The sequence below is a fragment of the Lepidochelys kempii genome, chromosome 11 (assembly GCF_965140265.1).
Source record: "Lepidochelys kempii isolate rLepKem1 chromosome 11, rLepKem1.hap2, whole genome shotgun sequence".
In the NCBI taxonomy this organism is placed as follows: domain Eukaryota; kingdom Metazoa; phylum Chordata; order Testudines; family Cheloniidae; genus Lepidochelys; species Lepidochelys kempii.
Window position 1 is genome coordinate 40,012,132 of NC_133266.1, and position 72,089 is coordinate 40,084,220.

Sequence of the window (72,089 nt, forward strand, 5' to 3'; positions counted from 1 at the left end):
GTTTGATACCCATCTACCAACGTGTGACTGTGGAGCATTTACCTTTCTCTGGTTATAACCAGTGTGAAATAGATACTTGGAAATCACCTATATTAACTGAATTATTTAATATGCTAAACAGTAAGAAATGAGTAAAGTGGAAAAATTCCGAGGATTTCCATATGGTTCCAATTGCAAGAAAAAAAACATTTGATATCCACATGCTCAGCATAATTGTCTCTTTCAACATCAAAGTGTGGCACTGGCACAAGGAAGAAGGAAGGAAATACCTTTGAAAATTGTGTGTAGCTTTCCAATGCATTTGAAATAAAGTGGAATATTTTATTATTTTTTCAGTGTTGCTCATTTGAAACTAAAATCTGCATTTTCTTTCCAGGCAGCAGTTCAATGGTTTAACATCAGGAAAGCTGCGGTTTTAGCCCAACAACAACTGTCTGGATTTACAAAGAGTGAAATGCTAAGCATCCTTAATTGCTACTGATTTCAGTGTGAGCTGTGGGTTCTCAGCATCTCACAGGACCAGGCCCTAACTTCTGTCATTCTATGAGATTTTCAAATAAAATTCAGACCTTCAAGGATTAGAACAAGGATTGATGTGCAGCCACGTTGACAGAGAAGTCTGCACTGCCACTCTTGGTGCTATATGGATAAATATGTGACTTTCACAAGCTCTACATTAATGACATTTGTTTTTAAAGTCAACTTTAATATAATATTCAAGATCATTAAAACATATATCACAAGAATAAAACTGACAGGGTATTTATTACTCACTCACTCTCAACCTTGCAGTACTATGACACACAAATAGTGTACAGCCACCCTTTCGACTGTATTGTTAATCCACCCTTTCTACCTTTGTCCTTTCTATTAACAGCCTCTTTCTTTGTTCATAAGTAAAATGCTGCTTTTGTGACTTTAATTTATCTGTAATACGCTCCCATTACAAACAAAATAGTGCCATATTCATGGCTGCAATATCTTCAGAGAGTTAGTTATCTTGGCTGCTTGAGCTGAATCCTTTTTTTCCTATATCCATTAGCTTAAGAGGCCCAGAGAAATTACATTTTTGATTCAATATATTAACTATCTTATTATTAAATCTATGTGCTTGTTTTCCTTTTGAGAAAATCTCCATATATCATCCTAAATTCCTTGGACCTCTTTTTACCTGCAAACTGTGTCACTGTCTTTGGTACAACTAGCCATATCCTTTTTTCTCTACAGTCTGCATGCTGCTATTATCTGCAGTGGTTGAAGAGTGTATGCCAAAATAGACTTAGAGAACAATTTTCAAAAGCGTCTAAGTGACTTAGTAGTCTAAATCCAGCGCAAGAAAGTCAACACTGAGGCTTTGAAATTATTTCTCTTATCCATATTAATTTGTATTCCAAATACTTTTAAAATATAGTCTTATAAAGAATTATACCCTAGTATTTACTTATGAATATTGAAAAGGTTAAACAGCAATAAAACAGAATGTGCAGGTATTTAAAAATGGAAACTTTTTTGTCATTATATTTCACCTTCAAATTCATCCAGACATGGCCACTTGAAGCTCCCCAACTCCTGGTTTTATCATATACCCAATCGTGATTTTAGCAAATATTTCTATTTAATTGAAGTCACAGAATAATGTCCCACGTAGCCATCAGGAGGGCCCAACAGAATATGGCTACCAACCTTTTGATACGCGTTATTTAAAGAGAAGAAATCTTTTGGAACAGTAAAATTTATTGCTTTGCACAATAAGGAAACAAGCACTTGGCTGCAACCCCTCCCCCTCACCCAAAAAACCCACGACCATTATACATTCTTCCAGCACAACAAATGGGGGTAGTGAAGCAGTCAAAAGAACTGAGCTTCTTGGTACAGCTTTTGCATAGACATCATAGTTACCAACATGTGAAAATGTTTGTCAGCAACAACTCACCTCATAGGCTGAGGGTACCAAATCAACTGGGGATCCTGTACATACTCTGGTGAATTTTAGGCCATTTTCTTCTTAGTAGGGAGAAATGAAAAAAGCAACTGGTAGGAGGACCCTAAAGTTCACCAGAATTATCCTTCCACCAGGCCCCTGGCTTACTTGTGGAGTTTTCTCTTGAGAAAAATATTGCTCATCAGCTGCCCCCCAACTGACCTTTTCTCTTCATCTGTCTGATTGCAGGCTCACCAGGCAGTCCGCGGCGTGGGTTGCCTCTCATCCTCATCAGGAACAGTGAGGGGGCAGATGGGAAGTGGCTATAACCAGAGGCAGTCAGTAGAGGTAACAAAACTCCAGCTACCGGCATGTCTACTTCCACTGTGTTCACATGTACATAAATACATACATACCCTACTCACAAACACATAGTTACCAAGCTTTGTGCAGTTCCATGTGTGAAATGTATGCAATTTTTTGTCTAATTTGCATGTCTGCAAATAAACTTCGGCTTACAGTCAACAAACCTTGCTCCAAGCAACGGTGGAGGTTGGGCAAGAAGCTGCACCAAACTCATCTGCTATGGTTGGAATAGGTGGGGGCTGGAAAGTGTCTGCAATGTTCAGGTACCTGAGATGGGTGGTGGAGGGTACCTAGGGGGTAGTTGGCTGCTGAGTGGAGTGGGAGACTTGGGGACTGGGTGTGGGGCAAGAACTGCATAGCTGCCAACTTTTGTGCAGGATACATTTATAGAAGACCATAAACTTCAGCTGAATGTCAACACACCCTGCCCCAGGCAGTAGAAGGGGTTGGACATGGAGCTGCACACACCTTGGCATGTGTGGCTGGCCGGTGGATGGATGCTGATGTGCGTGCGGGGAGCAGGCGGGTGCTGCATGAGGGCTGTAAAGGAGCTAGGGCTGTGGGAAAGCTGGGTGGGCAGTGGCTAAAGAAAGCTGGGGTTGTGGAGGTGTCTGGGTGGAGGAGGCGCTGATTGGGGGCTGGGTTTGTGGGGAGTAGCTACAGGGAGCTGGGGTTGTGGGGAAAGATAGGGAGATGCTGAGTGGCAGGGGGCTGGGCACAGCTGGGGTGTGTGGGGCTGTTCCTTGGGAAAACTGGGCAGTAGCTGGTGTTATGCAGGTAGTGGGGTTACCGGAGGAGGGGCTGGGCTTGAGACACCTGCGGGGAACACAGGCCCAGTACTAGCTCCCAGCCTCCCCTCACTTACCCCTGCTGCCTCCTCAGCAGCTGCAGCCGGTGCCACTTGCCGGCTCCTCCCGCTTGTTGCCTCGCTCAGATCCAGCAGGGGGAGTAGCGAGACAGAGGCCGCTTGGCAGCCTAACTCAGCAGGTACCACGGCGCCCTCTCGTGGGCGTGACCTGCAATCGCAGCGCATTCCTGAAGCGCCGCTGGGCGGGCCATTCTGCCTGGCCCGCAGGAATGCGCCTGTCTGTGAGTACCGACAAGATGCGAGACATTTGGCAGCCCTGAAGGTGAATGTGTAGGGGCTTCCTGGGGAGAAGCTTGGGGGCAAGCTGTCTGGGATGTCAATTCCCACTGAAATCAATGCGAGTTGAGGGCATTGCCATGCAGCACTTTGCAGGATTGGGCTCATTGAGCAGAACCTGGCGCAGAATAATTGTATGCTATTGTTCGCTGTCTATTTCATCATTCTTTACACAGGATCGTTTGCGTTTCCCTATTTGAAACGAACAAGCACTAGGAAAAAGGCTGAGCTATGTAACATTTTTACAATGCTTTATAATTTCATCATACATCCGAACATGTCAGAAATAAATATGCTGTAAAAACAATACTTTGGGAAAATAACTCTATACCAGAGATTCCCCCCCTCCCCCCCAAAAAAGTAATTATAGATGGGTTGCACAAAGAGCTTGAAAATGTGACTCATTATTTGTTTTCAAGACCTCAACATTAATTATTATTTTTAAAAAATCACATGATTTTAAGCCACTCATGATTTTTTAGGGGGTCTGATTTATGATTTTCTATGGGTTGGGGTTTGCAATACATAATATTATTATACTTATTCGTCTTGCCATAGCACCTAAGAGCCCTCCACATAGGCACACTGTGCTAGGCACTTATGTGAATTAATTTCCTTTTGTGTGTGTGTCTCTGATTATACAGTACAGAACATACACTGTGTAAAAAAAATTATAGGCATATATTTGGGATGACCTGCATCTCCAATGAGCAAGTTTGTGATGATGTGCAATTCCTGCAAGTTTATTCATGAGTAAATTCATCCCAAACATATGCCAATAAAAGCCTTCTGCCACACTAAACCTTACCATAGCATTACTCACTTTGTTTACAGCTGTTCCTCAAACTTTTGAAAGTTTAGTGCTCCTTCAGAAAAATAAAATTGCATCCTCCTTCAACCCTGCCATGTGTTGTAAAAGGCCTACCCATATTTTAGAATTTCAATAAAATGAATCTGTAATTTAAAATATATTCTTAAATTTTTATTCAAGGAACGATGTATATTTAATATTAGATGTTAAGAAATGTTTGAATAGATGTTATTTCATTATTTAAAACTATCATTTCCCCTTTCTTCCATGTGTCCTTCCAAGCCCAGGATGCCTGGACCCAAGGCATCCCTTATTTTCCTAGCTCTCCTGCACCCACCCCCAGCTGGCGCATATTCTGGCTGCTTTAATCTAGGTAGCTCAGATATTGATAGCAGTGAAACTATGGCACTATGGGCTTCAGGAGTGACTGTGCAACCCTGCCTGGAATGCTCAGTAATTATCTGGGCAGATAGGCCACCCTGAAGCCTTTGCTGCCACAGCTTAATTGAAACCAGTACCCAAACTAGACAGATTAAAGCTATCTTGGGTATGTCTACACACGCAGCAATCACACTCCATGAGTGCAGTGTTGTAGGCATACCCTTAAATATGTCTACACTGCACACTAAGCCTGGGCTCTGACTTAGGTTTGAGCCCAAGACCCCCTTTCATCCACACACAAATCAGTCTGACTCAGATCAGCAGGCACTGAGGACCCAGGACCTAGGATCCTGCTAGGACGGTGGGTCAGAGCCCGAATCATTTTGCAGTGTGGAAGCAGGTCAAGACACAGACCCAAGTCAGAAGGTCTGCATAGTACAGTAATGACACATTAGCACAGCTGTGAGACCTGGGTCCAGCAATTGGGCTTGGAAACATCAAGTACACAAGCAAAGCTCCCACAGACCCTGTCTTAGAGTGCAGTGTAGACATACTCTAAGTCTCTATCTCTAAGCCCTGCTCTACACTACGAGTTTAGGTTGAATTTAGCAGCATTAGGTTGATTTAACCCTACACCTGTCCACACGACCAAGCCTGTTTTGTCAACTTAAAGGGCTCTTAAAATCAATTTCTGTACTCCTCCCCTGCGAGGGGTTTAGCGCTAAAATCGTCCTCGCTGGGTTGAATTTGGGGTAGTGTGGATGCAATTTGACAGGATTGGCCTCCGGGAGCTATCCCACAGTGCTCCATTGTGACCACTCTGAACAGCACTCTCAACTCAAATGCACTGGCCAGGTAGACAGGAAAAGCCCCGCAAACTTTTGAATTTCATTTCCTGTTTGGCCAACGTGGCGAGCTGATCAGCACAGGTGACCATGCAGAGCTCATCAGCACAGGTAACCATGTAGTCCCAGAGTCACAAAAGAGCTCCAGCATGGACTGAACGAGAGGTACTGGATATGATCGCTGTATGGGGAGAAGAATCCGTGCAGGCAGAACTCCGTTCCAAAGATGAAATGCCAATATATTTGCCAAAATCTCCAAGGGCATGATGGACAGAGGCTGCAACAGGGACACACAGCAGTGCCACGTGAAAGTTAAGGAGCTCAGGCAAGCCTATCAAAAAACAAAGGAGGCAACAGTCGCTCTGGGTCAGAGACCCAGACATGCCGCTTCTATGATAAGCTGCATGCAATTCTAGGGAGCCTCCCCTACCATTACTCCACCACTGTCCGTGGACACCTGCAAGGGAAGAGGATTTTGTGGAGGAGGAAGATGAGGAGGAGGAGGAGGAGGTTGAGGATAGCACAGAGCAGGCAAGCGGAGAATCCCTTCTCCCCGGCAGCCAGGAATTCTTCATCACCCTGGAGCCAATACCCTCCTAACCCTCCCAAGGCAGGCACCCAGACCATGAAGCCGGAGAAGGCACTTCTGGTGAGTGTACCTTTGTAAATATAATACAGGGTTTAAAAGCAAGCGTGTTTACTGATTAATTTGCCCTGAAGATTTGGGATGCATTTGTGGCCAGTATAGCTACTGGAAAAGTCTCTTAATGTGTCTGGGGATGGAGCAGAAATCCTCCAGGGATATCTCCATGAAGCTCTTCTGGAGGTACTCTCAAAGCCTTTGTAGAAGGTTTCTGGGGAAGGCAGCCTTATTCCGTCTTCCATGGTAGGACACTTTACCATGCCAAGCCAGTAGCAAGTAGCCTGAACGCATTGCAGAACAAAGCATTGCAGCAAATGGACCAAGGCTTTGCTGGCATTCAAGCAACATTCATTCTTTATCTCTCTGTGTTAGCCTCAGGAGAGTGATATCATTCATGGTCACCTGGTTGAAATATGGGAAATTTGTTTAAGGGGACATTCAGAGGTGCCTGTTCCTGCTGGGCTGGTTGCCTTTGGCTGAAAAGAAATCATCCCCGCTGTTAGTCACGTGGTGGGGGGAGGCCCGTTCATGCTGAGCTGTTCACGTTTGGCTGACAGGGATCTTCCCTGATACTAGCCATGAAGTGGGGGTGGGGGATGAAGTGATCATCCCAGAGAATTTGGCAGGGAGGAGTGGGTTTGGATTGTGCTGCACATTCACCCTAAAACCACAGCCCCTCCTTTTAAATGGCCAACCCAACGGGCTTTGCTTGGTATGGGAAAGGAGGATGCTGCTGTTTGAAACTGTTCCCACATGTTATAAAGGTTGAAGGAGCCGAAACCCTTTGCCTTACCATGGCTGCCTGCAAGCTGAATTCTGTTGCCCAGCTGAGGGTGTGTGATGTCTTGCACCAAAATGGCAGGCACATGTGCTATGTAATGTGAATCACTTGATTCAGTGTGAAATAGTCTTCACTTTGTTCTCTAAAATGTATCTTTTTAAATACTACTCTCCCTTTTTTCCCTCCTGCAGCTGCAAATGTTTCTATGCTCCCCCTATCAACTCCGTCCCAGAGGCTAGCACAGACTAGAAGGCGAAAAAAATGCACTTGGGATGATATGTTCTCAGAGCTCAGAGAGAAAGAGCTCAGCAGAATGCGTGGAGGCAAACAATGGCAGAGTCTAGGAAAGCATTAAATGAATGCGATGAGAGGAGGGAGGAGCACGATGAGAGGAGGCAGGATGTAATGCTGAGGCTAATGGGGGAGCAAACTGACATGCTCAGGTGTCTGGTGAAGCTGCAGGAAAGGCAGCAGGAGCACAGACCTCCGTGGCAGCCCCTGTATAACTGCCTTCCCTCCTCCCCAAGTTCCATATCCTCCTCACCCAGATGCCCAAGAACGTGGGAGGTGGGGGGAGGCTACAGGCACCCAGCCACTGGCATTCAATAAGTTTTGAACTGTAGTGTGGACTTGTCCTTCCCTCCTCCCCTTATCCACCACTCCTCCCAGTGCTTCCCTCCTCACCCACCCCTCCCAGGCTACCTTGCGAGTTTCCCCCCTATTTGTGTGATGAATTAATAAAGAATGCATGATTTTGAAACAATAATGACTTTATTGCCTCTGAAAGTGGTGATCGAAGGGGGGAGGTCGGTTGGCTTACAGGGAAGTAGAGTCAACAAAGGGGGCAGGTTTTCATCAAGGAGAAACAAACAGAACTGTCACACCGTAGCCTGGCCAGTCACGAAACTGGTTTTCAAAGCTTCTCTGATGTACAGCGTGCCCTGCTGTGCTCTTCTAATCGCCCTGATGTCTGGCTGTGCATAATCGGCCACCAGGCGATTTGCCTCAACCTCCCACCCCGCCATAAACGTCTCCCCCTTACTCTCACAGATATTGTGGAGCACACAGCAAGCAGCAATAACAATGGGAATATTGGTTTCGCTGAGGTCTAACCTAGTCAGTAAACTACACTAGTGCGCTTTTAAATGTCCAAATGCACACTCTTATCACCATTCTGCACTTGCTCAGCCTATAGTTGAACTGCTTCTTACTACTGTCCAGGGTGCCTGTGTATGGCTTCATAAGCCAGGGCATTAACGGGTAGGCTGGGTCCCCAAGGATAACTATAGGCATTTCAACATCCCCAACAGTTATTTTCTGGTCTGGGAAGTAAATCCCTTCCTGCAGCCATTTAAACAGACCAGAGTTCCTGAAGACACCAGCGTCATGAACCTTTCCCAGCCATCCCACATTGATGTTGGAGAAACGTCCCTTGTGATCCACGAGCGCTTGCAGCACCATTGAAAAGTACCCTTTGCGGTTTATGTACTGGCTGCCCTGGTGGTCCCGTCCCAAGATAGGGATATGCATTCCGTCTATCGCCCCACCACAGTTAGGGAACCCCATTGCAGCAAAGCCATCCACTATGACCTACACATTTCCCAGAGTCACTTCCCTTGATAGCAGCAGCTCAGTGATTCTGTTGGCTACTTGGATCACAGCAGCCGCCGCAGTAGATTTACCCACTCCAAATTGATTCCCCACTGACCAGTAGCTATCTGGCATTGCAAGCTTCCAGAGGGCTATCACCACTTGCTTCTCAACTGTGAGGGCTGCTCTCATCTTGGTATTCTTGCACTTCAGGGCAGAGGAAAGCAAGTCTCAAAGTTCCATGAAAGTGCCCTTATGCATGCGAAAGTTTTGCAGCCACTGGGAATCATCCCAGACCAGCAACACTATGCGGTCCCACCAGTCTGTGCTTGTTTCCCGGGCCCAGAATCGGTGTTCCATGGCAGGAACCTGCCCCATTACCACCATGATGTCCAAATTGCCAGGGCCCGTGCTTTGAGAGAAGTCTGTGTCCACGTCCTCATCACTATCATGACCGCACTGTTGTCACCTCCTCGCCTGCTTTTGCAGGTTCTCCACATACTGCAGGATAATGCGTGGGGTGTTTACAATGCTCACAACAGCAGCGGTGAGCTGAGTGGGCTCCATGCTTGCCGTGGTATGGCATCTGCAGGAGAGCAGGAGAGCAGAGTTGCAACGGAAGCGGTGGCTGACGACGGATGCCACGAGAATAGATATTTCTACAGAACGACGAGAGGACCTGTGAGGTTGATTTATGGCACCAGGAGAGCAGAGTTGCAACGGAAGTGGTAGATGACGACAACATGGAGAAATTTGCTAGTGAGACTGAGCTCATTTACAAGAGCAGGAGAGCAGCGTTGCAACAGAAGCGGTGGATGATGACCGTTAGTGATCCTACTGCACTGTCTGCTTACAGCAGCACCCAGGACACAACAGCAGGGGTGACGGTAAGCTGAGCTGAGCAGGCTCCATGCTTGCCGTGGTATGGTGTCTGCATGGAAAAAAGGCGCGAAACGATTGTCTGCCATTGCTTTCATGGAGGGAGGGGTGACTGACGACATGTACCCAAAACCACCGGCGACAATATCTGCCCTGTCAGGCATTGGGAGCGTAACCCTGAATTCCAGTGGGCAGCAGAGACTGCGGGAACTGCAGGATAGTTACCCACAGTGTACCGCTCCGTAAGTCAATGCTAGCCACGGTAGTGAGGACGCACTCCGCCGACTTAATGCGCTTAGTGGGGACACACGCAATCGACTGTATAAAATCAATTTCTAAAAATTGACTTCTATAAAATCGACCTAATTTCATAATGTAGACATACCTAAGTATATTTCTGTACTGTGTTTTTGTGTATGTCTGTCAGTTTTTCTGTGTAACATTCTGAGTCTATTTTGTGATTTTGGCTGCCTACCTTTGTCTTTGTAGTCTGTCTCTGAATCCTTGTAGTCTGCCTCAATATATTCATCTGCCACCCCAGCAGACCACCTCACTACAGCGAAATGTATAACACTGATTTATATATATATATAAGGCTGATTCTTGCCAAATACAAAATCAGTGGCTATGAACCAGAAAGAAAGCACCAAAATCCAGAGGAGGACAGTGCAATCTATCTGAAAGAGGAGAGCCTCAGATAGAAAAACACTTTGTTCACCACTGTCCAAAATGTGAGGAACTGAGAGAAAAGTATTTCCTCAAAATCTTAAACGCGATGAGACTTTTCATCAACAAGCAAGGCAGGAAAGCTGAGGGAAGGAGGGAGGCAGTGATGGCAACCTACCAGCCCAGAAAGGGACCCAAATGAAAGAGGGCTAATAACCCTTTCCCCAAACACAATGCTAACCCCCGCGGTGGGGCAAACGGTAACTGCGTCTGGCAGTCACCGGCGGAGCACCTCTTGGACAAGACGTGTTTGCCTTGCCACGCTAGTGACTTGCTGAAGTGCTGAGCCACACATCCAGTGGGGGGAGGGAAGGGGTGTGTGCCTCTCTCTCGGGGAGGGTACGCGTGGGTGCCTCCCTCTGCACTGCCAGCGACTCTGCCCCCTTCCCACTTCCTCTCCCCCTGGCGCCCCGGCCCGGCTGCGCGGCCCGACGGAAGGGGATTAGCGCTCGCGCCTGCCCCCCTGGCTGGGGCGTGCGTGCGGGGCTCGGAAGATGGAGGGCTACAGGCTCTTCCTCGTGCTGCTGGTCTCGGCGCTGCTGCTTGGCTTCCTCTCCGTGCTCTTCGCCCTCATCTGGGTCTTTCATTACCGGGAGGGGCTCAGCTGGGACGGGGGCTCGGCGGAGTTCAACTGGCACCCGGTCCTCATCATCACCGGCTTCGTCTTCATCCAGGGGATCGGTGCGTGCGCGGCGCCTGCACCAGAGGGCGCGGGGAGGGCGCCGGGGGACCCGGGCCGGGGGCGAGGAAGCCTGGGGGGGGCTGGGAGGAGGGGGGCCCGGGCGCGCGTGGGGCTGCGGGGCGAGGAGCGGGGCATGGGGCTGGAGGGACTGGACGGACCTGCCGGGACAGGCCAGCGCACAGCCTCGTGCGGCTCTTGTTATTGTTGACACGAGCCGCCCGGAGACTCGCGTTCTCGCTCGTGAGCGCCCCGCCCGCCCGGGGAAGGGACAACGCGGCTTTCGTGACTCGCCCAGGCGGCTGGGTGGCTTTTGCGCTGGGGCCGCTGATCTACCCTGGCCTGGCATTTCTGTGCGCTTTGAGTAACGCGGCGGCGCGCTGGCAGGCAGGCAGGCAGGGTGCAGCCTTCCTGCAAGTTGTGGAACTAAATGTCAGGGCTGAGGCGTTACTCTGCTCCTCTTCCTCTTGCCGTGTCTGGGTCGCTGCTTCGCCCGGGAACAAGCAAATCAGGAAAGAGAAGGGAGGGTCTGCACCACTGACACCATGCCCAGGGAAGTTTTGCCTTAGCCAGAGCCAACGGCAGCATCCTATATGCCATTTAAAAAGCAATTAGTCACTGTGGCTTCAGTGCAAGTCACCCCATCGGGCTTCCACTTCTTGTTTTATGTATTTTTAACGCTGCAACCTAACTATTGTGAAGTGGCCAGGGCGGGGAGGGAGCTGTTTTCAATAACTGTTTTTGGTTGCTTAGTCTTCAAACTTTCAATGACTTTCAAGCGCTTCCTGTTAAACAACTACCCCGATAATATTAACTATTTCTCCTTTCCCTTCCATAACACACCATTAGTCCCTGGCACCTTTGTTCTAAATGCAGAGGGTGCTCAGAATGGGCTAATCGTTACTCTCCATTTTGGACTGTGACTTAACTTTTATTACTTAGAATGTTTGCGAGCTCACCAGAAACAACGAATGAAGACATACTGTGGTGCACAATTGTACCTTTATGTAATATGGGGGAGAAGAGAAAAACTTGCAATTCTCTTATTAGGCTTTAAACAATAGAGAAAGTGGTAGGAAAGCTATGGGTGAGTGGAATAACAGTGACATTAATCTATTATGTCTATGATTTGGTCCAAATTGAGATTACAGAGTGCAAAAATGAAGGCATTAGACTGCATCAGAAAATACTGAAGTGTTGGGTGAAAATAAAATGGATAGAATAATAGAGGAAATGGACATAGAAGAATAACAGAAAGGGTTCCAAGAATCTACTCCCACTGCAATCTGGTAAAATTTGTGTCGGCTTCCACAGGAGCAGAATCAAGTCCTATATTAACAAATGTCCAGGTGCAGTGCAGAAAAAAAGTAAAATACCAGATTATTTTACCACTTTTTTCTTTTTGTTCAGCATTTAAACTTTTTTGCGGGAGGGCAGGGAATCATTTCTAGCCCTTCTGTTTGCAAAAAATTTCAATATAAATGTAAATTAGTGTCTTTTTTTTTCACTTTATACAGTAGTGGTTAATTTAGAAGGTTATTTTTGACCACTTTAAATACCAAAGTTTTTGTTTGGTTCACTGCTGAATGATGATTCAGATTCATCCAGTAAGCTCACTAGTCCAAAACATCACACTATTTCATAGGAAACTGCTGCATGCACATTCCTGCAGCAGAAAAGTCAGGCTGCATCTACACGATGGGGCTGTCGATGTCAGCTATGCCCCCTAGTGCAGACACAGCGTACGCGGATGAAAGAAGTTTTTCTTTCAGAGTGGCAACACCACCTACCCAAACAACGTTGTCTACATTGATGGAAGCACTCTACACTGCAGGTTGTTAGCCCTGACTGACACAGCTAGCCTGATGTAACTTTTCAGTGTAGACATAGCCTCAGATTTAAAATCAAAACATAAGGGTGTGGGTGGCCTTTTAGTTTTGGTTTGGACAGGGAGTTGTGATTTTAAAAATAAAATCCAAAACTCATTCCTTCAGTGGGGAAGTAGTCCCAGTTTGGTAGCTTAAAGAAAAAATATTTATTTTTTGTCCGTTTCTAATAGGTTCAGTAGATCACATGAAGTGCAGTTGTAGGGTCTGATTACACTTCTAATGGTAAAACTCCTATTGACTTCAGTAGGAGATGGATCAGGCCTGTGACAGGGTGAATAGAGCCTCATGGGCAAGGAAGAGGCCAGAGAGGCCCTTGTGATAGGACTAGCCCCACCCTTCTGGCCCTCTCAATTATACAGAAGAGGGAGGAAGGCTGAAAGGGTGGAAACTGCAGTCAAGGGAGGCGGGGGTGTGTGTGTGTGTGTGTGTGTGTGTGTGTGTGTGTGTGTGTGTGTGTGTGTGTGTGTGTGTGTGTGTGTGTGTGTGTGTGTGTGTGTGTGTGTGTGTGTGTGTGTAAGAGCAGGATTGCCCTAGGCCAGTGGCTCTCAACTTTTCCAGACTACTGCACCCCTTTCAGGAGTCTGATTTGTCTTGTGTACCGCCAGGTTTCACCTCACATAAAAACTACTTGCTTAGAAAATCAGACATAAAAGTACAGAAGTGTCACAGCACACAATTGCTGAAAAATTGTTCTTTCTCATTTTTACCATATAATTATAAAATAAGTCAACTGTAATATAAATATTGTACTGACATTTCAGTGTATAGTATTTAGAGCAGTATAAACAAGTCATTGTATGAAATTTTAGTTTGTACCGACTTTGCTAGTGCTTTTTCTGTAGCCTGTTGTAAAACTAAGCAAATGTCTAGATGAGCTGATGTACCCTCTGGAAGACCTCTCTGTACCCCCGAGGGTACGTGTACCTGTGGTTGAGAACCACTGCTCTAGGCACCAGGCTGTAGGAGTGACTCCTGATACTGCAGAGTGAACTCCTAGGTTGGAGACCTTCACCACTAAGTAGCATACAGCAGACTCCGAGGGCAAGACAGACAGGTTGAGTCTGCCACGGAGTCCTAGCTAGAGCTATTTCCACAAACCCATTACCTTGTGACTGGATTGTTGACAGCACTGTAGATTCACTAGCTCCTTTCCCCAGTCCCTTTTTCTGGGACCTCATGGAGAAAGTATCCGTAAAGGCATGGGGTTTTGTGACTTCCATTTTGATCTCCCAACCAGAGAGACTTAAGGCAGCCCACAAAGGGCAGACCACCACCTGCCAATAGTATGGAAGTGGGGCTGGTGTTGTGACCACCTGGTGTAGATAAGTGGGCTTGGTCAGGTTCCCCCACCCCCTGAGGAAGGAACCACCAAGGACTCTGTTACAAGGCTCTTAATCAGTCTGCATCACACGAACAACTTTTATTTACAAGCAGGGGAATTTATTTGTGCAGAAAGTAAACAAGTTTCTCTCTATAGACCTTTTCCCCACCACCATCACAACCACCCCGAGATTTGGTTTGCCCTTCTGCTGTGACCAAAGGTTTTGTTTAAAGCAATATTTGCACAGGGGATTTTTAAAAAGTAAATAAAAGGTCCTCACAGCTCAAAAGAAATAAGTGTAAAAAGAAGTCATTGGTAAAATAATTATCTATGATATTAAACTCTGAGTACAGTTAATATTGTCAAATAACAGGAAAAGCAAATGTGGAGAATGAAAACAAGATTGTGCAAGAAATTGGGATTAATACAAGATTAAGAACATAAACAACAAGGTTATAGACCAGATCTAAAATTCACTGAAGTCCATCGAAAGACTGCCATTGACTTAAAAGGGATTTGGAACTGGATCAGGCCTTAAAATAGGGCACCCCTTTGTACACAGACTGTGAAAAGAAGTACAATTGCAAAGTAATTAATATTGTATTAGAATGGAATCTCAAATTAAACTTAACTGTGGGATATGAACGGGTAACCAGATCATCCAAACTGAGAATAGAATGAGCACATGTGGTTATTTAAGGGTGGAAAGTTATGGAAAAGCAGAAGTGTGAGGTATGAAAAAGAAGCGTGGACAGTGGTTGAGAAGTAAACTTGTAAAATGACCGAGACAATCTAAATTCAGCCCAGGAGAAAGGGAGAAAGCTGGTTGTATTGCTGTTCTTTGTAAGTGATGCAAGAATAAGCACAACTGGAGATCAGACATAGTAAATGAGCTGTGAAAGAAAAAGGTGCATGGGCCCCTACACAGAGGTAAAAAAATCTTTATTGCATGTCACCAGCTCTACCTCCAAGATGAGTTTGACACAACAGTGTGTACGAGGATGAGCAGGTTCAGAGATTAGCACACATATTTAATGTAGCTAAATTAAATGTTAATGAAATTATTAATTTTCTTAACTAATAAGATAATTTCACAGCAGTTTTTAGAAATACTTGTCACTGTTTCAATATCTTTATTTGGTAAATGGGCTGAATGGAGGATTGCGTAGGATTGGAGAATGCCTCAAAGCTGTATTCCCCTCGCTTTTTTATGTCCACCTCCAACTGCCCCCTAGTTACCACAGTGATGGGCATGGTGCCAGTATATGAACATAAACAGAAAATAATTTAGGTTCCTCCACGCATGGGAGTGGAAGGGATGGTGAGCCCTTAATCACCTGAGTTTTAAGACCAACATTTTCACTGGAATTCCTTAGTTTCACAAAACTTTGAATACATCTGTGTTGCACCTGCAAAATTCCCATTTGTCACTGTAAAATGGATAATGGAAGCAAATAATTATCAGTTCAAGTACAGTTATGGAGGCCATAACAACTGGGCCTCAAACACAGCCTGAACAACTCCTAAGGCATTCCCAAAAAGAGACACAAATAAGCAACTATAGTTGAACCCAAACTTCTTCCCTAAATTGCCTTTACAAGAAGAAATAGTACAGTAAATTAGGATTATGCCAAAACGGGTGACCAAGGAACCTTAGCATGTCTGAATAGTTGCTAAACTCTTGGACACATAAATATCCATTCCCACAATTTATCCAAAAGCCAGTGGAATTTTTGCCCTTATAATTCAATTCTGAAAGTTTCCTAAAAAGATGATAGAAAATGCATTACATCTTCCTCAATCCATTTGTGCCAAACAAGTTTCTGAACAATTTTAAATGTAACTTTTTTATTTATGAAGGAATCTCAGGAAGATCTAGAAAGGTATGCAAGCCAGTGTTCATCAGTGGGGATGATGGAATAAATCTTCCCAGATTATTTAGAGTGTCATCTGTGTGAAGTATTATAAGTCCTATCTTAAGTTGGGCCTCTATAAACTTTAACTGTTTAATGGTAAACAAAATTATTTTTATTAATTGAAAAAGCATCTTATGCTTAGGTTAGCATTTAGTAGGAAAGTTATGAAATAATTTACCAACAGAGAACTGAGGTACATTCCACAATATTTTAAGAAGTGCTGAGAATGAGGGGATGTGATGGATGTGGGATTGTTGATAAAGCTATTAATTATTTTTATCAAGAGATAATTCTTATTGAGTGTGTACCTCATGCTAGAACTCAAAGCAGAGGATGCACCAGTCTTTCCCAGCATGGACCAAAATAGTTTCCTCCTGAGCCTACACATTTCTGGAACATCTGATCTTGTACAACCAGGGACATTCAGATAGGATTTTCCATATGATGAAGTACGGCTTAAAAACTGCCCACTAGAATTACAATTACTTTATCCAGAATATCTGGATACACTTAATTGGCCCTGAAGCTACAAAGGTGGTCTTTGATACGGAGTAAAGGGAAACCTACCCTGTAAAATTTAAGACTATGTGGAAATAAAGTGCTGTCTCTTGAGGCCAGAGCAACACCTGCTGCCACTTGAAACATCTGGGTCATCAGTGATGCCAGCCTTGACCCACTGTTGCTGCCAGAGAGAAGCTGCATGCTTTAAGTTATGAGCTATGATCACCTAGTTCCAGTAAACAACTACTACATGAGTAGACCTGGGCAAAATTCTTTTAGTGAATAGAAAATATAACCCCAAAATGCATTTTTTAGGGCATCAAAACTATTTGTGAATTAAGATCAAATTTGGTGTCTAGTTTCAGCCAAACTAAAATGGATTTTTTTTTCTGAAAAAGTCAAAACAGTTGGTTTTTTTCATTGTTTTGGGAGTTTTTTATCTGAAACCATTTTTTTTTGGTTTGGTTTGATTTATCATTTTGTCAAGAAACCGAAAAAAATCCATTTTAGTTTGAAACTAACCAATTTTTTCCTGGTTTGGCCCTCAAACCAAAAAAATCAAGTAATCACTCAGCTCTACAGCTGTGAGTTAAAGACCATAAGAAATGAAGAAATGTAAACTCTTACAGCTGTTTATCATTTAGTTCATGGGGACGCCTCAAAGCTCCTGTGCTCTGAGTATGTGAATAAATATTGTGTTTATAGGTAACAACACCTTTAATAGTCTCCTATCCTAAATAAAATCCAACTATCCTTAAATTAGCCAATAACTTTTCAGAGTTAAGGAGTAATATTCTGGCATTGGCTTTTAACTTTGTAACTCTTAGTCATTTTTAATTTGAAATAAAAAATTTCATATGTAATAGAAAATGTAAATTTCTCATTTTTTAAAATATTATTATTAGTTTGTAAAATATAAAGGACCAAATTCTGCCCTAGATACCCATTAATAATAGAAGTCACATTTGTGTATCAGAGGGCAGAATTATGCCCACATTATTTTCAGAAAACTTTGGGAATAATTACATGAAAATCTTCAAGAAGTTGTTTACGATTATGCTACTTCGCTTCATTCATAGTAGGACAAGGCAAGGCATTTTCCTTCTTGTTAGATAGTAATCATGAGACTGACATGCTGAACTATAGCAATCTTTGCTATGTCATGTGGTTTGACTCCTGTCAAGCTGTCTTGAAAATGAGGCTGCCATCTTTTCTGAGTTTGAATAGTGCATGCTTTACTTGTATCCCATTCTTGAACAAAACCCCATAAAATACCTAAATGCTGTATGCACAGTTATATTAAGAGCATTTTTTCATTCCTACGTTATGCTTCCCATAGGATGTAGAAATTTACATTGATCTGAGAGCTGTTCATATTCAAGGACATTCCACTGGTGAACAGAGTTCTCTTTGTGAATTGTGTAGTGAAATTCTGTAATTTCTGGCATGCATTGTACCCAAATAAAAATTCAAATGCATAAATAGGGCCTTAAAAGCAATTTGCCATTCATTATTATTCATCCAAACACACACAACACATATTTCCTTTCAGGATTCCTATCATATATGATTTCATTAATAATGCTAAGATTATAGCACAGCAGTGAACTGAAAGCATGAGTGCTGTTTATTTTGCTAAGTAGTGATTTTATCCTTATATTACTGGGGAAAAGTCAAGAAATACACTCCCCCCTCTCCCCAGTGTACATAAGAGTACATTCATGCTCCCACAGAGCAGGAACATTTCATATAGCTAGGAATACTCTCATTCTTTTGTTTTCAGCATAGTTAACTATATATACACTCAGCTTGATCCTAACACATCTGAATGCCAGTCTGCAGCCAGAAAAATTAAATGAGGATTTTAGCAATTAGCTCATTGTTAAGAAACCGTTGCTTTGTTTATTGTGAAGGGACTGTCCCCTCCAACCATTAAATGATTTTTGGATTTTTTTTACATTAAAGTGGTAAATTTCTGCCTCTCTTCATTCAGTTGCTTTTCCTCCCTTCATTGATATTTCCTTGGAAGGGAGGGACCCGTGCTCATAATCTGTTTTTTTCTTATTGGTGAGCAGTTAAGATAATGCTATTTCATTGGCAATCCAGAGTCAGATGAAGCCTCTCCTTTCTGTAAATAATATAGTTTAAGGACTGACAGCTGTGTAAAAGGGGTCAGTGCCAAAAAAGACATGACTTGTGTACATTTAGTGGATTCTGAATTAGTAATAACAATTGCACAGCAATTCATTCCACATATTTTCTCAGGAAGGGGCATGTGGTATCTAAAAAGTCAGTACCTGACAGGAGAGTAATACTTTCAGACTTAGACAAAATATACAATTTGCTAACATTCTTTTGCAATATGCATATACTAAAAACTATACTGATACAAGATTAAGTTTTTGCCTAACCCCTTTGGTTTTAAGGGCCAGATTTTGATTCCCTCACTCTCACTGAGTAGCATCTTACTCCATATATAGTCTCATTGGGGCAATGGAGCTACTTGAGGAGTAAAGCGCTATTTAAAATGAGTAAAGGCATCTGAATAAATTTTTCCAGTAGATGATCCCATGGATAAATGAATTAGGCCACAATCCTGCAATCTTATCTGCAAAAGAGGACCCATGTGCCCTGTAGGATCCCACACAGATCAGGCTTCAGGAGTGGGGCCTAACATTTGTTTGCTGTTAGTTTTTAACCTGCTGAGACAAAACTTCTACGAAAAAGTTAGAAGAAAGTTTCTCCCTAGAGGTTATACTTTGGCCTGAATTGTGTGTTGGGAACTAATGAGATTACATGTAACACTGTGAAGTGGGAGGAAAAAAATCTGACTCCTCTGAAGTTTTTCCTGTTCTGTAGTTCACACTGGAATTATTTGAATTATGCATGATTATCAAAATCCTTATAGAAAAGAGATTTACTATTAAATCTTGCTTTTATTCCCTCCTCAGCCATTATTGTGTACAGATTGCCATGGACCTGGAAATGCAGCAAACTCCTGATTAAATTCATCCATGCTGGGTTAAATACCATAGCAATGATTCTTGCGATTGTTTCTCTGGTAGCTGTTTTTGATTTCCACAATGCCAAGAACATTCCCAACATGTACAGTCTGCACAGCTGGATTGGACTGGCTGCTGTTATATTTTATACTCTGCAGGTCAGATTTTAACTACTGTATTTATAAATAAGATATAAAGCTGAAGAATGTGTCCTATAATTAATTAAAGTACAGTAGAACCTCAATCATTTACATTAACTACGAGGAGACCTATTTTGATTTACTGAATATTGCAAATGTGCAAATAAACACACAAACGATTAAAAAACGTCAAGGATACTGTATCACTAAATGTATTTTGTTTATTTTACTTTGATGTAAAAATAGTAGTATCACCACAGTAGCATGGGCAACGGCGGCAGTCGTGGGGGCCAGTTGTCCCGAGTATGTACTCAAAGGGTTCAAGTGGGTTTGTACTCAGGGAAGCTAGCCTGTGCTATCATTGCTGCACTACTATTTTTAGTGCATTAGCTCAGATAAGAGCTAGCACAAGTATGTGTACACGACCTGGGAATCACATCCCTTGCTTGTTGTGTTGACATACTCTATAAGTTTAATATGAGTCATTTTCTCTACCTTCAGTTTAGTGATTCTGCATTTTGAGCTGAAGCCTGTACAATTAAAAGAGGGCTTGGTTACCCAATGGTCACGAGGAAACACAGAAAATGCCCACTCCTGAGCTTTGTCCCTCATTCTCCAGGCTGGCAAGAGCAGGGAGTCGTGTTCTGACACTGCAAAGGGGGAGCATTTTGCATCGCTGTTCAGCATACGGTCTATTGTTGACTAAAAGAGCAACAATTACTGGTTTATGAGAGGCCTATTGAAATATAAAAAATATTACTCTCATTATTAGACATTCCACCATTGCCCACCATTCAACATTTCTATAGCAAAGCAGTAATGCCTAAAGAAAAAAGTTTTAATATGACAAGTTTTTACAAATTAATAGTCTGAATAATTATATTTCAGTAGAATTCCTGAGACAATGCTCATATACAGTACTGTAGCTAGAAGATACTCTGTTCCTATGGATATGGTACTGTAACCTGCTCTATTTGGACAAAATTTATTTGAATACAGTGAAGTGAAAGGTAATCTATCTAGGAATAGAAAAGAATGCAGGCCATCCCTATAGAATGGGGGCTCTATCCTGGAAAACAGGGACTCTGAAAAGGACTTAGGGGTCTTAATGGACAAGTAACTCAACATGACCTCCCAATGCGGGCGTAAAAAAGGCTAATGCGATCCTTAGATATATAAATGGGAACAGTGAGTAGGAAGGTGATTTTACCTTTGTATACACCATTCATAAGAATGATACTGGAATACTGCATCCAGTTCTGGTGACTGCATTTTAAAAAGGATGTTGAGAAACTGGAGAAGGTGCAGAGAAAAGCCATAAAAAATATTTGAGGGCTAGAAAAAATGCCTTAACATGAGAGATTGAAGAGCTCAACATGTTTAGTTTATCAGAAAGAAAACTGAGAGGTGACTTCTTCACAGGGAGAAAATATAGGGCTCTTTAGCAGAGAAAGGCATAACAAGAGCCAATGGCTGGAAAATAAAGCAGGACAAATTTAAATTAGAAATAAGTTGCACATTTTTAACAGTGAGTGGGATTAACCACTGGAACAAACTACAGAGTGAAATCGTGGATTTGCCATCTCTTGATGTCTTCAAATCAAGACTTGATGCCTTTTTGGAAGATATGTTTTAGTCAGACTTAAGTTACTTGGCTCAATACATGGGTATCCAGGTGAAATTCTTTGGCCTGTCTTATACAGGTCAGACTAGTTGATTTGTGGGAAGGGGGAGAAATCAAAATGAAAGAGGATACTGTTAAAATAAAAATAATTTTCACTCCATACAGTATTATTCTGCCATAGTTTATTGAAAATGAAAGCTTTACTGTTGGAAGACAGGATCCTTGGCTAGATGGATCTTTGGTCTGACCCAGTATGGCCATTCTTATGTAACTTAAAATGGTGTTTTTCACTATGCAGTGTGGTTACTTTTTACCATTTCCACTTAGTTTGGACAGTGGTAGAAGATTGGTTTATTTATAATCCATTTCATGGACTGTGTCTTAGGAACTAGCACAATATTGTCTTTGCGTTTAACACTATAGGGCAACATACTTAAAAATATATTCCTAGTCCAATTAGGTTTGGATCTCAGACACTTTAAAAATGAACCTTTTAGGGTGGTTTCAATTGTCATTTAAAAGTGCAGATTTCTTTCACAGTTTTAATGCTGAATCTGTTTTCTGTGTTTAGCTTGTCTTAGGTTTTGCTGTCTTTCTGCTGCCCTTTGCTCCAGTTTCTCTTCGAGCATCTCTCATGCCAATACATATTTATTCTGGCCTTCTCATCTTTGCAACAGTGATTGCAACAGCTCTCATGGGATTCACAGAGAAACTTATTTTTGCTCTGTAAGTACTATATTTCATAATTTCACCCTTCCACTTGTTTGCTCATTAAATTCAACGATGAAAACTATCGTCAAGTTTGCATACACCAATGTATTCTAGTATTGATCCAGTGTTTATTTTTAACAACATGAATAGTAGTCTTTTTTTTTTTTAGGCAACTTTAAGATGATTGTCCTTAAAACAGTTCTTTTTATTTATTTTTTCCTGCAAAGGAAAAATCCTGCATATAGCACATCTCCACCAGAGGCGATTTTTGTCAACACTCTTGGTCTTCTGATTCTAATCTTTGGTGCTCTTATTTTGTGGATGGCAACAAGACCCCACTGGAAGCGCCCACCAGAACAGAATTCTAAAATTCAGCAACCAAGTGGAGGGACACCTGAAGGTACAGAAGAGGAATCCACTATGACAGACTGCAGCAATACAGATAAATCTGATGTGGAGTTCAATAGTGAAGCAGCAGCCAGAAAACGAAACCTCAAACTTGATGAGGTAGGGCAAAGGTCTACCATGTAAAGGGAGTACACAGAATTGCTGTAGTCTTACATTATAAAAAAAGCTATTCCTATCCAGCTATTGATTACATTTGGTATTTAAACAGGGAATTTCTATCAGGCTTGCTTAATGCAGTTCAATTTTTCTGTCCAACTAGTATGAGCTGAAAAGGTCTCTAAAATTCAGTAAGACCCACATTTGTCATGACATTCCTTATTCTATCTCTGTCTAAAAGAATTGGGGACTGGGATGAAAAATCATGTTGAGATTTGTGCCTTTTAAGAAAAACGTAGTATGTTTGGAATAAGGACGGAGTTTTAAAAAGCATCTAATGGGAAAATTTCTACATCACATCTTAATTTTGTCGGTTGTTTCAATGCAGTTCACTAGTTTCTTTAACCAGTTATTATGACTGGGACAAAATGCTGCCCCGAGTTATGCTGTGAATGGGCATAAATGAGAGTTGTATATGCACAGCAGAGTGCAGAATTTATCCAATAGCACATGCCTATGCTGTTTTATAATATTGTTCCACTTTCTTAAGGGCCTGATTCTCAAGCATTTTTCAGAATCATATTGTAAACGTTTTTGGCCAAAAGTTTTGAAATTAGGAAAGAATTTTTGTTGAAATTTTCACTAAAATGTCATGTTGTTTTTGACCAGCTTTTTCCATTTATTTTTTTAATGAGTGTTCATCAACATTTTGAATTGGTTTTAAACCAGCTCTAGTAAATGTACAGATTTATAGCCAGCACTCACCCTTGGATATACGTGATTGCTACTGAAATCCATGGGAGCTACAAGTAGACATCTAAGGGAAGCGTTTGACCTGTCTTGAAATGTATGCAGTTTTTGCATTCACTTCATTAATAGAATTACAAAAACTACGTATTGGGTCATCGAATCCATCCCTTTCCTTTGGCCTCTGGAACCAGTACAGTATGGTCCTTTGTGGTTATATCTTATAAGCTAATATTTTGAAGCCTTTTTTCTTTTTGTTTTAATCTGGAAGAGTAAGATGAGGAAAGCAGTGTCTAATGGTTTAAGCACTGGAGTAGAAATCAGGACATATGGGCTATGTCTACACTTCAGTTAGAATCCAGTGGCTAGTCTGTGCCAGATGACTGGGGCTTGGGCTAAGGCTGTTTAATTGCAGTGTAGACAGCTGGCATGGGCTAGTGGCAGGTTTTTAATTACAGTGTAGACATACACATGGATTCTGTTCCCACCTCTGCCACTGGCTCACTCCAATCTTAGGCAAATTATATAACCTCTGTCTTACTTTCTTCATTTGTAAATGGAAGATTTATGTAATGCTTACCTTAGGCAATTTAACGTTTGTAAAAGTGCTTTGCACTTCTATAGCTTCTTCTGACAATCAGTATTAATGCATTACTTTTATCTAAAATCTCTCTCAGATATAAAAATAAACATTACTTTTACTCACTTGCATAATTTTAGAAGAATGGAAAACTACTCTCATAGAAAAATAATTATAGTGGATGGCTTTATGTGATTTTAAATGTCCAAAATGATTAGCTTTTCTCTTGCAATCTGCTTGTAAGGGTTGCCAAATTTACTTTTGGAATCCTAGTGTCTAGACCTAAAATCGTATTGACAAGTGGCATAACTACTTCATGTTTACCACTATTCATGTTGCAAAGAGCTCTAGACTAGACCTGTGGACACTATACCACTTTCCATTTCTTCTGAAGACTATTTTCATTTTGATTTATTTTTCAGCTTCTCACATATATTTAGGCACATTAGGATCCCACAAATATTTTAAACTTTCTAGCTCAAAGTGATGCATTGATGTACATAGTTTTGATTGCTTATTGTTATTTTAGGTCTCCTTTGAGATAATAAAGCACCTTGTGTCATGAGCTTGGGTCTATAATAACATTGAATCATTTGACAATACAAGAAAAGCTAGTATATTAATTCTTAGAAAAATTTCTCTACAGTTCTGTTTTGGTAAACAAGGTTTATATCCTAGGTTTCTGTATCACTTACATATATGTCTGACAGAGCTTAAAGTCTTAATGTGTGCTTGATCTTAATATAATTGCTTAGAAAAAGATTTCTACACACATTGTTTAAAAAAAAATCATATTATTGACATCTGCCATTTCCTGTTAGAAAACATATGGCCTTAGGAGATCAGAAACTTCTACACATTTTAATGTAGAACTCAGATATGAGACGGGAAAATACTTTCTTTCCATTGCCTGATCAGACCTCCAGTCCCACTCTTTGGGCTTGTCTACACTACCCACCGGATAGGGTATAGACGCCATAAATCGACCGCTGAGTGCTTTCCTGTCGACTCCGGTACTCCACCAGAATGAGAAGTGGAAGCGGAGTTGACAGGAGAGTGTCAGCTGTTGAATTACCACAGTGGAGACACTGTGGTAAGTAGATCTAAATACGTCAACTTCAGCTACGCTATTCACGTAGCTGAAGTTGCATATCTTAGATCAACCCCCCCCCGCAGTAGTGTAGACAAACCCTTAGTAAAAAGAGAGGGCTGCTGCTTCCATCTTTTTAAAGTGTACACTAGGTGTGTCTATATTTCCCAAAACAATCTAGATTCACTAAGAATCCCTCTATAGTCTGAGTCTAAAATCAAGAAGGCACTCTGCATTCATGGTAATGTTTGTTAAGATAAGAGGAAAAGTGAGGAAAATTAGTACTTGTCAAAGTTCACTCTGACCAATTTATATGTCCTTGAATTTACTGCATCCTATTATGGCTGTACAAGTTACACATGAGAAAGGAAGGATCACCGTAATTTACACAATGTGCTAAATTGCACTGTGTTTTTTCCTATGATTTTTTCATAATCGGATCAATCTACAGTGTTTTTTGAAAGCTTGACTCAGTGAGCACCCGATACCGGAATAAGGCCCTTAACAAAACAAAACAAAAAACAACAAAGATACTTTAGTGCTTATAAAAGGTGCCATCTTAACTCTGGAGGCTGGATTCCTGTGTTTATCTATAGAGCAGGTACAGCACAGGAAGCAGTAGTTCAAATGTCTACAAACTTGCCAACTCTTGTGTCTCAGCCACCTGTGGAGATATGCAATACATTTTTAATATCCATTTAATCCTTCATGCACTGCTGAGACTGCTAATATATGTGACATCTGACATAATAAAGACATAAGAAATGTGGGTCTTTTGTGTGCAATATGGACACCTGCCCAGGAAGTGGCCTGGAATAGACTAATTTCACATGGGACATAGCACAGTAACTATTTAATCACTTCTAACTTGGGCTATGGTGGAACCAGAAACTTACAGGTGAAAAGTTCTGCATTCTGTTAACAGTGCCTTGAGTTATACTAGTGACTATGCCTTTTATTTTCTATTCGCTACCTATACTGTCTAAGATTAACTTGAAATTAGTTGTAATGATACTGTTTAAAAGAGCAGTATCACTTTTTTCCCCTTCCTATGAAATACATTATAAAATCTTTCATTCTAAACTGATAATAAAATAACATTTCTATCCCAATTCAAAAATGCTTCTTTTAGTTCTGTCCTGGAAAAATATCTTTAAAATAAAGCTGCTTTAAGGACTGAAGAAAAAATGTTCACCTTTTAATCAATTAATTCCTAAAAAGCAATGGAAATCTCACATCCTAACTTAAATTATTACACTGTAAGTGGAGCAGGTTAGCTTACCTCTCATCATAGGGTATAATAGGGTATTTCTCAGAGCAATTTGTCAAGAAATATGCATTCAGAGACCTGTTAAATCTTACATCAGATAAATAAACTGCACATATTTTTGCTCTGTTTGAAAAATGTTATAAATATGTAACTTGTATTACCTCTAGTAAAATGTGATGTGCAAAAACAAGTTCAAGTCTTGTAGAAACGTGGAACCCGAAGGTCATTTTCAAAGGCAAAAATGGGAGTTAAGACCACAGCTTCTACCAGCGTTCAACTGGATGCCTAACTGTGCGTTTGAAAATGTCCCTCTAAACTATTAGACTTTTAAAGGGAGATTGTCACAGAGCTTAGACACCAATTTTGGACTTGTGTAACACTATATAAAAATAGGGGGTGAGGAAGGCTACAAAACCTAAAATAAACAAGTATTTTCCTTTAAATTGAATGAAAACAGGATAACTTTTAATGTATTTAAATGCTTCCCTGCAGTACTAGGCATTGAGACATAACAGCATTTTGTTCCTCATGAATGCAACTGAAAAAAAGGGAAACTGAGAACTAAATTCACTCTTCAGAGTGAATGCCAGCACTAGACAGCATAAATTATTGAAAATTAGATTTAAAAATAATTTCTATTTTGAATATTTAAAGTGGTGGTAATGATTTTTAAGCTAAAATGGAGTTGAATAAAACCAAATAGCTGAACGTACAATAATTACATGTAAATTTCTCTGCCACAGATAATGAAGATGATTGCGTATGAGATTGTAAATAAGGATTAACAATGTACATGCAAATTACAACCCGGGATTTTAGTAAGATGGTAAAAGAACATTACCAAAATATTTTCTATTTCATGAGAGTTCTTTACTCTATTTCAGCCTATTTATAAGGAACTGAAGCAACTGAATGTTTGATCATTTGCAGTGCTTATTTGTAGAGGAAAAGAAAAATGTTTTATTACAATGTATATTTCCTTACTCTTTTTTGTATGTCAATAAAAAGTATTTTTGAAGCTTGCAATACTACTTAGTGTAGAGGTGTATTCTGATACTAAATCTCAAGCGTTTGAATTCGGTGCGAATTCAAATTTGGGTTTTAATTACAGTGTATACAGTATATTGTTATAGTGAAGAGTGCTAAGCAAATTCAGTAACTGAAGATGTAAATATTCCCTGTAAGTTTCATGCTGAATACTATGCATGGTACACCATTAAAAGATTTGATTATAATCACAGTATCATAAGGGAGAAATTTTGCATATTCACTACCTAATGATTTCTGTGGAAGTTGTGCAGACATACTGGAGAAAAGAATATGGCCATAAAGTTGTTATATTCTATAAGACTATGACCCCCCGCACAGTGATCTTTGCCAGCCGTTCTGTAGCATTGCCACCTTTCACCTGGCATTTAGGCAGAGTTACCTTGACCCCAAGAATAATGGCCACCAGATACCCAGTTCAATTTGGCCTAAACTAAAAAAGTCTTTATTTGCAGTTTTACAGAGAAATTTTAAGACAAATGACTATGGGTAATCTTTTACCAACTGCCTAAATCTCATTGTTCAAAGTCACGTAAATACTTAGGAGCCTTAATCTCACTGAAAATCTAGGGGAATTAGTCTTATAAATCATGTAAGTGCTTTACAAAAAATGTTATCCCATATTCACACCTATATGAATAATAGGAAAGTATGGTCAGACTTAAACTTGCAGAGTATAACAAAATTATCCTGTCGACTGGTGTGAAAAAATATCTTTTGGTATCTTCTTGCCTGGGAGAGGCATAGCAGAAAAGAGTTTCCTCCGCAGAAATTTCTCCAGAGAGAGTTATGAGCTTTCATTTAGCAATTCCATGCACCTGGCTCAGTATCCATTTTCCACACCTGGCAGGAGCCAGTTTTCCCTGTAGCCTGCTAAACTGTCTCAACATGGACCTCACTCACATGCTCAACTGCCTCAGTGTAGACCTTGTCCACGTGCCAGTGAGAATAATGGAAACAGGGGAAGGTGTTTCCTCCACCCCAAAGATACCCTCCCTCTGCTATAGGCATGGGACAGCTTATTCCCACAGTTTTCAGAGCAAGCAGGAAAATTTCAAACATGGTAGTTCTGTGAACTAATAGGCCTCCATCCCCAAAGTCTCCATGATCTTCCTCCTATGGTAGCAGTGGTATTGCTGCCCTACTGACTGAATCAAAACATCCTAAGGTTGTGGAAATGCGTAAGTTAGATGTGAACAGAGCCTACAGGTGAATATAGCAGAAGGAGTCAAAGCCTCAGGTACAAATCCTCTCATTACTCTGTATCTGTGAAAAGAGCAGCAGTTTTGTGGGCGGGGTGATCTCTCACCATCTGAGGAGGTCTGCACAGCTCGGGTCTAGGAGTGAGCCAGCAGAGGGGTTGCTTGGCTACTCATTGGGTGGGAGCACTGAAAACATTTTCAGTCCGGGCCAGCAAAACAGCTAGGGACACATCTGCCTACAATGTATTCCATACTTTGATACTTTAGCGTGAACATCCTCACTCCTGCTGATACAGCATTTGGTTGAAGGGTGTTACAGAACAAAGGGCCCCAGTAATCCATAAATTCATTTTCAATTCTCCTCTCACCCTAGGGATAATGTACTGCTTTCTACGTTTCATCATGAAGACTGTCTGACATGGAGGGAACTGAGAAAGGAAAGATTCTGTCTTGTGAATTTTCATTCTCAGACCCTCCATGTCAGACAGTGTAACCCTCCCTCAGAAGACTGCATTATATCCAGGGTTTTATCTACTATTGCTCACTTGTTAAGTAGTTTGAAAAGGGAAGAGAGCGTTCCTACAGAAAATCCCAGCTCTGCTGCAAATGGTTTGAGTTGAATAGGACTTTTATAAAGATAATATTTTTCTGCTTTTGGAGAGTTCTTTCTGAATGGTAGTCCTAAAGGCAGTGTGAGAGCACAGATCTAGTCTGTCTTCAGTTGCCATGAAGACTGGGAATGCCCCACTATGAAGCTGTCTGACCTGGAGACCCCTAAATGAAAATTCACAGGTAAGTCAGGATTTTCCCTTTTTGTATTAATATTCAATAGCTACAGATGTAATATACTGAAACTTTGAGGCTGTACAAATTATACTGGAGAGGATTTTTTAAGACCAAAATATTTTTGTTCACTGCTTCCAACAACAAATCACAAGAGGACACACTAAAAAGAAAAAAAAATCCAGGTAGCCTGGGAGTATCTATGATATATTTCACCCTTATCTAAGAACTTCCTTGCTTTTATGGTTCACTGTTATTTTAAAGTACAATATTAAGCCCTGATACTGCAATGACTTACACAAAGGCTTAACTTAATGAAAATGCGTGGTACTACTGAAGTCAATAATAGTAAGATCTGGCTTCAGTGATTGTTTTACAGCTATTATACTTTTGTGGGTAATTCCACAGTTGATGAAACTACTCATGTGTGTAAATGTAAACAAATGCACAACTTTTTGCAGGTTCATTGCCTTGTTTGGTGCTTAATATTATGAAACTTCAAATGTTAGGGACCATTTATTGACACAATGTTTTTATTCAAATAAATTGGATGATATCCACTAACTTGATGCAGCATATTTACAAAACAAGTAAAATTGCACAAATGATTCCTGCTTTTACAACATCACGTGTGTCTCTCTTTGCAGATAATATAAAAAGACAATGACCCTGTACCAACGAGTTTATACAATATAAGGACTAGGACCTGCAACCCTTACCTACAGTGGTACTCAGATGGTCAGCAATTAGAGATGAGCCCCAAGGGACAGGTCTAGGTCTCACTGAATTCAAAGGCAGTTTTGTCCTTGACCTCTATGGGAGTTGAAGAAAATCATAAGTTATATTAAACAACAAAAATGACGTTACATTATTGTTAAGGCTGCTAAATGAAGTTCAAAAGGTAACATACCATTAGGCACATCTGCAAAAAGTCCACAAACACCAAAGCGCATGCCAAGTTTACATAAGCAATTTTGAAACCAATTTTAACACTCAGTTCACACAGACCATTAACACACACTCGCTTATGGAGGGTGTTATCTTTGATTCAGCCCTTTCTTTAGTTCCTCACGTCCAGGCCATGTCTAAATCTCACCACTTCTTCCTGCATAACATCTCTCGTGCTTGACTGTCAGGACTGGCTGACTACAGTGGAGTCAAACAAGTCCTGGCTCACTGCACAGCTGGATCCCCGGTCACCTGTGCCCCATACTCCTTCTCTTCCTCATCCACCTCCTCCTCCTTGCTGTTCATGCAGGGGCCTGTAACTCAGGCTTCTTGGAAATATCAACGGTGCTCTTGGGGGGGTGGGGTGATCCTACTGAGGATGGCTTGCAGCTCTTTGTAAAAGTGGCAGGTCTGCAGCTCTCCACCAGATCGACTGTTGGTCTCTTCGGCCCTCTGGTATGCCTGCCAGAGGTCCTTAGCTTTCAAGTGGAACTGCAGCAGGTCCCTGTTGTAGCCCTTCTTCTGCATCCCCACAGCAATCTGTTCATAGATGTCCACGTTTCTATAGCTGAATTGGATCTTTGCCTTCACAGCCTCTTCTCCCCCACAGACCCACTAGATCCACCACCTCCTGTGTAATCCAGACAGGAGCATGTCTGCACAGTGTAGCTGGCATGGTCAGCTGGGTAGTTACACTCAACAGTGGGGAGCTGCTAGGTGTGCTTGCCAAGCTGGGCAACCAGGAAAAGGAATTTCAAAAATTCATGGGGCTTTAAACAGGAGGGGGTGGCTTCCTATCTACCTGATTCCAAAAGAGTTTACAATGGTGACCAGAGCTGTCAGCATGAGTCATTGTGGGGCAGTTCCTGGAAGCCAGTAACTGTCGATGTAAGTAATGCCATGTCTACACTACCACTGTGTCAACCCTGAGTCTATGCCACTTGGGGAGATGATGTTATTAAGGCAGCGTAGCGGAGCACTTACATTGGCAGGATCCAAATTTAAGTGAAGACACAAGGCACCTTACCTTGCTGTGTATGTGTCGACCTAGCCATATAGTGTAGACCAGACCTCAGATCCAGCCTTTCCCTAACATCCAGATAACTAAATGTCTTATCCAGGCCCTCATTATCACATCTGAACTACAGCAATCCCTTCCTCACAGGCCTTCAGAAATGCAGTGTTGTCACTCATATACCCTTTCAAAATACTGCTGCAAAGAAAATGTTCCTGGCTTGTCGCTTTGCTCACATCACCCGTCTGCATTTCTCCACTGGCTGCTGTCCTACAATGCATCAAACACAAACTAATCACCTTGACTTTTAAGGCCCTTCCTGGTCTACCACCTCCCTATCATCTCTTAGACATTATCAAGATGTCGACTCCCACTTCTGCTCTGCCATTGATGCCAGCCTTCATTGCTCATTTGTTAAAATTTCCAAGAAGCATCTTCATCCTTTTTCCGATGCAGTTCCTTGTGCATGGGACAACCAATGAGGAAACAGATGGACGGCATGTGGAAGGTCAGTTGCTATGTGCTCGAATTTAGCAATGGATCACGAAGGCTTCCAAAAGTTCTGCTACTATGTCACTGATATTCAGACATAAATAAATTGATTTACTTACTTATGTTAGTTCTAACCACAAGAAATCACTCTGAAGATCGTATAGATGCTGCTTTTTGTTCTGGGTGTTGAAACTGGATATACTTGGTTCTCTGAGGCTGTATCTAAACTGGAAGGACTTTTTTAATCTCCCACCATTATATTACCACTAATACAGATCCACTGGTGGTAGCAACAGTGGGAGCACTCGCATAGACAGAATATTTGTGGTTTTACACCTGTTTAGAGCAGGTCTAGATGACAAAGTGGTAAAAATACTAGTGGACACCTGACCCCAGTATATACTAGCTCTCCCATTAATGCTGTGACTGCTGGATCTGAACTGGCAACAACATAATGGTGGGAGAAATCAAGCGTAGATACAGCCCTGGAGTATCAGGTATGCCCAGCTTTAATGCTGATCTTTTTGTTAACATTTTCCATTGTTGCATTAGTTCACAGGCAGCGCCACAGATGGCAGCAGGAGTGGGAGCATTAGCATTGACTGGCTATTGGTTCTGCGCAGACCTAGGCAACACTGTATTTAAAAATGCTGACCGTCAGTCTACATTAGTGCCCCCACCATTGCTATTACTGGTGGAACTGCACTGATGCTAGTGCTGTGGGAAGAGATTTTTACAAAAAGTTCAAAGTAGATACAGGTTTCAGAGTAGCAGTGTTGGGAGGTCTCTTGGTTTTTGGTACTGTTTCTCTCCCTCTATGTGTGAAACTTGCAAGTTGCTAATTGCATTAGTACATTCTAAGACAGAGTCTGTTCTCAAAGCAATTCTTTGTAATAACAACTACTCACACAGAGAGAGATTCAAAGCAATACTCTGTAACAACAGAAACAGCACCCAGAGACTCCCCGCCCTTTTGTTGTATTCATCTCGCTTTGTTAACAATTGTGATTAAAATAGACATAGGATGTATGTGGATGGATGCTTGGTGTGGATAATAACTGAATGATCAGGGAGGTGCCAGCCTAACATTTTGGTGGAGAATTGCGAAAAGGGGAATATTGGTAAAAAACCTCAGTTATTGTAAATATTGGTGTGCACACCGCCAGCTCTATTGAGCTAGGCATTTCTATTAGGTTAACCAGACCTGCTGGCCTCCGGGAAGGTAGCAGGGGACCTGCTGGCCTCCGGGAAGGTAGCAGGGGACCTGCTGGCCTCCGGGAAGGTAGCAGGGGACCTGCTGGCCTCCGGGAAGGTAGCAGGGGACCTGCTGGCCTCCGGGAAGGTAGCAGGGGAAAAACGCATAGATTAAGCTATGATTTCAGAATCTAGGCTGTGTCACTTGCTAAGTAATACCAGGAATGACAAAGAGATTGAAATATCCATGTTAAGATGTTTAAAAGAAAACAGGGTAAGCCAGTACCAGAGGGAGGAATGGAGTCAGAAGGAACTCCAACCTCACCTTTCGTTAAAGAAATTACACCTTTTAAACAAATCCGTCAAAAATTTGGGCACAATCCTTGGACTAAACAAGCCCTAGCTGATGTCTGCACTATTTCGGACCTAGAGGATAGATTGGCTCAGTATATCCTCATATACAAACCTTCTAGTGCTGCCAAAAGAGATGCAGCAGCAATTTGGTTGTTGTGGGAGGCATGTAAGGATTCTTCCCTCCGCTTGTCTTCATGTAAAGAGGAAAAGGCACAAACGGAAAAGGGAGCAGACAATTGGAAGGTGCTGGCTACAAATACCCAAAGTCAGCTGAAAATAGTGAAAGAGGCACTCCAGGAATACAAAAAGAGTGAAAAAGTTAACTCTGCAGAGGCTGGAGGGACGCAGGTAAAGGGGGAGAAGGTCCTATGTATGGCACCCCCAGGCATAATTACAAAGAGAAAAGAGAGTAAAAAAGTTAACTCTGCAGAGGCTGGAAGGAATTAAAGCAGCTAAACTTTTTGAAAATGTTAAAAAGGAAAAGTGTTAGAGAAAGAGCATTCTTGGTTTCTTTGCAGCCATTCTGAAGGAAAAATGGGCCCTTTTCCAAAGGAATGTCTGTAAATTAGCCAGGCAAAAATAAACTATCTAATTAAAATAATTTGACTGGACAATTTAGTCATATTTGCTAAAAGAACATAAGAGGGTTCTATTGGAACTTAACTGCCTCAAATGTATAAAGGGAATGTAAGATGTAAAAAACAGAGCAGTGTGGAAGGGATGTTAAGGAAAAGAAAATGTGTATGTATCTATCTGTGTGTGTGTAAATATGTAAAGTTCTAAGGACCAATTGGTTTTGGTTTTGTTTTAAATAATGCCACTAAATATCCATTTGACTTTTTAATTCAAAGTTGCAAAACTGACAGACCTTTTGGCTAGACACAGGTAATTAGTGTTGTTTGGCTTTGGGATTTGGCATTTAACCCTTAAAAGATAACTCAATGCTTTACAAAATTTAAAATGTTTTTAAGTTGTGGCTGCAGCAGGGCTGTCCAAATCAGGAGAAAAAAAATTTCTGGATTCTTTTTGTTTGTTTGATTTTTGTTTGTTTTTGTAACAAAATGGCAGATGAGAACTGTAGTAAAAAAAAAATTAAAAAAGACAGTGCCCCTCTGAAGCAACAGCAGGGGTGAGGTGCACAAAACAAAAAGAAGCAATGTTAGAAACACTGAGCCTTAAAATGACTCTGAGTAATCAGACTGTCACTTTGATAAAGGTACATGAAAACTCTGTAAGCAAAAAAAAAAAAAAAAAAGAAATAGTGACACCTTATGTAAAAATTGATATGGATACTGTTATAGAAGTTAAACTATGGAAGGAATGTGCATTTGCCCCAGAACATGTGCAGGGTACATTGTAGAAGGGGCAAAAGAAATGCAAACATACCATGCTACTTAATTAAAATTCGATTAGGGCTCCAAAGGGAGCCATAATAGGTTGGGTTCTCTTTTTCAGATTGCTGTGTGTTTTGGAAGCAGAAGTTAAAAGTAATCAAAACTCTGGTGAAAGTTGATTGTATCCCTTTTAAGATAGGTTTCAGAGTAGCAGCCGTGTTAGTCTGTATTCGCAAAAAGAAAAGGAGTACTTGTGGCACCTTAGAGACTAACCAATTTATTTGAGCATAAGCTTTCGTGAGCTATAGCTCACTTCATCGGATGCATAAAGTGGAAAGTACAGTGAGGAAATTTTATATACACACAGACCATGAAAAAATATACATTGTAAGGAGAGTGATCACTTAAGATGAGCTATTACCAGCAGGAGAGTGGGGTGGGGAGAGAGAAAACCTTTTGAAGTGATAATCAAGGTGGGCCATTTCCTGCACATTTCCAGGAGTTAACAAGAATGTCTGAGGTACAGTGGGGTTTCGGGAGGGGGAGGAATAAACAAGGGGAAATAGTTTCACTTAGTATAATGACTCAACCACTCCCAGTCTCTATTCAAGCCTAAGTTAACTGTATCCAATTTGCAAATTAATTCCAATTCAGCAGTCTCTCGTTGGAGTCTGTTTTCAAAGTTTTTTTGTTGAAGGATAGTCATTTGAGATCAGAAATCGAGTGATCAGAGAGATTGAAGTGTTCTCCGACTGGTTTATGAATGTTATAATTCTTGACATCTGATTTGTGTCCATTTATTCTTTTACACAGAGATTGTCCAGTTTGACCAATGTACATGGCAGACAGGCATTGCTGGCACATGATGGCATATATCACATTGGTAGATGTGCAGGTGAATGAGCCTCTGATAGTGTGGCTGATGTGATTAGGCCCTATGATGGTGTCCCCTGAATAGATTTATGGGCACAGTTGGCAACAGGCTTTGTTGCAAGGATAGGTTCCTGGGTTAGTGGTTCTGTTGTGTGGTGTGTGGTTGCTGGTGAGTATTTGCTTCAGGTTGGGGGGCTGTCTGTAGGCAAGGACTGGCCTGTCTCCCAAGATTTGTGAGAGTGATGGGTCGTCCTTCAGGAAAGGTTGTAGATCCTTGATAATGCGTTGGAGAGGTTTTAGTTGGGGGCTGAAGGTGACGGCTAGTGGCGTTCTCTTATTTTCTTTGTTGGGCCTCTCCTGTAGTAGGTGACTTCTGGGTACTCTTCTGGCTCTGTCAATCTGTTTCTTCACTTCCGCAGGTGGGTATTGTAGTTGTAAGAATGCTTGATAGAGATCTTATAGATGTTTGTCTCTGTCTGAGGGGTTGGAGCAAATGTGGTTGTATTGTACAGCTTGGCTGTAGACAATGGATCGTGTGGTGTGGTCTGGATGAAAGCTGGAGGCATGTAGGTAGGAATAGCAGTCAGTAGGTTTCCAGTATAGGGTGGTGTTTATGTGACCATCGCTTATTAGCACTGTAGTGTCCAGGAAGTGGATCTCTTGTGTGGACTGGTCCAGGCTGAGGTTGATGGTGGGATGGAAATTGTTGAAATCATGGTGGAATTCCTCAAGGGCTTCTTTTCCATGGGTCCAGATGATGAAGATGTCATCAATATAGCGCAAGCAGAGTAGGGGCGTTAGGGGATGAGAGCTGAGGAAGCGTTGTTCTAAGTCAGCCATAAAAATGTTGGCATACTGTGGGGCTATGCGGGTACCCATAGCAGTGCCGCTGATTTGAAGGTATACATTGTCCCCAAATGTGAAATAGCTATGGGTGAGGACAAAGTCACAACGTTCAGCCACCAGGTTTGCCGTGACATTATCAGCGATACTGTTCCTGATGGCTTGTAGTCCATCTTTATGTGGAATGTTGGTGTAGAGGGCTTCTACATCCATAGTGGCCAGGATGGTGTTATCAGGAAGATCACCGATGGATTGTAGTTTCCTCAGGAAGTCAGTGGTGTCTCGAAGATAGCTGGGAGTGCTGGTAGCGTAGGGCCTGAGGAGGGAGTCTACATAGCCAGACAATCCTGCTGTCAGGGTGCCAATCCTGAGATGATGGGGTGCCCAGGATTTCCAGGTTTATGGATCTTGGGTAGCAGATAGAATACCCCAGGTCAGGGTTCCAGGGGTGTGCCTGTGCAGATTTATTCTTGTGCTTTTTCAGGGAGTTTCTTGAGCAAATGCTGTAGTTTCTTTTGGTAACCCTCAGTGGGATCAGAGGGTAATGGCTTGTAGAAAGTGGTGCAGGAGAGCTGCTGAGCAGCCTCTTGTTCATATTCCGACCTATTCATGATGACAACAGCACCTCCTTTGTCAGCCTTTTTGATTATGATGTCAGAGTTGTTTCTGAGACTGCGGATGGCATTGTGTTCTGCACGGCTGAGGTTATGGGGCAAGTGATGCTGCTTTTCCACAATTTCAGTGTCCAGCCAATGGACACTGGAGTCTTAGGCTGTTTAGAGCAGTGTCTAACTATGATAACAACCTTGCAGAACCTCTGTGTGTGTGTGTATGAATGAATGTATGAATAAATATGAGATTGAATGGAATGTTATAGCTATAACTAACTGCTTACTATGATTCTTTCTATATTCACAATAAATGTGGTATTTTGCCTTTTCCCCTTTAATAAAGATCCTGCTGGTTTTTATTTTATTGGTATAACAGCAGCCGTGTTAGTCTGTATTCGCAAAAAGGAGTACTTGTGGCACCTCAGAGACTAACAAATTTATTTGAGCATAAGCTTTTGTGAGCTACAGCTCACTTCATCGGATGCACAGTTATTGAGACTTGGTCGAATAGATCAAGTTCCTAGTGTAGACAGGACTTAAAAACGATTATCTCCCAAATGTAGGATTCTCAATGGGCAATAAAATATATAATTACAATACTGTCTGGTTAAATTGTTCCCTCGTGAACTGAGTTATTCTGTCTGTACTTAATATTTAGATCATGCAGAAATAAAAGCCTCTCTATCCATAATCACACTTCTGTCAAACTGTCTTCTTATGTTTTTAAGGAAAACACCAAATTTCAAAAAATAAACTTTTTTAAAAATGTGCTTTTAATTGACATCTTTCAATATAGTTTTAAAGCAATGGCAAGCGTGTTTAATGAAAAAAGATGGTCTGGCACATAAGTCGAGTAAAAATGTATAACATGTAAGATATCACTTTTGGTCTTTGCAATTCAACCGCACCTCTGACCGGTTTTTCTTCATATCTAAACTGTACAGCAGCTAGCAATATGATAGTACTCCCTTTGTAGGGCCTACCAATATCCTGTCAAAACCAACTCCTGTCCCTCAATGCACAGTCTATGTATTCTATGAAAGTTGAGGTTGGAAGGTCCCTATAAAACTAGCTGCAGTGGCCAACGCAACTACAACAACTGATGTAGTACTCAGCGATACTCTCAGCTGCTCTAGTCTCTATGGCTGTTACCCTTCTGCATTGAAAATACAGCTGGTGGTTGCACAGAATGGCAGATTCACTGATCATATCCCTACCCCAAGTCCTACTGCCACAGCAAAGAGGGAGCCCTTACAGAGAGTCCTCTATCCCATGTAGTGGAACCATGCCAGTTGCACTGCAGATAGGGTCTTCTGTTTCTGCAAAACGTGAGGCAGAATTTGCCCCTCAATGAGGTTGCAAGTGTGTAACTGACAGCAGAATTTGGTTTTGGGTTCTTCCCTGCCCTTCAGGAGTCCTCCATAATCCTGATAAAGCCCTGTGATCTCCTCTGTTTTAACCTCTCAGAGTTTCTAATCCTTGCTTAGGTTCCAAACCCAAAAAAGGAACATAGGACATTATCAGAGTGCAGCTACACACGTTGAGCAGAGATCTAAACTGAGTTGTCTGCAGTCATGCCCTATCCCTTTCCTGAGTTGATACGGTTAATTTACAACCCTGTAGGTACGAGAGTACACCTGTAGTTCAAATTCTTCCACCCAATGTACATTACTTTGTACTTATCAACATTGAACTTAATCTGCCTTGTGTTACTCATTCACCTAAACTGATTATGTTCCTCTGAAATTTCTCACAGTCCTCTCTGGTCCTGACTAACCTAGTTAACTTTGTGTCACCTTCAAATTCTATTATTTCATCGCTTATCTCCATTTCCAGATCATTAATAAATATATTGCACAATACCAGAACTAATAAAGAGCCTTGAGGCACTCTGCTGTTAACCTTTTGCCATGAGCTGTTTGCATCAGACACATACGTACACCACTTGGGCATAAAAAACCAAATAGTTATATGAAGGGGAGGAGGGACAGCTCAGTGGTTTGAGCATTGGCCTGCTAAAAGCAAGGTTGTGAGTTCAATCCTTGAAGGGGCCATTTAGGGATCTGGGGCAAAAACTGGGGATTGGTCCTGCTTTAAGAAGGGGGTTCGACTAGATGACCGCCTGAGGTCCCTTCCAACCGTAATATTCTATGAAGCCAGTCATCTGCAGGAGTCAGGACAGAAATTTGTTCCCCTTGATGTTCTCTATGTTTGGGGGTGATTTTGTTTTTGTTTTGGGGGGAGCAGGGGCTTCCTCCTTTCTTTGAAGCATCAGAAATGGCTATGGCTGGAGATGTGACACTGGACGGAGAGAAGTGATGCATTGAGAATTCTCTCTCAGGTGCTTGGCTGAGAGGTGTTGCTCATGTGCTCAAAGATGCAACTGACTGCCTATTCGAGACTGGTAAGGAATTTTCCCCCAGGTCAGGTTGGCCTGGACACTGGGGTTTTTGTTTTTGTGTTCTTTCTTCTTCCTCCATTATTCTACAGCACTGAGGGTGGATCACTTGCTAGAATCATCTGGGTAAATTTCACTAAATCAATTCCCTCCTATTGCAAGGGCATTGGGCATAAGTGCACCTCAGTTCCTCCTGTTCTCTGCCTGTGGCTCATAATAGTTTCATCTTAGGGCTCTAATCAAACATGCCAAACCCATGAAAAAAAAGCAGAAATTGGGCTTGTTTTTGGCTTAATTGGCTTGTGAGTTGCTTGTTGGCTAGTTTTTGGCTTGTAGCTTGTTTGGCCTGTAGGTTGTTGCTTTTTTTTTTTTTTTTTTTTTGACTGGTTACTGGCAAGCAGGGGCAAGGGGCAAGCAGGGGCCGGGGAGAGAATCAGGGGTGCACAGTGGGCCCACCACAGTCCCAGCCTGCACGCTAGGGGAGATCTAGTCACATAGAGTGTTGGGGTTCTTAGGGATTGGCTTGTTTTGACCTTGTTTTGAAATGGGATTAGCTTGATTTTTGGCTTATTGTGAAAGTCAGGGTGCTTATTTACCGCGTGAAAGTTGGCAACTGTGGCTGTAATACTTTAATCTAATTCTGGTTGTTAGCTTGTGATACACAGAAAATCATAGTAGATTAGTTTGAGACTCTTCTAGTCTTAAACTCTGAGACTAAACTGGTTAATGCCCACCCTGGTCACTGTGCAATAGGTGTTCTACCTCCTTAGTTAGACTGCATTTAAACTCTGAATATAGTTAAAGTTTTTATGTGCTCTATTTAATCACTTAGGGAAGAACTTCTAATTATTTAGTTTAATCATCTATGAACAATTACATTTAGAAGTCTACTCCCCCTCAATGCTAAACTCACACATCATTCAAACTCACCTGTGGTCACTCCATCTGTTTTCCTCGGTTTGTAGCCTCTCCTCACCCAAGAAGATCCTCACACTGAGGAACACTGCACTGTAAACATATTTCTGCATCTCAATATTCTTTATATTTTCCATAGGTACTATAAGGTAAGCCACAAACAATAGCCTGAAGGCTAACTGTAGATGATTAAACATCATACAGGTCTGGATTATAAGCAAAAATGTTTTTTCCTCTATTTTATCATTCAGAGCATGTTATCCAAAATCTGAAAACACAAAAAAGACCATATGCACAACAACAAATTGCTAAAATGACTGTAATGATGCACAGTTCTACAGTGACTCTTTTCTCTTAGAGGAAGAACCCCGCATGCAAGCCAAAACTCCATCTGGCAAATTCTAGTGGCAGTCTTTCTTATTTATACATACATTACACAATGCAACATGGTTGGCTTTAAATAAAAACACTATGTCACTTCCATTATGGATGGGCAACTGGTACAAATGGAGTTATGCTAAAATACACAGTTTCTTCACTAATCTCAGACCTTGGCTCCAGGCCAACAGCTGTCCTGACTTTTATTAGTTGCAGTAGAATCCAAAATAGAGGCTGAATAAAATAATTGAACAGAAATATAGCTCCAGATAATATTGCCTATGTGCCTCACTCTCTCATTTCCTTTTTGTCTCTCCCTAGGGGTAAAGCAGTTATTCTTCCTCATGCTAAATCCAGTTGCTCCCCACAGCAATCACGTAAATCTTGGCATCCGTCACACAGTAGAATGAAAAGACAAATCAGCAGGTATCTTTCACATAAGTGCAACAGGCAGACATGGGGGAGGGGAACCAAAAATATCCTCTTAAACTGTTCCACTTTTCTCCTAAGATTTCTAGTCACTAAAAACTTTCAAATATTCTAGTGATTTAAAAAAAAACAAGGTAATGTGCATTCAAAGGGTAACAAGAAAACATTCTACAAATACATTAGAAGCAAGAGGAAGACCAAGGACAGAGTAGGCCCGTTACCAATAACGGGGGTGGGAAACAATAACAGAAAATGTGGAAATGGCAGAGATGCTTAATGATTTCTTTGTTTCAGTTTTCACCAAGAAGGTTGGTGGTGATTGGACGTCTAACAAAGTGAATGCCAGTGAAAATGAGGTAGGATCAGAGAAGGCTAAAATAGGGAAAGACCAAATTAAAAATTACTTGGACAAATTAGATGTCTTCCAGTCACCAGGGCCTGATGAAATACATCCTAGAATACTCAAGGAGCTGACTGAGGAGATATCTGAGCCATTAGCGATTATCTTTGAGAAGTCATGGAAGACGGGAGAGATTCCAGAAGACTGGAAAAGGGTAAATATAGTGCCCATCTATAAAAAGGGAAATAAGGACAACCCGGGGAATTACAGACCAGTCAGCTTAACTTCTGTACCCAAAAAGATAATGGAGCAAATAATTAAGCAATCAATTTGCAAACATCTAGAAGATAATAAGGTGATAAGTAACAGTCAGCATGTATTTGTCAAAAAGAAATCTTGTCAAACCAACCTGATAGCTTTCTTTGACAAGGTAACAAGCATTGTGGATGGGGGGGAAGTGCTAGACGTGGTATATCTTGATTTTAGTAAAGCTTTTGATACTGTCCCGCAAGACCGTCTCATAAACAAACTACGGAAATGCAACCTAGATGGAGCTACTGTAAGATGGGTGCAAAAATGGCTGGAAAACCATTCCCAGAGAGTAGTTATCAGTGGTTCACAGTCATGCTGGAAGGGCATAATGAGTGGGGTCCCACAGGGATCAGTTCTGGGTCTGGGTCTGTTCAATATCTTCATCAATGATTTAGATAATGGCATAGAGAGTATACTTATAAAGTTTGTGGACAATACCAAGCTGGGAGGGGTTGCAAGTGCTCTGGAGGATAGGATTAAAATTCAAAATGATCTGGACAAACTGGAGAAATGGTCTGAAGTAAATAGAATGAAATTCAATAAGGACAAATGCAAAGTACTCCACTTAGGAAGGAACAATCAGTTGCACACATTCAAAATGGGAAATGACTGCCTAGGAAGGAGCACTGCAGAAAGGGATCTGGGGGTCATAGTGAACCACAAACTAAACATGAGTCAACAGTGTAATGTTGTTGCAAAAAAAAGCGAACATCATTCTGGATGATGTGGGATGTATTAGCAGGAGTGTGGTAAGCAAGAAACGAGAAGTAATTCTTCTGCTCTACTCTGCTCTGATTAGGCCTCAACTGGAGTATTGTGTCCAGTTCCGGGCACCACATTTCAGGAAGGATGTGGACAAATTGGAGAGAGTCCAGAGAAGAGCAGCAATAAAAATGATTAAAAGTCTAGAAAACATGATCTATGAGGGAAGACTGAAAAAATTGGCAAAAAGAAAAGGAGTACTTGTGGCACCTTAGAGACTAACCAATTTATTTGAGCATGAGCTTTCATGAGCTCATCCCACGAAAGCTCATGCTCAAATAAATTGGTTAGTCTCTAAGGTGCCACAAGTACTCCTTTTCTTTTTGCGAATACAGACTAACACGGCTGTTACTCTGAAACCTGAAAAAATTGGGTTTGTTTGGTCTGGAAAAGAAAAGACTGAGAGGGGACATGATAACAGTCTTCAACTATGTAAAAGGTTGTTAGGAGGAGGAGGAAGAAAAATTGTTTTTCTTAACCTCTGAGGATAGGACAAGAAGCAATGGGCTTAAATTGCAACAAGGGAGCTTTAGGTTGGACATTAGAAAAAACTTCCTGTCAGGCTGGTTAAGCACTGGAATAAATTGCCTAGGGAGGTTGTGGAATCTCCATCATGGGAGATTTTTAAGAGCAGGTTAGACAAACACCTGTCAGGAGTGGTCTAGATAATTAGTCCTGCCACAAGTGCAGGGGACTGGACTAGATGACCTCTCAAGCTCCCTTCCAGTTCTATGATTCTATGAAAGAATAACAGTTGATGGTTCAGAAAACTTGCCATCGTTCCATTTCAAAGCAACAAATCTGTAAAGGGAACAAATTGAAGTCTCTGTCTTTCACTGTATTTTGCATACAGGCTATACAGTCTATCTTTATCAAAATGGGTTTGACCTCAAATTATTGATCTAAATTACTAAAAATTGTTAGCATGAGGTTTGAGGGACATAGTCTGTATCTTTTACACCAAGATGGAAACTATAGCCAGAAAAATATTTTGATTCTAAAATTCAGTAAATTAGACCAAGATAATCAAAAGCCCTGTTCTTTAAGACATTATTATATATTCAAACAATTTTTCTAGTAATGCAGTTTTAGGTAGCTTTCTAACATTCTGAAGTATGGAAAGAGAGAATATGATACACGTATAAGTGAGCTATTTATATACATATATCAACGACATTATGGTAAATCTACAAGAGCTGCAGTGGTTTGTGGTGTCATCTAAATTCCTACATATTGTACTGTTTTATTCCTTGTTCTTCTGTGATTTACTTTCCATATCCAATGGATTGCACAAGATATCTTTAATAAGAAACCCATTTTTAAAATGAAAATCATATACAAAATGTCCCTCTGTCCTGCTGTATGTTTATTTTTTGTGATATGCTGTTAGGATCTGTCACAGGGTGAGCTACCCCTTTAGGGGAGCTGGAACTCAACATTTTCTGTGACAGGATTAGTCCATCTCCCCAGGTTGGAGGCAATGAATACAAGGTCACCTGGCAGGAGAATATGTCACTAAGAACCAGGCCTGCTGGTAGTGATAAGGCTAGCCTGCACTGAGTCAGAAGAGAGACTTTATTTAGGGAGAGCAGACCTGGAAATAAGCAGTTATTAGAGTAGGAGAACAGCCAGGAAAAACTAGTGGGGAGCCTTAGGCTGGTGTTTGTATGCTTATCTGACCACAGGGAGGCCCTTTCTCACAAGACTCGGTGATCCTCCCTCCCCTAACAGACTCCCTTATGGCTATGGTTTTCTATCTAGGGGAAGCCTAACGACCTCTACCAGCTTGTATAGACACATGGGGCAGGTCTGTTCCATACAGTAGTATTTTTAGGAGGTATCTGTTGTTTTCTCAGAGTGGGAGTTTGGGAATTCTCCCTTTTGGAACTGGGAAGACTTGGGGCTTCTCCCCTCTCTCAAACTCTCCTTTATTTCTCTCTTTACCTTTGTTCTGTCTCCCCTCTTCCTTCCATGACATCATGAGATGGAGGCTCAGAGCCTGGGGAGAACTGGGCAATCCTCACATCTCTCTCCTCCTCCTCCCCTGCTGAGTGCTCAGATTTTCAAAGTGGAAAAACCAGGACACCTGTCTTAGGAGGAGATGTTCACAGACTCTGAGGCTGGAAAGGACCATTATGATCACTAGTCTGATCCTGCATAACACAGACCACAGAATTTCACCTAGTAATTCCTGCATCAAGCTACTTCTGTTTGAACTACAGTGTATATTTTAGAAAGACATCAGTCCTGATTTAAAAACTCCAAGTATAATATTCCTATCTACATTATTACTATGGTCAATTACCCTCACTTGTCAAATTTTCACTTGATTTCTATTCTGAATTTCTCAAGCTTCACCTTTCAGCCATTGGATCTTACACTTTTGTCTGCTAACTTAAAGAACCCTCTTCTATCAGTTCTTCTCCCCATATAGGTACTTACAAACCATGATTAAGCTCCCTTTTAATATCTCTGTAATGTAAATAGATTACTTAGGACAAGGTCAGCTCCTGGGCAACAGAGTATGGGGAGGAGGTGAGCAGCCCTCAGTGGTGAAAGAACAGGTTAAGGACTATTTAGAAAAGCTGGACATGCACAAGTCCATGGGTCCAGATCTAATGCATCCAAGGGTGCTGAGGGCGTTGGCTGATGTAATTGCAGAGCCATTGGCCATTATCTTTGAAAATCTGTGGCGATTAGGGGAGGTCCTGGATGATTGGAAAAAGGCAAATATAGTGCCTATATTTAAAAAAGGGAAGAAAGAGAATCTGGGGAACTACAGACCGGTCAGCCTCACTTCAGTCCCCGGCAAAATCATGGAGCAGGTCCTCAAGGAATCCATTTTGAAGCACTTGGAGGAGAGGAAAGTGATCAAGAACAGTAAACATGGATTCACCAAGGGCAAGTCATGCCTGACCAACCTGATTGCCTTCTATGATGAGATAACTGACTCTGTGGATATGGGGAAAGCAGTGGATGTGACATATCTTGACTTTAGCAAAGCTTTTGATATGTTCTCCCACAGTATTCTTGCCAGTAAGTTAAAAAAGTATGGATTGGATGAATGGACTATAAGGTGGATAGAAAGCTGGCTAGATTGTCAGGCTCAATGGGTAGTGATCAATGGCTCGATGTCTAGCTGGCAGCTGGTATCAAGCGGAGTGCCCCAGGGGGCCGGTCCTGGGGCTGGTTTTGTTCAACATCTTTATCAATGATTTGGCTGATGGGATTAATTGGACCCTCAGCAAGTTTGCAGATTACACTAAGCTGAGGGGAGAGGTAGATATGCTGAAGGGTAGGCATAGGGTCCAGAGTGACCTAGACAAATTGGAGGATTGGGCCAAAAGAAATCTGATGAGGTTCAACAAGGACAAGTGCAGAGTCCTGTACTTAGGAAGGAAGAATCCCAGGTACTGCTTCAGGCTGGGGACTGACTGGTTGAGCAGCAGTTCTGCAGAAAAGGACCTGGGGATTACAGTGGACAAGAAGCTGGATATGAGTCAGCAGTGTGCCCTCGTTGCCAAGAAGGCCAACAGCATACTGGGCTTTATTAGTAGGAGCATTGCCAGCAGATTGAGGGAAGTGATTATTCCCCTCTATTCGGCACTGGTGAGGCCACACCTGGGGTATTGCGTCCAGTTTTGGTCCCCCCCCACTACAGAAGGGATCTGGACAAATTGGAGAGAGTCCAGCGGAGGGCAATGAAGATGATTAGGGGGCTGGGGCACATGACTTACGAGGAGAAGCTGAGGGAACTGGGGTTATTTAGTCTGCAGAAGAGAAGAGTGAGGGGGTATTTGATAGCAGCCTTCAACTACCTGAAGGGGGGTTCCAAAAAGGATGGAGCTAGGCTGTTCTCAGTGGTGGCAGATGACAGAACAAGAAGCAATGGTCTCAAGTTGCAGTGGGGGAGGTCTAGGTTGGATATTAGGAAAGACTATTTCACTAAGAGGGTGGTGAAGCACTGGAATGGGTTACCTAGGAAGGTGGTGGAATCTCCATCCTTAGAGGTTTTTAAGGCCCAGCTTGACAAAGCCCTGGCTCGCATGATTTAGTGGGTGTTGGTCCTGCTTTGAGCAGGGGGTTGGACTAGATGACCTCCTGAGGTCTCTTCCAACCCTAATAGTCTATGATTCTATTATGGGCCTCAAAAAGGTGTGCCTGGAAGGGTGAGGGGGAAAAAAGGTGCCCACTTCTCTCTCCTGCCCTACAGAACTCACCTGACACCACACATATCTGACTCTGTCCAAAGGGGGAATGAGTTGTGTAAAGGGCTTGATTAGAGAGGGTTGTTCAGAACATCTGGCAGAGGATCAATATGTAGCAGGCCTAGTCATGGGAGATCAATTGACTAACAGCAAGTGTCAATAATTTCTCTCTCTCATCTGGCCAATGGCTCCTTCTTCTAGCTGTTACACATTTACAAAAACTGGCACAAAACTGATTTTTGTAACAGGGACAGTACAGCTTTTCAGGGGTAGATGGGCACTCTATTCCCTCCATTTCCTCCTTGTGGTAACTTTCACATATACACATGACTGCAACACCAGGACACCTGCAGAGAAGTAGGAGGCCAGTTACTGACAGCTCCTCCCTTCTCTGTCTCAGTCAGTTTTTAGATCCACTCTGTAATGGATGAGAGCGGCTATGTCACGAAGAAAAGAGAGAGCATTAAGTCATCAGCTTCCTACCTCCCCCACCCACAGCAACATATAATGATGAAAAACATTAAAACACACAAAAAACAGATCCATCCAGCAGTTTGGCTGGGGAAACAAACACTAGCGCTGTTTAAAAAAAAAAAAGCAAAAAAAAAAAGCACAGTCCCAGTGAAAAGGGAATAGTTGGCATATATAACTCGTATGTATGTGTGTGTGTGTCTGCCATTAATTAATACAGCTGAGCAATTCCCGGTCAGACTCCATTTGCCAAACGAACTGCCTGTAGCTAGCAAACTGACAATATAAACTGGTATATACTGTTAGGGTACCCTCTAAATAGCATGTTGTTTCAGCCATGGTGTTGGTGAGAGAAGTGTAAGGCAAATCTGAGTGTATTATGGTACATGCCGCCTCCTTCCTCCCCTCTGAGCCTTGTCTTCCAGCTCACCAACCCTGTAGCTCTTGTCTACATTCAAGAAATCAGTTGGAGCGATTTACACTGATTGCTTAACTGCTGAGCATGGTCATCCTGCAAACGTTTAAGGATAGTAGTTGCAGTTTTGCTTTGCATCACTTGTGTATTCTGCCTCTGGCAAAGTCAGATAATCCTCTGGAGCTTCTATTGCCACCTCGGCAAACAGTTCCTGGCTGGTAAGGTCGATCTCATTCTCATCTTCCTCCTTCTAGCTCTCTTCTTCACCCAGACAAGGCTCTCCGATGAGCTCTGGCATTATCTACTGCCAGGTTGGATCTTTACTGAGGATTCTGTCCATGTCCTGGTAGAATGGATATATAGTAACAGGCAATGCAGGGGCAAGCAAACTTTTTGGCCTGAGAGCCACATCGGGTTTCCAAAATTGTATGGAGGGCCGGTTAGGGGAGGCTGTGCCTCCCCAAACAATCAGGTTTGGCCCGGCCCCCAACCCCTATCTGACCCCCCCCCCCCGCTTCTCACCCACTGATGTCCCCCTGGGACTCCTACCCCATCCAACCCCCCCGTTCCCTGTCCCCTGATGGCCCCCCCAGGACTCCTGCCCCATCCACCCCGCCCTGACTCCCCACCCCTGACTACCCCCTGCTGCCCCATCCAACCCCTCCTCTCATTCCTGACTGCACCCCCAGGACCCCAGCCCCCATTCAACCCCCCTATTCCCCACCCCCTGACCACCCTGACCCCTATCCACATCCCCACCCCCTGACCACCCCTCCAAACTCCCCTGCCCTCTATCCAACTCCCCCCGCTCCCTGCCCCCTTACTGCGCTGCCTGAAGCACCGGTGGCTGGTGGCGCCATGCCACTGCGCAGCTCAGAGCACCAGGTCAGGCTGGTCTCTGCAGCTGCGCTGCCCCAGGAGCTCGCAGCCCTGCACCCCAGAGCATTGGGCCAGCGGTGCGGTGAGCTGAGGCTGCGGGGGAGGGGGGAACAGCAGGGGAGGGGCCGGGGGCTAGCCTCCCCAGCCAGGAGCCGGGCAGGAGGGTCACGTGGGCCATAGTTTGCCCACCTCTGTGCTATTGTGACCCTTGGTTGGTTTTTTGCATGTCTCACATCCTTCCCCCGCTTGCAACAGTGTGCAAACAGCTGTTAAGTCAAATATTAATACATGTTGGTGTTGCTTTGGTAGTAGTCAGCTATGCCTTGATATGCTCCTCAGCTTAAAGGCAAAGGAGCAGCCATCTGAACACTGTGGCATTTCAATAGGTTTTGGTTGAAAAGCTTTGCTATGAAAATGACTTGCAACTGCACTCTCTGTAGTGTGCTGCACTACTTGTACAGGTAGGTAGCTTCTGGACAAAGAAGTGGTGAAAGGAGACTGCACAGGCCACGTCTGCAGTGACTGTTCTCTGGGATAAGTATTTTGGAGTATCCCAATAGTTTAATAATCCCACAATAAACTGGGCAGCAGTAGGCTAGCTTTGGTACAGGAAAGTAAAGGAAGTCTATAGGGAAGAATGGCAGGCACTCCACTGCTATTAGGCAAGTATTAGGAAACTTTTTCAACCAAAGTTTAAATGTAACTAGATAAACTGTCCCTCGTCATTACCATCAAGCAGCGTCCAGTTTTAGATTACAACTAGCACAGTATTAACTTGTTTGGACAGGATATCAAGCAGGTGGCAACTGTCAAATTGAACCTTAGAAATGTAGGGCTTCAAGAGGTCATCTAGTCTAGCCTCCTGTGCTGAGGCAAGAACAAGTAAACCTAGGCCATCCCTGGTGGGTGGGTGTTTGTTGGAGATTTGTAAGAACAGTTTAGACAATGGGGATTCCACAACATCCTTTGGTAGGCTATTCCAGTATTTAACTGTCTTTATAGTTAGAAAGTTTTTCCTAATACCTAACCTAAATCTCCCTTGCTGCAAATGAAGCCCATTACTTCTTGTCCTACCTTTATTGGACATGGTGAACAAGTGATCACAATCCACGTTGTAACAGCCATTAACATATTTGAAGACTTATCAGGTCCGTCAGTAGTAATTTTTCAGTAGTACTACCACCTAAGCAGTTATTCCCCATTTTGCAGTTGTGCATTTGATTTTTCCTTCCGGAGTGAAGTATTTTGCACTTATCTTTATTGAATATCATTGTCTTGATTTCAGACCAATTTTCTAATTTGTCAAGGTTGGTTTGAATTCTAATCTTGTCCTCTAAAGTGCTTACAATGTCTCCCAGCTTGTTGCCATCAGCAAATTTTATAAGCATACTCTCCACTCCGTTATCCAAATAATTAATGGAAATATTGAATAGTACTGGACCCAGGGCAGACCACAGTAGGACCCCACTAGATATTCCCAGTCTGACAGCTAACCATTGATAACTACTCTCTTCCAACTAATTATGCACCCATCTTATGCTTGAGAAGTGTTACAGACAAGTGCTGGAGAATGTCGAAAGATGTGGATGCTTGTATAGCAGAAGCTGCTGCCACATTCTGGGGCCTTCAGCAGCCTCTGTGGATATGTTGGACATCAAGTTTACTGTGAAGCTGTAGATGAACAGAACTACAGTTATATCAACTCTACTGTACAGCAGTGAAACATGGAGGCTGAGGAAGACTGAAAAGGACCAGACTGACATGCTCAAGTCTCATCACCTTCATCAGCTGCTCCTTATAAGTAGCAGGAAAAGATCAGTAATAATATCCGTAGCTGAACCTGCAAATCATCTCCATCGGCACTGCTGAGGTTTTGGCAGTTTTCTTGATACTAACATACTAGAATGGAAGACCAAAAAATGCTGCTATATGCTTGGTGATTATACGGGTGCCAAAAGCTTTGGTGGCATAAGGTCACCCATGCTGGACACTGATTGAATATCCAGGCAGATCATCTTAAGGACCTAACTAGAGACTGATCTGGGCAGCACTCAATCTTCAAGAAGGTTACTTCCCTTCAAGATTTGTCATGATGATAGTCATGATGAGATAAAGTCTTCAGCTAATACCAGTTCACAGAAACTCAACCTACGAAAGCTCTCTAGCAGGATACTGAGTGGCAACACGCTCAACCAAAGAAAAAAGAAAGAAACAGAATAACAGAAGATTTTCAGTGAGCTGAACATACTTTAATAGCATGACACTCACCCAACAACTACTGAGAACTGATAATCCTGCTCCTTAGCAGGACACTGGTACCTAGTAACTACTTGCATGGGCTATAAGTCAGTACAAAACCTGGCCTAATACACTCTGAAATTAATCTTTTGCTTTCGAGTTCAATATGGCTATTTCTTTTTGGATACTTCTGTACTTGAAGCTTTTCTAATTATGTAATATAAAGGGCCAAATTCTGAGCCTGAAATCTGAAATCAATGGAGTTACTCCAGACTTACACTGGTATAACTGAGGACAGAATTTACTCCTCTAGCTCCTGGACTGTGGGGAAATGTGTCGCTCTTTTTTCCGCTTACACATCACATTATGCTCCTAGGCTTTGCTGAAACAGTATAACTAGCTTTTCTCTACACTTTAAGTAAAATATTTCCTTTGGCCCACATCACAACTTTTGGACATAGAAGACTTCCAGCTTTTTGGTAATTTAGGGATGTTGCAATAACACAATTTTTGAAAGTCAAAACAGGACTGTTTTGTATTTAGTGAAATGTTTGCATTCCTGTGGTTTTTCTTTGGAATGGATTCAGCTCCCTTGTGTACTTTGGAGCCTGCAAAGTCATTAGACACAAGAAGAAGTTTTCCACATTTTTTTCCTCTTTAAATGGTATAAACATTTGAAAAGCAATAAATGCTTTCACTTAGCATTTATTCTCTTGCTGTATTAATATTTTGCAATGCCAGCTTGATTACTGCCTAGCATAATAATGTTTAAACAGACATAATTAAAATTCATTTTAGATCTCTAGCTTACGTAATTTTAATTTTTTAGGCTTACAAAAGGCCAATCGGAGCAGCACTAAGACAAGCATGGAACTACGCCCATATGGGCGCAGTTCAGACATCTTTTAGAACAAAAGATTCCCTCCTCCCTCCCCCCGCCCCCCCCCCCCAAAATAAAAATAAAAAAAGTCCTACTCTGGTAAGACCTAAACAAAGCTACAAGATTTCCTTCAACCACAAACCTGTATTTGGGGAGTGATGAGAGCACTCTCTGTGCTCTCGGCTGTAGCTGCTGCTAGCTATTTTGGAAAAGGAAGGTAACACACTCTACAGGCTGCTTTTGAAAAACAGCTTCTGATTCTGTGGACTCACTTAATTGCAGGTGCAAATGCTGGTATCTAGATGGCTAGCAATAGAAGTGTACTCAGAAATCAGGCAGTCAGATAATATCATTAAGTATTTCTATTGTGGTAGCACCTAGAGATAATGGGACGGGGACCCTAATGTGCTAAGCACTATATACACATACAATAAAAATAAAGGTTTCGGAGTAACAGCTGTGTTAGTCTGTATTTGCAAAAAGAAAAGGAGTACTTGTGGCACCTTAGAGACTAACCAATTTATTTGAGCATAAGCTTTTGTGAGCTACAGCTCACTTCATCGGATGCATATTGTGGAAAGTGTAGAAGATCTTTTTATATACACACAAAGCGTGAAAAAATACCTCCTCCCACCCCACTCTCCTGCTGGTAATAGCTTATCTAAAGTGATCACTCTTCTTACAATGTGTATGTTAATAAAGTTGGGCCATTTCCAGCACAAATCCAGGTTTTCTCACACACACACACACCCCCCACACACAAACCCACTCTCCTGCTGGTAATAGCTTATCTAAAGTGACCACTCTCCTTACAATGTGTATGATAATCAAGGTGGGCCATTTCCAGCACAAATCCAGGGCTTAACAAGAAGGTCCAAGGAGGGGGGGGGTAGGAAAAAACAAGGGGAAATAGAAAAGGAGTACTTGTGGCACCTTAGAGACTAACCAATTTATTTGAGCATAAGCTGTAGCTCACGAAAGCTTATACTCAAATAAATTGGTTAGTCTCTAAGGTGCCACAAGTACTCCTTTTCTTTTTGCAAATACAGACTAACACAGCTGTTACTCTGAAACCTGTCATTATGAAAGGGGAAATAGGTTACCTTGCATAATGACTTAGCCACTCCCAGTCTCTATTCAAGCCTAAGTTAATTGTATCCAATTTGCAAATTAATTCCAATTCAACAGTTTCTCACTGGAGTCTGGATTTGAAGTTTTTTTGTTGTAATATAGCAACTTTCATGTCTGTAATCGCGTGACCAGAGAGATTGAAGTGTTCTCCGACTGGTTTATGAATTATAATTCTTGACATCTGATTTGTGTCCATTTATTCTTTTACGTAGAGACTGTCCAGTTTGACCAATGTACATGGCAGAGGGGCATTGCTGGCACATGATGGCATATATCACATTGGTAGATGTGCAGGTGAATGAGCCTCTGATAGTGTGGCTGATGTTATTAGGCCCTGTGATGGTGTCCCCTGAATAGATATGTGGGCACAGTTGGCAACGGGCTTTGTTGCAAGGATAGGTTCCTGGGTTAGTGGTTCTGTTGTGTGGTATGTGGTTGCTGGTGAGTATTTTCTTCAGGTTTGGGGGCTGTCTGTAGGCAAGGACTCCCAAGATTTGTGAGAGTGTTGGATCATCCTTCAGGATAGGTTGTAGATCCTTAATAATGTGTTGGAGGGGTTTTAGTTGGGGGCTGAAGGTGACGGCTAGTGGCGTTCTCTTATTTCTTTGTTAGGCCTGTCCTATAGTAGGTGACTTCTGGGAACTCTTCTGGCTCTATCAATCTGTTTCTTCACTTCCGCAGGTGGGTACTGTAGTTGTAAGAATGCTTGATAGAGATCTTGTAGGTGTTTGTCTCTGTCAGAGGGGTTGGAGCAAATGCAGTTGTATCGCAGAGCTTGGCTGTACACGATGGATCATGTGGCGTGGTCAGGGTGAAAGCTGGAGGCATGTAGGTAGGAATAGCGGTCAGTAGGTTTCCGGTATAGGGTGGTGTTTATGTGACCATCGTTTAATAGCACTGTAGTGTCCAGGAAGTGGATCTCTTGTGTGGACTGGACCAGGCTGAGGTTGATGGTGGGATGGAAATTGTTGAAATCATGGTGGAATTCCTCAAGGGCTTCTTTTCCATGGGTCCAGATGATGAAGATGTCATCAATATAGCGCAAGTAGAGTAGGGGCTTTAGGGGACAAGAGCTGAGGAAGCGTTGTTCTAAGTCAGCCATAAAAATGTTGGCATACTCTGGGGCCATGCGGGTACCCATAGCAGTGCCGCTGATTTGAAGGTGTACTTTGTCCCCAAATGTAAAATAGTTATGGGTAAGGACAAAGTCACAAAGTTCAGCCACCAGGTTAGCCGTGACATTATCGGGGATAGTGTTCTTGACGGCTTGTAGTCCATCTTTGTGTGGAATGTTGGTGTAGAGGGCTTCTACATCCATAGTGGCCAGGATGGTGTTATCAGGAAGATCACCGACTGATTGTAGTTTCCTCAGGAAGTCAGTGGTGTCTCGAAGGTAGTGGGAGTGCTGGTAGCGTAGGGCCTGAGGAGGGAGTCTACATAGCCAGACAATCCTCACTTTCCACAGTATGCATCCGATGAAGTGAGCTGTAGCTCACGAAAGCTTATGCTCAAATAAAAATACAGTCACTGCCCCAAAGAGTCTAAATCTAAGATATCTATAGATTAGCTTGTTGAGAGTGCAAAATTGGTGGACACACTTCAGATGCTTTTATCTTAGCTGGATGTGTTGTAACATCTTTTCTTAGCCTATTAAATATAAAAACTGGATGTTTCAAATAGCACCTCCAATTACATAAGCAACTGTCACAATGCCTACCTAGTAACCCTCCTTTGATATTTAAAGTGTTCTACTTCCATCCTAGAAGGAAGCAAAGAAGCTTTATTTCTATTATATGATCCTGCTGATTGATAGCTATTATATAAATTGTCCAGAAATGTCATCCCTATACAGATGGAATGTATTTCTAGAACATAAGCCCCTGGACTACTGAATGATATACACATTATGAAAACCTTTCTCCACTGAAGTCAGTGGGTATTTTTCCACCAACTACAATGGAACCAGGATTTTGGCCATTAGCCTCTTAACAGTCCCAAATAAATGAAACACATGGAAGGAGGAACTGTGTTCAGAATCCTATACTCCATTACTGAGTACACCAGCATATTGTCCATGGCAACGAGGCTAGCAAGGGCTCTTATGTCATTCAACAGCAATTCTCTGCCCAGTTCATGTTCTCTCCTTTCATCCAATATATGGCCAGTATGCCTGGGAACCCAATCCGATATAACTTTCACATCCAGAGCTCCCGCTGACATCAATGGGAATTTTAGGTGCAAGCAGTGGAGGAATCTCACCCTTGAACTTTACCCATGCAAGTTACAGGATGCATTGTCCCTATCACTACAGACATCACATTTTTATACCTATAATTAAGTGCTAGCTATCATACAAATTAAGAAGAACAAGATTGAACAGATTTATTTTCTCTCTTGTAGTATCACAAAGAAAGGGGACAAATTTTAAGGTCACTGTGAAAAAGGCATCACAGTAATTTTTAAAAAATATTTCTTTTGCCTGTGGACATTCAGGTTCAGTGTCAAAATTTATAAGATTATAAATTATAATATTATAACAGAATCTGGATTTCAGTATGTGCTCTAATCAATAAAGGCTTTTTTTTTAAACACACTGAAGTGCAATTTTATTCTGGCTCTACAAAATGGCAGTGTGGGGTTCCATATTTATTGTCTGTCTCAAAGACTTATGTATCCAGTGTACTCATTGTACAAGTTAAAAAAAAATTTCTAACTGCCAACCCTGCAATCTCAAAGTCAAATTGGGTTCTTTCATTCTGATGCATTAACACCTGTAATAAAGGTTGGCAGGCTGAATTAGGCCATCATTGACACCTGTGCAACCCTGTGTCTTCAAGTCAGCTATCAGTGACTCTTCTTATATGTAAGCTGCCATCAATAAGTTTGCACAGGTAGAACCAATTCGTCCAGTAATTGGAAGTCAGTAAAAAATTCTGTTGCTATACAAGAAGGAATAGAATCCAGCTAACATGCTCTTAGTTGTGTTTGGTTTTGAGTGTCTACACGAGGACACTCAGGAAACTTAAGGGAAATCAATTAACAGGGTGAAGTCAATGCACATAAGTTACCGTGGGTTAAATCCATGTGTGCATGCTCTCACTCAGGAATAAAGTGGTATTAGTTTGCTGTAACTTAACCTATAAGCCAAGACAGAGGAAAATAATAGCATAAAGTTAAGCCACGTCTACATGGGGATATTACAAAGATGTAATTTGTTTGCTCTAAAATTCAGCGATTTACCTGTAGTGAACAGAAGTGCATCCACAGCACTTATTACAGTGTAATAATAATACATTATTAATAATAGTGTCCACACACTATTGCCTTAGATCAAATTTACTGCTCTTCATTCTGGGCAGATATCTCATGGTGCACTGTTCCATTACTCTGCTCTCTGTTCTATGTTTTTTCACATGATACATCTGATGCATACTGTAAACTCCAGGGATACTAGGACTTGGCGTCAAACTAACAATCCCATGATTCCTCTCCTGCCATTCGTTCATTTTGCCGGTCCCATTTGCCAGCTGGTATCAGGCAGCATGGAGCAGCCAGTGCTGAGGACTGTGATTATGGTAATCATTCATATGAAGAGGATGATGCATGTGAATTTTGAGTCAGGTAGGCAATGGGTTTGGCTCTTCGGTTTCATGGGGATGTTGATGTTGTGGCAGTATGGCTACAAGGTAAGGAGAAGCAGGAGGATGAAACTGAGCAGTCACTTTCACAGGGCACGTACCAGGAGCACCTGTACACAGTGGAGTGCTGCTTTTGTGCTCGGCCAACTAACAGTTACTGATGAGAGAGAGTAATGATGCAGAACTTCAGGATGATAAAAGCAACTTTCCTAAAAATCTATGCAGAGATCATCCCAGATCTGCAACAGCACAAGACTAACATGAGAGTACCCTTCTGTGTGAAGAAACGTGTTGCCATCACCATCTGGAAGCTCACCATGTCTGATTGGTACTGGTGAGTAATTAACCAGTTTGGTGTTGGTAAAGAAACTGTCAGGGCTGTTGTCAGGAGGGTCTGCAATGCTATGAGGAGGGTGCTACTGTGCCATTTCATAAAGCTTGGCAATGCACGGGAGGTTATTGATGGCCTGGGGCTCCCAAACCATGTAAGAACTATTGATGGGACACATGCGCCTATTCTATATCCCCAAACCAGGCCACAGAGACTTTATCAAAAGGAAGGGGTATTTCTCCACGGAGCTGCAAGGCATGCTTGATCACTGTGGAAGATGAATCAATAGTAATGTACTGTGGTCTGGAAAGGTCCATGATTCAACTATCGTTAGAAAATCATGCCTGTTTGCTGGAGTGAGCAAGGGAACTTTTCCTCCTCAGAACACTGTGGACATTCATGGAATTAAGGTGCCTCCATTCATTCTTGGAGATGCAACTTACTTTCTGCTTCCTTGGCTTATAAAGCCTTACACCGGACACTTGTACAAGTGGAAGGAGAGATTTAACTTTAGCCTGAGTAACTGCAGAATGTCAGTGGAATGTGCTTCTGGAAAGCTGTGAGGGAGATAGCAGTGCCTGGTGAAAAGGCTGTTATGTGCCCTGACTTCAGCTGACTTTGGATTAGGCCCCCATGTTTGGAATTGCTGTTGAGTTGAATGGGAGTTTTATGCCTAGAGGACTTCCAGGATTGGGCCATAAGTGACTACAATGAAAGTAAAAATGCCTACACGTGATTCCCCAGGCAGAAGTACAAATACAGTAGAATCACATTTATCAGGCTCTCCATATTAACCAAACAACCAGCACTCACAGTTCCAGAAGCAGGTGATCTCTCCTGTGACCACTAGATGGTGCTACAGCCTTGCACTCTCTCATTCTCTGGATTATCCACATTTTTGGTTATCTGATCTGGCCCCAGTCCCAATTAGATCAGATAAACGGAGGTCTGCTGTATCTCTGCTGAGATGATCTCTCATTCATACATCATTACTCAACATCTATTATGTTACCCACACCTAGCCAGTTGTTATAGAAAACAAAAATAAAATGTAAACCCCTATATATGTTTCATTGGGTCCGAAAGCACTGGAAATGATGTGCTATGACTCATTACCATTTTCCTGGAAATACATGTAGTCTAAACAAGCACACAAGTTTTGATTCCAAAAGGCTTAGCTAATTAGTTTTCCTCCTCTTGAATTTATGTTTACATTTCTTAGCTCCTGTTACAAGTTTCATGTCAGTATTTTTCAGTAAAGGTTGTCAAAAGTACTTATTCCTGTCTTTTCTGAACTCTTTGGCATAATTCTGTGCTTCTGCTTCAAATGGATGGTCCACCAAAAGGTCTGGTTCATCCAGAAGTTCCACGTAGACTTGTCCACACACAGAAGTAATTCACTGACTTAAAGTTCAGTTGGTCCAATAAAAGATATTACCTCACCCACCTTGTCTCATTAAATCAGTTGAAGTGAATCTATAGTAAGTGTCTGCACCAGCTCAACTAAATCACTTTAGAACCAATTTAGTTTAACTAGTGCACTTTTCTAGCCTAAACAACGACAAGACTAGGAAGTGGTGAGTTAGATAAGAACTTACTTTGCATGTGGGCAAAATTTATTAGGGCGTTTTGCCTAAGAAGGAACTGCAGCACTATGCCCACAATATATAAAACTATATCATTGCTTTTCTGCTCTTATGATACGTATGATATGTTATGACCAAGTCTGACATATGCAACCATCTTGCAGGAGAAACTCCTAATACAAAGTAAAAAAATCTAATACAATTTACAAAAGATGGTCACAGCTGACACTGTTGATACTGTGGATCAAATTACAATCTGCTGTTTTTACATACTTGGTATAATTAGGCAAAACAAAGATAGATGTATTATTTTCCTATACATCCCTGTACAAACAAAATTAATTGCTGTTTCAGATAACTGGCAAACTACAAAGTAGGTCCTGTGGATTCCAGAGGGTTAGAACCTGATCCTGCAGTCCTTACCTAGTCTAAATGGCCAATGAAATCAATGGAAGTATTGCCCTTGAATGACAATTTTCAAAGTGGCTGGTGATTATGGGTGTCTCCGTTTTTGAGTGCTTAACTTGAGACATGCTGCATCTGATTTTCAGAAGTGTTGAACACCCGCAACTACGTGTTAAATCAATGTGGTCATTATATCTGAAAATCAAAACCAAAATATCTCATGGTGGTCACCCAAAAATTGAGGGATCCAAAATCAGTGTCACTGTTAGAGAAATAGTCTTGAAGTTGACTTCCTGAGCCTGAATCTCATGTGATTACTCATTCATTTTTACAGCAATAATTAATACTCATACATACAAAGCAGAGGTCTAATAATTGGCAGTATAACTACTTCCAGCATTTTGGTTTTAAGGTACTTTTTGGAAGTTATCAGAAAAGAATGACTGTTTCACGACAACAGTACAACACAATGTGTAGTTAAATTTCCATGCTAAAATGTTCAGCATAGAAATTACAAAACATCTTCAAGTAATCATTTCAAATCCATGTTAGCACTTCATCAATATAACTTGCTCAAACATGATTGTATTTTTGCTTTTTTATGTTTTGTTCCTTTCTTTAATTGCCATTTTGCACTGCTTATTCCACCATGGAAGTGAGATTTCACTTTCGGAGGACTTCAGTATTCTAGATAAGGCTACAGTAGCTGTTGCTATTAATCCCTTTATTACATTATAATTGAAATTCTCTAAGCCATCACTCACACAATTAGTCACAAATTCAGTACAGTTACTTGCAAATAGCTCCCAGTTAGCTTTCTTAAAATTCCAGGTGGGTAATTTTCTATTACCTTCAACCTTACCTTGCCCTTGAGAAGTAATAAGTATAGGGAAATGATCACTCCCCTTTCCTTTTTCCTTATATATTTCTCAGTTGCATATAGCTCCAAAATCTGTTGTTATAATTCCCAGTTTATAACTAGGAAACACTACAACCTGCGGCATTAAATCTAGTTGGGGTGCCATCTTTTAAAATTACTAGATTGTTTTCATCAATGAACTTTTCTCAACATGTGCCGTTTTTATCAGGTGTTTTACTTCCCCATAATTTTTTAATGGATCTACAGTATAGGTCACCACATATATATACACACAGTCATTTAGCATTCTTCACTATTCTTTGCAGCTCCAAACTTTCTAATTTCCCAAATGGGTTACAGATATTATAAATCCTTAAAGAAATATTTCTCTTCTGCATTAGGATCTCAACAGCATTATGTGGCAGGCTTACTTCTTCGGTCTCTATTGCTATCTCGTTTAACCTTATGAATTACAAAGGCTGCCTCTCCTTCCTAGTTTTCAGTCTTGCTTAAAGATTATATACCCTGAAATTTTAAAAGCAAGCTTTTCAACCAATCATGTTTCCTGGATTCGTATGATATCTGGTTTAGTTTTCATTGCCAGGATATTTTTTTTAGTTCTTGACCATGTGCTATCAGACTGTGCATTTTCCAACAAAAGTTCGAGATCCCCATATTAGTTACATTTCACCATTCACATTAATCTCACCCAAAACTCCATGAATACAGTCCACTAACATATTGCTAACATACACGTATTTTTCCATTGCTGTCTCTACAATTTTCATTTTTTTCTGATTTCTTCCTAGTTTGTAATATACAGTTTTATCTCTTCTATCATAAATGCAACAAACCTTTCTTTTTCACTACGAGTATATATCGCCTATTCCTTCCACAGTGTTTATCATGATGTTTATAAAATAAGGCTGTGTCAAGGTTCCTCCCCCACTCTGAACTCTAGGGTACAGATGTGGGGACCTGCATGAAAAACCTCCTAAGCTTATCTTTACCAGCTTAGGTCAAAACTTCCCCAAGGTACAAAATATTACACCCGTTATCCTTGGACTGGCCGCTACCACCACCAAACTAATACTGGTTACTGGGGAAGAGCTGTTTGGACGCGTCCTTCCCCCCAAAATACTTCCCAAAACCTTGCACCCCACTTCCTGGACAAGGTTTGGTAAAAAGCCTCACCAATTTGCCTAGGTGACTACAGACCCAGACCCTTGGATCTTAAGAACAATGAACAATCCTCCCAACACTTGCACCCCCCCTTTCCTGGGAAATGTTGGATAAAAAGCCTCACCAATGTGCATAGGTGACCACAGACCCACACCCTTGGATCTGAGAACAATGAAAAAGCATTCAGTGTTTTACAAGAAGACTTTTAATAAAAAATAGAAGTAAATAGAAATAAAGAAATCCCCCCTGTAAAATCAGGATGGTAGATATCTTACAGGGTAATTAGATTCAAAAACATAGAGAACCCCTCTAGGCAAAACCTTAAGTTAAAAAAAAGATACACAGACAGAAATAGTTATTCTATTCAGCACAATTCTTTTCTCAGCCATTTAAAGAAATCATAATCTAACACATACCTAGCTAGATTACTTACTAAAAGTTCTAAGACTCCATTCCTGGTCTGTCCCTGGCTAAGACGACTACAGACAGACACAGATCCTTTGTTTCTCTCCCTCCTCCCAGCTTTTGAAAGTATCTTGTCTCCTCATTGGTCATTTTGGTCAGGTGCCAGCGAGGTTACCTTTAGCTTCTTAACCCTTTACAGGTGAGAGGAGCTTTCCCCTGGCCAGGAGGGATTTCAAAGGGGTTTACCCTTCCCTTTATATTTATGACAGGCTGTGTTTGCTGTTTGCCTTTCCTATGCTGATTGTCTCTTCCTTCTCGGCCTGATGCTTTGAGACTCCTAACACCTTTTGCATAAGATATGTTATTAATAATTTTTTTCTTTAGTATCTCTTTAACTTGTCTTGCTGCAATACACCCTCTATATGTTGGAGTGTAATTATTACCGCAGTTATTATATTTGACCTCTCCCCCTTCTATAAATTTTTCATAGGAATGCTCTCCCCCACATTTACCACATCTCATTTTCTCTTTACAAACAGTTACTACATGCCCATACCATTGGACTTATGACACCTTAGGGGAGGGAGGTCTAGGGCTTGGACAGGATGATAGGCATAATAGGCCAGGGAAGGCTGGGGCTTTCAACAACTGGGCCCCTTCCCCGAGACCCCCCCACCTCCTCCACTCCACCCCCACCTCCAAAAGCCCCCACTACTCGCCGTGTCCCTCCTCCTCGGGATGGGGGTGGGCGGTGAGGAGCAACACAGAGAGCCAGTGGCCAGTGGACTGAGGACTGGGGCCAGCGGCTTGGTGGGGGAAGGAGCTCGTATTTGGGGAGGCAGCTTGGTCAGTGGGTTGGGGGGGTTCATCTGCCACCCATGGGCTTGGATCTGAATATCTGAAACCCTAGTGTTACTTGTTCAGGTAGAATCCTTTCCTTAAACCTAATCAGTGCAGCTGCTGATTGCTTGCTTTCTCCTCCTCATTAATGAATTAGTGGCTTACTTCTAACACTTTATCTTCTCCTGTGCTTTTGATTATCTCATCATCGGTCAGCTCTAGTGGCATTCCAATATTACCGCTTCAGTTCAGTCAAATACTTTGGTAGCTGACAACTTATTTTAACTTTCCCTAACACTTTTTTAATTTTTAGCTATTTATCAGCTTGATCTTTGTTTTTACATTCAACTAAAAGATCACCATCTTGCAACCCCCTGGCTCTTACAATATCCCCAGTCAGCTACTTTCACCAGGTTAACATCACCTAATCTTATTTCTTTGGCTAGGGATCTTACAATTATAACATTTTGGTTTATTTCCTTCCTCAGCTTTACCTTTTTGCTGATATCACCTGATTCTGTTCCTGCTCTTTTCTCTTTGTTTCCTACTTTGTATTCGTTCTCCATCTCTTTTGGTTCAGGAGCATCCCTAGTTTTAAATACTAGAAAAAAATATACACTGTTAAATATCAATAAAAATATAAGCTAAAGACTATATAGCCTTAATATTACTACAAAGATACACTTCAGGATCTAGACCATCAGATGTAGCTAGACAGATTTCAAGTTTTCAAATCTGCTTTCTCCCTATGAGGTTGACTGTTAAGTGAAATGAATAATACGTTAATAAAATAAGCTGGGTCTGTTCCTCTGTATCTTTACGGTATATTTTCATTTTGCCTTAAACTTCTTGTCATTTTTATGACATGGTAATTATATTATAACCTCAGTCTCATTTAATTAGAAACAAATGTTCAGGCTGTGATTGCGTATTTGAACAAATTAGCTTGATACTGGAAATGAAATATTGATTATTGCTTGTATTAAAAAAAAATCAGTAACATATGACTGAGCCAGCGCAGACTGTACATCACATAAACACAGACCACCCCTCCTGCAAAAAAGATCAGAGTAAATAAGGGAGATGGAATTCATGGCCCCCACCTGCACAACAACTTGTATGCTGTAACAAAGCTCCTCTGCACCTACTACTCCCGCCTACAAATTGAACTACAACTACTATCATGCCACATATTCCATGTGAGTGTAAAGGAAGTCAGAGCTGTGTAGTTACAGAAGTAATTTTTCCTTCCCTAGTCCCCTCTCTACCTCCTCACCCAGTACATTTTTAAGGTCAATGCTAAACCCTCTTCCATACAAGAGCTGCAGAAACTCTCTCTACCATCTGCCCTCTTTCCCAGACTTTAAGCTCTGCAGAGGGCCTTTGCACAGGTGAATTTGATACTTGTTGACATAGGTGCTGACTTTTGGTTTTGCCGGTGGGTGCCCCATCCCAGCTCTGCCCCCTTCCCTGAGGCCCTGCCCCCACTCCGCCCCACTCCACCTCTTCCTGCCCCTGCTCTTCCCCCTCCCCTTAGGTCCTCTCCCCTGAGCATCCTGCCCACTGCTCACTCCCTTCTGCCCCCTCCTGCCTTGAAGGTGAGGTGTTTGTGTTGGGGGGGGGCTCAGCCTCCCCCCAAAACTGGCAATTTTCAGCATATTTATACTCTTCTTTCATATTCTGTTATTGAATGTGTGTCTATCATTGGCATCTTAACAATGTAATCATCATTAAAATAGTAATGAAATATATCATTACATTATCATGAATTCCAGTATATTAAAATCATTACACTCAGCTACAACCTGTCTTCACTAACATCCCTGTTTAAAGACATTACGTTCGCTCTGGGCTTCATACCTGCTTGGGGCCTGTTTGGGAGCTGAGGCCACTGATGGCGATGGGAAGAAGGTGGATGGGAGGGACAAGCACTGGAGAGTCTTTCCCCTCTCCCTGCCCCTTTCTCCTCTCCCTTCCTTTCGCTCTCCCTGCCCCTTTCCCTTTCTCTTGTTTCTTCTCTAAGTCCTTGCTCCCCCTCCTGATGTTTCCCCCTTCTTGCTTCCCACCCATGTCCCTTTTCCCACCTCTCTCTGCTCCCCACCTCCTGGTGACTCTGTCTGGTGCCTGCTCCCACCCACCCACTCAAAGCGGCAGAGGAGGTTCCCCCTCCTTGGGTGGGAAGGTTGCCTAGTGGTTAATGCACAGGCCTTAGGCTCAGGTGTTCTGGGTTTGATTCTCTGCTGCCACAGACTTCCTGCTTAGCCTTGGGAAAGTCACTTCACCTCTGTGTGCCCTAGAGCCCACCTGCCAAATGGGACTAATGCTGACCCTGCCTCCTAGGCTAAATCCATTCATGGCTGTGTGATGATGGGGGAAATGGAGATACCAATGTGGGTAGATTTGGGCTGAATTTCTCCATAGCCAGAGAGTGCGAGCCAGCTCCCCAGTGGGGATGGGAGAGAGGGGGGCTCAGTCCAGCTCCGCACAGAGTGGAGTCAGGGCTTCAGCCCTGCAGCTTCTGCCACTAGGGTGGCTGGGGTTCCTGAGCCGGAGACTTCAGCCCCACATGTTCTGCCAGGGTCCGTGGCTTCTCCTCCCCCCACCCAGCGTGGCTCCTGCCGGGATCCGGGGCTTCTCCACCCCCTCCCCAGTGCGGCTCCTGCCGGGGCTTCTCCCTAGCACGGCTCCTGCCAGGGTCTGGGGCTTCTCCTCCCTCCTACTTTCCGCAGTGCAGCTCCTGCCGGACATTCTCCTCCCTTCCCCCCATCAGTGCGGCTCCTGCTGGGGTCCAAGGCTTTTGCTCCCCCTAATTCACCACTGCACCCAGCCCTAGCCTAGCTGGGCTCGCTTGGGTTACCTGATGCCTGCTGTGGCCAGAGTGGAGCCTGGCTGGCAGGGAGCAAACATATATGTGGAGGACATGGCCATCAGTCCAAGAGGTGTAGGGCGGCCCTAGGTGAGCAGGGGCTGGCTGGGCTACTGCTGATAGCCCAGCACTCCCGCCCACGCCTAACCCTAAGGCTTTTTTTTTTGTGAGACTCACTCAGCCCCTGCCGGAGCAGGGAGATGGGAAACAGCTGATCTGAGCTGGCCTACCAAACAGCTGATCGCAGCTGCGCGCAGGCTACCCATACGAAACAGCTTATCTGCCGAGGCACCCGCAAAACAGTTGATCCCTGGCTGCCAACAGCTGGTCATCCCAGTGGGAGCTGAGCACCCCCTATTTTTTTCTGTGGGTGCTGCAGCCCCGGAGCACCCACGGAGTCAGCACCTATACTTGTGGATAAATGAGAACTGCCCCAGTTAGACATAAGATTAGTGTTGTGGAGGTGTTGGAAACTACATTGTTGGTTAGGAAGGTGTTGGAAAGATTTGGGGGAAAACATTTTGGAGAAATATAACTATTTAAGAATAGAGAAAATGAATGATTTCCTGCAGTCTTTTATGGTGAGGGAGGGAGGGAAAGAGAGTGGCCAGGGTTTGAGGAAAACTTTTTAACTTGAGAAAACTCAAGCGTAAGTGCGGCTCACTATGTAGTCAAGGCTGGAGGTAACAGAGGTGTTGACGACTGTTGCAAAGTCTGCATTAGAAAGGAAAGGCTGCAATACCATCTCTAGATAGTAGCCATCTCTAGATAGAAAGGGCACCATGATCATTGACGCCAGGTGGGAATTCAGAAACAACAATGAATTTAGTAGAACCAGAGTCTGTAAATCATTTGACAAAAGTCAAGCACACAGCCAAAGCAGATGAGGCAGACCCAGCCACCACCAACTCCTCAAATGCTTTCTCCTAACAACAAGCATGACTTTTGTGGTTAACTTACTTTTTGATACAGTATCTTTCTGCTGGAAGATTTTTTGCTAATTACCTCTCCATACAAAATGTACATCAATAAAGTATTACATCTAATAAGTTACAGTTGAAATGGAATCTCCTTTCAATATTCTTATTTTCTGTTGCTTCTATCTTTCTGAAAATATTACCCTTAGGGCTGAAACATCAAATACTTAGTTTTGGCAGGCAATTAATATTTTCTGAAAGGCTGAGGAAAATTTGCCTCAGTGTGTTTTAATTATCTAAATATGAAAAAAAAGTTTTATCCGTTAAGAAAACTGAGTGCAGATAATCATGTGAACAAATAAGTATAATGGCTGTGGTCTTAAACCTCAATTTCGGCATATACAATATGTAATCCTGAATGAAGAATATGCACTTTGCCTCTAAACATCTAAAGAGTTCTGTTTTTTAAACAAAGTTCCAAAGTGTGCAATGAACATTAATATACTTATGATTTAAGTTTACATCATAGCATAACAATCACAGGTGCAAATTTATGTACGTGATTACATCACTGTGATAGCTACCACTGAGGAATGAGGCATGGTTTAGTCCTAGCAATCTTCCAGAAGAGAGATTTCTAGGTCTTTCACCTAGACTCCCCTGATTTGGATGGCCTTGTCCTGTCTTGGTTCACCTCCTACCTCTCTAACCTCCTTTATTACTGTTGTTGTTGTTTTGTTATTACATGGCACCTAGAAACTCCAAATGGGGAATCAGAGCCCCTCTGTGTCAGGCACTACAAAAATATGGATAATGAAAAGATGGTCCATGACTAAGGCTACGATCTAATCATGGGTAGTTTTAGTAAAAGTCATGGACGGGACACGTGCAACAAACAAAAAGTCATGGCCCGTGACCTGTCCATGGCTTATACTATAAATACCCCTGACTAAATCTTGGGGGCAGGGGCCCTGCTAGTGGTGGTGGGGACTTGAGGGGCCACTGCTTGGGTTGGTGGAGCCAGCGGTACCAGCTGCAGGGGGCCACCCCAAGACAACTGCTGGGGCCTGCTGAGCAGTGGCTGCTCTGGCCACCCCCAGGACTGTTGCTTGGTGGGGACCGGGGGGGCTGCTGCTTGCCGGGGGCCCAGGCCAGCAGCACCAGCCGCCGGGGGCTGCTGAGCAGTGGCTGCTCCAACCGCCCCTGGGACCGCTGCTCAGGTGGTTCCTGGGGCCAGCTGTACCAGCCACTGCTCACACTGTCCCTGGGCCAGCCACACTGGCTGTTACTCAGGCGGTCCTCGGGGCCAGCTGCCCAGGGCTGCCAGAGCAGTGGCCGGTGCGGCTGGCCCCAGGACCACTCCAGCAGCGGCCGGTGTGGCTGGCTGCGGGGCCACCTAAGCGGTTAGCTGCAGAGCTGCCCCAGCAGCAGCTGGTGTGGCTGTCTCCGGGGCCACCTGAGAAGCCAGCTCCGGAGCCAGCTGCTTGGGCAGCCCTGGGGTCAGCCACACTGGCTGCTGCAGAAGTCACAAAAGTCACTGAAAGACTCCATGACACACACAGAGCCCTATCCATGACCCAAAGAACTAAGTAAGCACAATATTTTCAGTGTTCCCTTGGGCAGTTCTTTCTCCTCCTGCTACACCTTGCTTATGAAAGTTTAGGACTTTCTTCTCTCTCTCTCCACTTTATCCCTGTGTAACCTTACTTCCTTAGCTTCAACTACCATAGCAGTGCTCAGATCTCAAATCTCTCTTTCATACCTGTCCTGTCTCTTGACATCCACTCCCACATAACTGAGGGTCTCTATCATTCACATACTGGCTTGCTGCCAACTTCAGGTAAATATGGACATAATTTCTCTTAAAACCTTTGAACTTCCCCCTTTCCTGTTAACATCACGACCACTGCAGGTCTTCAAACTTGATGAAATCTCAGACTCTCTTAATCCTCTCCTTCCCTTGGCCCAATTAGATTATCATCAAACTGTGCTGCTTTTTCTTCCATAACATTTAGAAAATCAGACCCTTCCTTTCTGTCCAATGCAGCACCTCAACAAATCTGGCTCATTGTTTTTAAAGCTCAGAAAGACAGGGTCTAGTTAGTACCTTGATGGAAAACCTCTAAATAAACAAGAAATCTGAAGAAAGTGTTTTTTGTGTATTACAGTATATTTCACAGATCTCAGCTAGGACTACAGCTGACAGAAACTACAGATTCTCTTTTAGTGCTACTGATTTAGATGCAGATGTCCCCAATTCAATCTCTTGCTGGACTGGATTCCTCACAAATAAGGATAATCCTTCCTTTTTCACTTGGATACCTTTCTGTATTCTGCACTGTTCACATCAGACTTTACAATTTTTATTTATTCTTGCCAGAATGCATTTATGCATTGGCTGATTTTATTACAGTTATATGGTTGAAACGGCACTTTCATTTTACAGCCCAATTTTTAGTGCCTTCAAATAATTTTCCAAAACAATTGTCTGTGGACTGATTCTTCTCATCCTTGTTCTCAGCCTAAATTTTTTTTTAAAGTTTTAAAAAAACATATCTGGTAGCTTTTGTGGGTCAGACAATCAAATACACATCTACCCCGACAAAACGCTGTCCTCGGGAGCCAAAAAAGCTTACCGCGTTATATCGAACTTGCTTTGATCCACTGGAGCGCGCAGCTCCGCCCTCCCGGAGCGCTGCTTTGCCGCTTTATATCTGAATTCGTGTTATATCAGGTCACGTTATATCAGGGTGGAGGTATATACACCAATGAGTTTTTACTAAATGTATTATTCTCTTATTTTTCTTTTCAATTTTGTTGGTTTTTTTCTTGTGGTTTTTATTTTTTACCACAAAAAATGAGTCAATTAGAATTAGTAATGAACAACCATGCACCATTTTCAAAAAACAAAAAGAGTTATTCTCTTTTCTGATCTTTCCTGCGCATCCTGTCCACTCTGTGTCTGTCTTGTTTAAACTGTAAGCCATTTGATGCAAGGACTGGCTGGATTGTGTGTGTATTGTCTGTGCTTATTAAATAATGTTAATAAAAACACTATTTTGACTTTTTTGGAAAAAATAAACGTACACAGAAAACTATCAGTGAAACATTCTGATTTTACATGCATAAAAGTTAAACCATACCAAGTTAAAATTCCAAGAGCAGACACTACTCTGCATCATAATATAATGCATTATATAATTATTATATAACCACCTATGCTGTGATATCAACATTATATGATCACATGGCCAATGTGATATAATATGCAGCAAATAATGTAATTTAATTATCCAGATTTGCAGGTATGCCAGCAAAATCTGGCCCTGAAGCCTGTGCAACTCACTCCCTGCTGTCAGTCCTGGAGGTGTAAGTATTCACACCTTACACGCCACTGAAATAATTTTTGTACAAAGTATGCCTTGTGAGGTATCATTTGAAAACTCATAATTTACTGGTCAATACTGGTCATGTCTTGGTGAAATATGTATGTGAAGTTATAAAATACCCCTGTATAGTGTTATTAATACATGTTCCAAACCCCACAGCCCAGCCCAAACCGAAATCGATAAACCTAAACAAAGGGAGCTTAAACGGGTGAGGAAAAAGCAGCAGGGAACATCCTTCTCCATAGACTTTTTGTTTCCTAGTGCCCAGCTGCAAATGTTTTTCAAAAGGAGGACTGAAACAATAAAAAGGGAGGGACAAATACCCAAGCCACCCCTCTCATCCCTTGCTCCCCTGCCTATCATATTCACAGTACCTGAAGCGACAAAGAAAACATTTGTTGAACTCTGGGAGAAGAGGGTCCTGACCCATAAGGTAAGATTGCTGAAAGCATATAGTGCGAAACTTTGCTTGAATCTGATATGGTTTGTTAAATTTGGGAATAGTAAATGTCTTATCTTTATTTTTCTTGTAACCATTTCAGACTTCTATGCCTCATTATTTGTACTCACTTAAAATCTATCTTTGCAGTTAATAAACTTGTCTTATTGTTTTTTCTAATCCAGTGTGTTTAAATTGAAGTGCCTGGGGTAGCAAGTTATGTGCATATTATTCCCTTAAAGGAATATCGGATTCAAATGGTTTTATTGTACAGCAGAGGGCTGAGCAGAACAAGACATACGTTTCTGGGAGGAAAATCTGAGATGAGGGCTATGCTAGGGTCACCCTGCAGTATAACCAAGGCTGGTGAGAGCTGGAGTATAACCCAAGTATGGCTAGCAGGCTGCAGTTACACACAGACACTTGGTGTGGCATGCATGCTGGAAGGCTGTTTGTGAGTGGCCCAGGTGGGAGTTACTTCAGCAAGGCATTGTAAGGCAGCCAAGGTTGAAGGGCAAGGGTGACACAGCGGCTCATTAGTCTGGATTGTAGAGTGGTATGTCACAATCATCATGTGGCCAATGTGATATAATATTCAGCAAATAATGCAATTTAATTATCTAGATTCTCAGGTGTGCCAGCAGAATCTGGCCCTGGAGACTAAGCCACTCACTCCCTGCTCTCAGTGCTGGGGGCATTTCTGTACCCTGCTGACCCAAAGATACTATTTTGGTCCCATGGGGCCAAGACTGGACTGTCACAGAGTTAGTCCAGGATTTGAGAAGTGCAAAAGTGAGCTTTATGCCACCCTTCCATCATCCCACATCCCAACTTGTACTATGTACTGCTCAGCCACAGCTGAAGATCTGGCCCACTATATACTTTAATTTTGGATGGTAGGAGACTCAAAATGACTATCCATATCAGACTTTGCAATTCCATACAACTTTTACTATGAGAATTGTTTATTTTCCATTCAAAATTATAGTTTTAGTATCCCCTGATTATTATGCTGACAAATTTCAACCAAATCTAAATTCAGTGTGGATTAAGGAACTCTCATTTAAAGCAGTACCAACATTTTCTTAACAGACACTACACCAGAATTTTCTATCACTTACAGCACCTATGTAAAATATCTATTTTAAAATGTATTTCAGTCCAATGCAGCCACATTTATAACATAGTACTTTCACATCTCTCAGCCTTCTAGCACTAGCTCTATGCCTTATAGATTGTCAGTCTGCCTGCCCGCCACGGGCCCTCAGAGCCCGACCAGGAGGGGTGACAGGGCTGGGAGAGGTGACAGGGACAGGCCCCAGCTCTCCACCCTTGGGAAGGGGAGAGGCCCACAGAGAGGCTCTGACTGATGGGCTGGTGCTGTGTCCTGTGCCTGTGCCAGCCTGTGCTATCATAACAGAGAGCGCAACACTGCCCCCCCACCTCAAGTGGAAGGCCACAGGTACCCCCTCCAGCCCCCCCAAATACCCCTTCAAGCACCCCAAATACCTCCGCCTAGTACACACACTCATCCCTCTAGCACACCCCACTACACCCTCCCAGTACACACACCGCCCTTCAGCACCCCCCAACTGTACACTCCCCCTCCAACTCTCCCTACCTCTCCCCCCCGGCAGTGTCCTCCACTTGGGAAATTGAAACGCAGTAACCCTAGCCAAAAGGAGTATGTGAACTCACCTAACATCAAAGGAGCTTTTCCTGAGTTTTACTTTGGGTGGCAGGAAGGGCATGTGACGTGGGGTATTTATGTGTGAAGGCTGAACAGACAAAAAAAAAAAAAAACCAAGGAAAGACTGAGCTTGAAGGAGAGAGAGCACACATGTGCGCACCTAAAGGAGCTGCTACAAGCACGGTGGCTGACCCTGGAAGAAACCTGGGGAGAGGTTTTTGGGTCAGGGTCAGGCTGAAAAGTGTTCTTGGTGGTGCTACAAGCAATAAAAGCTGTTTCCTGTTATTTGATTCCTTCTGCATTCAGAGACACAGACTTTGTACATTCTTTATAAATAAAACTGCATCAAAGAAATACCTGACTGTCACCAATTTCTCTTCCCAAGTGGAATAACCTACTAGGCCCCACATTTTTGCCTAGCCACTCAGATCACAAGGGGTAACATTCTATTATTGTGGGCTCTTATTTAAGTCATTGAGACTATTTCTGATAGTAAGGTGAGCAGGATGCTATGCATGTATTCTACATATTGTTTTTAAAAGGTTAAATATTCTGAATAGCTATTTATTGGACCATACCTTTACTGGTGCAGAACTGAGGAAAATTTTATCAACTATAAAAATATAGGGAAAGTATCTGATTATATTTTTTCTATTAAATAAGTCAATTGGGTATTTAAAATGTACTAATATCAAGGAGTAATTGGTTAGAGAGAGAACAGTTGCACTGAAACTGGCAGTCATTTTATAGTTACATGCACAATTCAAATAGGGGTAGTACCACTATTACTCAAAATTCATTTAGATGAACCAATAAGATAATTTGTTCTAAAAATTCACTGTCTTATACTCAACACAGTAAAGGATCAATTTAATCTAAACATGAGTAGAGTATATACCACATCATCTGATCCAAAGCAGTGACCTACTTGATTCAAATGCAAAATGCCTATTCCTGTTGCAGATGAAATTCACCAAGACAAAATGTTCAACAGAAAGATTACATTTTCAGTGGGGCAGAAAGATATTT

General features: G+C 42.2%; 1 protein-coding gene across 1 annotated transcript; it reads left to right on the forward strand.

The window, feature by feature from the left end:
• The first annotated feature begins 10,453 nt into the window (after positions 1–10,453).
• CYBRD1 (cytochrome b reductase 1) lies at positions 10,454–27,285 on the forward strand. Its single transcript, XM_073305835.1, has 4 exons — positions 10,454–10,768; positions 19,345–19,553; positions 21,731–21,885; positions 22,098–27,285. The coding sequence occupies exons 1-4, from the start codon at positions 10,582–10,584 to the stop codon at positions 22,399–22,401; spliced, it is 855 nt and encodes a 284-aa protein (XP_073161936.1). The 5' UTR covers positions 10,454–10,581; the 3' UTR covers positions 22,402–27,285.
• Positions 27,286–72,089: the final 44,804 nt, after the last annotated feature.

What these genes read in the sequence shown, in the direction of transcription:
- CYBRD1 (XM_073305835.1), top strand. Translation starts at nt 10,582, where the DNA reads ATGGAGGGCTACAGGCTCTTCCTCGTGCTGCTGGTCTCGGCGCTGCTG. An exon ending in TTATATTTTATACTCTGCAG is followed by an intron (nt 19,554 to 21,730) that starts GTCAGATTTTAA and finishes TTCTGTGTTTAG; the next exon opens with CTTGTCTTAGGTTTTGCTGT. An exon ending in GAGAAACTTATTTTTGCTCT is followed by an intron (nt 21,886 to 22,097) that starts GTAAGTACTATA and finishes TTTCCTGCAAAG; the next exon opens with GAAAAATCCTGCATATAGCA.